The sequence below is a fragment of the Elaeis guineensis genome, chromosome 14, assembly GCF_000442705.2.
Source record: "Elaeis guineensis isolate ETL-2024a chromosome 14, EG11, whole genome shotgun sequence".
Taxonomy (NCBI): Eukaryota; Viridiplantae; Streptophyta; class Magnoliopsida; order Arecales; family Arecaceae; genus Elaeis; species Elaeis guineensis.
The window spans coordinates 69,395,055-69,467,143 of record NC_026006.2 but is presented as its reverse complement, the minus strand read 5'-3'; the positions used below and the strand labels follow the sequence as shown (position 1 = coordinate 69,467,143).

Genomic DNA, 72,089 nt, shown 5'->3' with positions numbered 1-72,089 from the left:
TGTTCGGAATCTCCTTGATTATTACTATCTTTGTCCTGCTCAACTAGCTCTGAATTTCATTCGGTTGATCATCAGTTTTGCTCTGTTATGTCACATGATCCTGACCAACCCTCAATCTTCTCTTTTTCGTGCTTTTTGTGTTCTTCGTCCCCACCCAAAAGCTAAGGGCTGGTGGTTCTTCAACTGGAGAAAAGATTTATCTTTTATTTTTAGTCTTCCTTTGTCCATCCATAGATAGAAGAATCATTTTTTTTTATTTTTTCTTCTTCATCCTAAAGCTTTCCTTCATCCCCGAGAGATCCGAGAACAAATCCTAATGAGCATAGTCGGATCGAAGTTATTGATCGGGAGGACTTTCTTCGACTGAAGGATATAGAAGTCCCTGCACAATGAGAGCTGATGATGGAGCAAGCTCTCTATGATGCCGGACTTAGTCTGGTGACTTCCTTAGGCATAGCTTAGTCGATCTTTCACTTTACTTTTCATTTATCTTTGAACCTTGTAGCAGAGTTGTTTTGCCTTTTGATTGCAGCTATGCAACCAGTGATGCGAGTCTCAGTGGTTGATATTCGATAATATGCCGTTAAAAAGAGAGCAGCGACTGGTACCGGACCATCCTGAGCGATGAAGAAGAGTTGGGTTGATGGGGAGTCGGCATCAATGAGGGAGACCGACATTCTGTCGATGGTAGTTTTCGAAGTCGAGCCTGTCATTGCGCTGTCTGCTCTGACAGTGCTTCCAATGGTCGATGCACTGCCTATCAGAGGAAAATCGACTAGAGATAGTGAGGTCACGACCATCATGTTGGTATCGGCCAAGACAACACCAACCATGGTTTCGTTGGTGGGGGGTCTGGCAAAGTCTACTGCTGCACCTGAATCTGAACCATCCACTGCCGTGCCGACGATACTTCGGGCACCTTCAACTGGTCCGATGCTGTCTTGGGCACCATCAACATCCGACTGGATGGCGGCTTCGAGTGAGCGACCACCAACTTGAGAGCCAGGAAAAGCACCGGCCATTTTTGTTGAAGATGGATCATCGATAGGCTTTAATACACTTTTCAACATCTGGATTCCTATAGATGAGTCGGCTTTGGCCAATTCAAAATTGGCCAAGCAACTCATCGAAGCTGCACTTCTCCCGATCGATAGGGAGAATAGGAAAGATTGGACTGTGTCTGAAATATTTTCATCCTTCTAACCAATGATGCTCAGAGTAAGTTAATGATGCTCTTCTTCTTCTTTATTTTCCTTCTTTTTTTTTATTTGATCTTGTTTTTTTTTTTTTCAGCTAGCACATGATATGCAGATATTGGAGAGTGGGTATCAAAAAATCATCGACTTTCACTGAATGTGGATGGAGAAAGTCGTGGCTGCGAAAGTCGAGAAAGCTATGGCCACCAAATCAAAATTGTGCTAAAGAGTTGGAGGAGGAAAGAAAAAAGTACCGGGCCACCAAATCAAAATTGGCACTGGCCGAGGCAGAGTCAGCTTCCACTAAGGAGGAAGCACAGTCGGCCAAAGTTGCTCTGAGTCAGGCATGGGAGCAAACCATCGAGGATTACAAAGAATCACAAGACCTCAAAAATGAAATCTTCGAGGGTAGCTACGCTTCTTATTGTGTCGACTATGAAGACGGCAGGGATGCGGTTGGCAAGTTGTATCCAGATTTGGATCTGAGCAGCATCATCGCCTCTGGTTTGGAAGAGAAAACTATCGAGAAAATAGTGCCGACTGAAAAATTTGCACCGACTGTATCAGAGTCTGTTTCCACTGCTGAAGAAGCCGTACCAAAATCGGCTGCTACCGAAGGCCATAAGACTGATGCTGCAATGATTGCCGACACAGTCGAGGAAGAGGCCAACTGGTGACCAGTATAAAAAAATTTTCTTTCTTCATAGTCGGATAATAATCCAACTCAATTTATAATCAGACTTTTGGTCTAATTTTATAATCTTTTTATTTATGAATGAAAAGACAAATTTTTCTAAGTATCAACTTCTTTTTTAATCTTGATGTACATTGTTGTCGATGTCGCTGAGTATTAGTTGGATAAGCAAATGCCAACTGATAATCAAAGTTGTAGAATTCATCTGTTAGTCATTTACTAGCCAAGTAAATTGTAGGTGAAAATTTTTTCAAATATTGTCGGGCATCAACCAACTAAATTTTTGAGATAAATTAGATTTTTTTAAAATATTTGATAGATGGGGTTAACCGAATATCCTTCGACTTACGAAGTCAAGTCGGTTTATTATTCCGTTCAATCATAATTGAATCGTTATATTGTTCTGCTTAGCCATAGCTAGGTCAGCATGAGTAGTCATTTGACGAGTCGATTTTCACAATCATCTAATCGAGATGTGGTCGGTATATGTTAAGCGATTATTTATCGGTCTGATGTCACTTTTGTAGATAATCGAACATTCGAAGAAGGTTCTGAATCTAATCATTTCATTTCAAATACGTCGCATATGTAAATAACTTTATTGATAATATATTTTCAAATTATCGATATTTTAAGTCTGAGGAACAGTCGTTCTATCAAGAGGTTCTAGTCGGTATGCATCTAGACGAAGTATTTCGGTAACCTTGTAGGGTCCTTTCCAGTTTGAAGATAATTTTTTTTGGTTTAAAGATCTTGAAATTTCTATCTTTCTCAAGACTAAATCTCCTAGATGGAAAACCTTGGGTTTGACCTTCACATTGTAATACCGGACTACTCTCTACCGATATGCTGCCATCCAAATTTGAGCTTGTTGTCAAATTTCTGAGAGCAAGTCCAGATCGATTCTTCGATATTTAAAATTACTTGGCTCAGCATACTGTTCGACCCTCACTGATGGCAATCCAATCTCCAGTAGGATCACTGCTTCCATCCCATAGGCCAAGTTGAATGATGATTCTCCTATTGGTATATGAGGAGTTGTCCAATATGCCCACAAGATTGGATATAATTCTTTCATTCAGAGACTTTTAGCTTCATTCAATCTAATTTTGAGATCATATAGAATCATTCAGTTTGTCACTTCTACTTCACCGTTAGATTGTGGATGGACGACTGAAGTGAGTTTGTACATAATATGAAGTTTTACATAAAATTTTTTAAAGTTCTAATTGTTAAATTACTGACCATTGTCGGTGATGATGGTATATGGCAAACTAAACCTACATATAATTGATTTCTGGATAAAATCTTCCATCTTACTTTCAGTGATCTGTGCCAAAGATTTGACTTTCATCCATTTGGTGAAGTAATCTATGACAACCACTATAAATTTTTTCTAATCAGACGCTGGAGGGAACAGACCGAGTATATCGATTTTTCATTGTATAAAGGATCATGGTGTAGTGATTGATGTCAACTAATTGGCTAGTTGATGTTGTATGTTGGTATATTTCTGACATGATTCGCATCTTCAAACAAGTTCAGCTGCATCTTTCTTCATGATGGACTAATAATATCCTTGTCGCAAGACTTTATAAACCAATGATTTACCCCCAAAGTGATTTTCGTAAATTACTTTGTGAACTTCTCGGAGTGTATAGTCAATATCTGTAGGTCTCAAGTACTTCAATAGTGGAAGGGAGAACACACTTCAACAGTGGAAGGGAGAACAACCTTTTGTAAAGTTGTCCATTCATCAAAATATATTATGAGATCATCCATCTTAGTCTTTTGGCCTCTAAAAGATTTTCAGGTAGAGTCCTGTTAGGCAAGTATTGGATAATCGGATCCATCCAATTTGGTTCATCATTTTTTTGTAGCACTTCATCGATTTTATCAATACTCGATTGTTCAAGATATTCAATAAATATTCGATCGAGTAAATTAGATGAAGTAGTTGCGAGTCAAAAAAATGAATCAACTGGAGCATTTTCTGCTCTTGAGATGTAAAAAATCTCGAAATATTTTAAGATTGATGTAAGAACTTTCACTTTCTATAAGTACTTTATCATAGTTGGATCTCGAATTTCAAACCCATCTTTGATCTGTCCGGTGATCAATTATGATCGGTGAAGACCTTCAAATTATCTATGTCGAGCTCTTTAGCAATTTTCAAGCCGACTAAAAGAGCTTCATACTCGATTTGGTTATTAGAGATTTTAAAATTAAACTGAAGGACATACTCAGTCACGATCCTTTCAAAATTGATGAAATGAGGTCAGCTCCACTACCTTGAGCGTTGGATACTCCAACAATATGTAACATTTATACTGATACTAAGTCGACCTCAAAAGTTTCAATTTATTTTGATGCACCATCGAGTTTATCCTCAGGATTATCATTGGATATGGTGCATTCGACAATAAAGTCAGCTAAAACTTATGCCTTCATTGATGGTCATGGGTGATATTGAATATCAAACTCACTAAGTTTAATTACCCACTTCGCCATCCGATCAGAAGTATCAGATCGATATAAAATTACTTTTAAGAGTTGATCTGTCAAGATGACTATCGAATATGCCTGGAAATACGATCGAAGTTGTTGTGCTGATATGATTAAAGCATAGATCATCTTTTCCACCCTTGAGTATCGTATTTCGACATTATGGAGTACTTTACAGGTATAATAAATTGATCGTTGAATCCAATTTTCATCCTTCCAGACAAGTACGAAACTGACCACCCCTATTGAGGTCGCTAGATAGAGATACAATATTTCTCCCATCTTCAATTTTATGGGTAATGATGGAGATGTCAAGTATTTTTTTTAAATCTTCAAAGAATTATTAGCATTCATCTGACCATGAAAAGTCTTTCATTTATCACAAGATCTTGAAGAAGGGTAGACATCTTTCTACCAATTTTGAGATGAATCGACTGAGTACGGCGATCCTTTCATTGAGTTACTGTATCTCTTTTTTAGAGCTTGAATGCTTCATGACGATAATGATCTTTATTTTCTTGAGATTAGCTTCTATCCCTCATTGTAATATAAAAAATCCAAAAAAAAATTCAACAGACATCCCGAATGCACACTTGATCGGATTCAATTTTATCTGATGTCATCGAAGTGTGTCGAAGGTTTCTTCTAAGTTTCGAATATGATTAGAAATTTCAGAACTTGTTACCAGCATATCATCGATATAGACCTCCATATTATGTCCGATTTGTATCTTGAACAGTTTGTTAACTAACTGCTGGTAAGTCACTCCGGTATTCTTTAAACCAAATGACATCACTTTGTAGCAGTAGATGCTTTTATTGGTTATGAAGGCAGTATGCTCCTCATCTTTGGGTACCATCCAAATTTGGTTGTAGCCCACGAAGATGTCTATAAAACTTAGAAATCGATGTTTCGAAGTTGCATCGACTAATTGATCGATCTTTGACGAAGAAAAGCTGTCCTTTGGACAAACTTCATTTAGATTGATGTAGTCGATGCAGATTCGCTATTTTTCATTGATCTTTTTCATCATTACTACGTTAGCGAGCCAATCTGGATAATTAACTTCTTTTATGAAGCCAGCTGCCAGGAGCTTATCAACTTCTTCATCGATAACTTTCTGTCTTTTAGGAACAAAAGGTTTTTTCTTCTACCTCACCAGTCTAACTTTGAGGTCAATATTTAACCGATGAGTTATTACTTTCAGAAGAATCCCTGACATATTAGTTGCCAACCAAATAAAAATATCGATATTTTACTTAGTAGGTTGACTAGTTGTTTTCACTCTAGATCAGGTAATTGTGACCCAATTTAGATTATTTTTACAAGGTCATCTTCTCTTAGCAGGATCAAAACTAATTGTTCAGCTGGTTCATCCCTTTCTTCATTTTCTCTTTGATCCAGTTTATTGACCAACAGAGGATTTTTAGGTTTACTGTTCTTTGCAGAAACCATAAAGCAGTGTTGGGCCAATTGTTGATCGTCACGTATTTCTCCAACTTTGCTTTTTATCAGAATCAGACTAATAAATGATATGTTGATATTGTTGGAATTCTAGATTTGATGCATGCATATGTGTTTCTAAATTTTAATTTTCTAAACACCACAGTGAAGAATAAGATTAAAATACTTTTAATCTGAATTTTGCATAAAAAAAAGGTATAAAACCACATGAATCTATTTTATATGCTGAAATTCAGATTGTGATCAAATCACATATCTGTTTCGCAATCTCTTTCCTCAAAATTAGATCTGAAAGAGACGAGGCTCTCTGTTAGCCACACAAGTGTCTAGTCTCTACGAGTATCCATTTGAAATCAACCTGGAACAGCCCTCTATAATCTGAATTTTGAAAATCCAAAATTCAACCTACTAAATCTGAATGAAGCCTGGATCGCGATCAATACTTGATCTTTCTCCGTGATCTTCTTCTTCTCCTCTTCTCTAGAGTTTCTCCTTACTATGTACTGCTACCAGATGCTAGAAACCAGCAAGAAAGAGTCACCCAAACTCCTTTGGGCATGGAACTTCTTGGGACGAGCATCCCAAGGAAGGGGTATATAAAACACCCAAGAGAAGAGAAAGGGAGTGGGGAGAGCCTTTGGGTGTAAGGGGCTACTAGTTTTGATGCTCTAGAGATCTTAGGAGAGGTCTCTTTAAATAGGCATAAGGATTGAATCCTATTTAATCTCATAATACAAGTCCTATTTGTATTAGAATTCCTATTAACTTAAGTTATCCAACTTACATTAGGAAGTCCATTAGGCGCCAACTATTTGAGCTCTTGCACTCATAATTAGACACCCACTTTTGCACCCAAAAGATACCTCATATGAAAATCAAAGGCCCTCTAATTAATGGACATGTCCAAATTGATCAAATTAAAATGACACCCCATAATAACTATCAAGGAGATTCATAAGGGACTTGCACCCTTAATTTATGTGATCCATAACCTTAGACACCCAACAATTGGAGTCTCATGAATCTTATTCATGTAAGTTATTAGCAGGTAATTAAGTTAGAATTATCTTATCAAATAAGTAATCCTAACAGAAAAAAAAAAAATTAGGTCCAACCATATGCTAGCAAGGTTACTGTTGGTGCAGAATTCCGCCGACGCCGGAGAAGCTGGAGTCGAGGAGATCGCGACCACCGTCGGAACCTGCAAGAAAAGTCTAAACCGGAGTTGGGAGTGCTCCGGCAAGATTCTCCGACGCTCAAGTCAGTACTCTACCTCAACAGAAATGGAGTACTCAAATGAGATTTTAGCAAAGTTTCGAGATAGAGTTTAGAGCTTAGAGAAAAACATATCTGGAGGTCTCTTTTATAGATGGAAGAGTATAACTGATTGACAGCAACGTCCGTAACTGCCTGGTAGTGGATCGTTCGGGGCTACACGGAGTTTGTTACGGAGAGTAGTGGCGTCAGTAGGCCGTTCAGGGCCACGTGGAGTTTGTTATAGAGAGTGGAGTGGTGTCCGTTGTCGCGACTTGCCAGAGAGTGGTGGGGCCACGTGGAATCTATTACAGAGAGTGGAGTGGTGTCCGTTGTCGCGACTTGCCAGAGAGTTCGGGCTGGATGGCTGAAGCTCGACTGGGATATCTGGTGGAGCAGAACGGCTCTCTGTCTCAGCAATCTAAGAGAAGCTCGGATGTTTTCGAGATTGCTGACGAGTCCACAGTTGTGGGGTGCCTTAGGCGCTGATGCTACAGGCGAAAGTAATCTGCTGTAGAAACTCGGACGAAAACTTTCTGTTGGAGAAGTCCGGTAGGAGTCTGATTGCTAGAGAAGTCCGTCAGAAATTTGCCTGATGTGGAAGCTCGTCTGAAGATTATCCACCGGAGAGGTTCGATTTCATGAGAAATCCGACAGAGGGTCGACCGACAGTGGAGTTCGGATGGTGTTGTGGAGGTTCGTCCGTTGGAGGAGTCTTGAGGACACTGTGGAAGGTCGAACGTTGGAGAAGTCCAGGATTCAATTCTGTTGTAGAAGTTCGGACGGAGTTCGACTCTTGTAGGAGTCTGAAAGGAGGTCGCTTATTGTAGAAGCTCGGACGAAGATTGATTGCCGTAGAAGTTCGGATGGAGACTACTTATTGTAGAAGCTCGGATGAAATTCGGAAGGCGGTCGACCACCGTAGAAACTTAGATGGAGTCTAGTTACTGCAGAAGTCTCATTGTTGGAGAAGCTCGATCATTGACGAAGTTTGGAAGAAGTTCGGGATAGAGATCCGACTGGTGGAGCCTGTCCGTTGCAGAAGTTCATCTGGAATCCATCCACTGTAGAAGTTCGGACGGAGTCCGGCTCTTGTAGGAGCTCGGATGAAGTCCGCTTACAATAGAAGTTCGGAGTAGAGTCGATCATGGCTGGAAGAAGTCTGGAAGAGATTCGGAGAATAGTCGATCACTATAGAAAATCGACTGATAGTGAAGCTCAGAGAGCATTTGGAGCAGTCCGATAGATGAATGCAGGAGCTCATTATTGGAGAAGTTCGGATGGCACAATAAGAGTTCATCCGTTGGAGGAATCTGGAGGACACTATGGAAGGTCGACCGCTGGGGGAGTCCGGATGGTATTATGAAAGCTCGGACAGTCGGGGGAGTTCAGAAAGACACCGCACAAGGTCGGAAGCTGGAAGAGCCCTTGGAGAGTCAGCCTTTTACGAACTTCGACTGGGGTTATTTTATATCCAACACCAGTCCCTCTACTTTCAGTTTGGGTTTCGAATGAAGTACAGAAAAATTTTCACAGCAGAAGTTGCCTCCCTCAATTTTCGTACTCGATTGTTTCCAGATATTTTGGCATTTGGCATGCTGGTGCTGGAGTCTTTTCAAATCGAGGCGATCCGAAAAGATTTTTTCGGAATTTCTGTTGGAGCGTTGCTCTAGGTACGGTGCAATAATGATTCTGTCAGTTGTCAGCCGCCTTCAGCCACCTGCCATGATGAGTGGGACACGCGGCGGTTGTAGATCAGCCAGAGGAGATCTGCAATCATTATTACGTCGGACCCTGTTGCCTATTTAAATCCGCCCCCCTCCTTCAGGGGTTTCACTTTGCCTGAGAGTTTCTTCGGTCCCTTCTTCTTCCCGAGAGTTTCGTCCTCCTCCAGCATCCCTCTCGATCTTAGGCATTCTTCGGGTCGACCCCCATCTCTGCATCTCTGCATCTCTCGGACCAGCTTAGGTTAGTTCCAAACCCCCTTTTCTTTTTTGCTGTTCTTTCATTTTTCCTCCTTTGCATTCCGCCTGTTCGATTTTCCACGAGCGTCCTGTCTCTTATTTTTTCTAATTTTTTTAGGATTTTTTAGGATTTTTGCTTGATCCATAATGTCCTCCAACACTTCCTTCTCTAGCAGTTCTAGGAGTTCGTCCATTCCAGTCCCACAAAATCCTAGTTCTATAGATGAACCTCGTTCGGTCTTTGTACCAGACACCATTCTCAGCTCTCTAACTCCGGACGAACTCTCACTGATTAAGATTCAGTACGGGGTTCCTCCGGAGTACGAGCTGGAGCTTTCCGAACCAACTGGCTGGGCTAGCACCCCGCCCCTCAGCTGCTTCTGCCTATGCCAAGAAGCTTTCCACGCCGGGCTTCGACTTCCACTTTCGCCTTTTGTTATTACTCTTTTTCGCTTCTTAGACATTTCTTTAGTTTCTGTAGCACCGAACTCCTTTAGATTTTTGATAGGATTTCTTTTCCTCTGTAGTTTAGCTGAAGTTCGGCCAACCCTTTCTTTGTTTAGAAATTTTTATACCTTCAAATGTCACCCCTCGACAAAGGACTGATGGTACTTCTCCCTCCAGTTTGGTAGAAAGGGGTTGCTGAAAGGTGCCCCCTCTTCTATCCACAACTGGAAGGAGAGGTACTTCTATGTCCGATGCCCGACCTTGGAGCTGGGGTTGCCCCCCTGGGGCTCCCTGAGGATTCCGTCCGTCGGGCTTCTAGCCTGGGACAGGACGACCTTAAAGCCTCCAATAAACACGAGGCTTATCCAGCTCCTCTCCTCTCCAACCTCCTGAAGGAGCAACTCTTGTTTAACGTTGGCCTAAGCCCTCTCAATCCTGCTGTTATTTTTTTTTTTTTTAGTCATTCACTGTTTCTCCTTTCTTCTTGTTTTTTTTCTAAGCTATGCCGATCTTCTTTCATTACAGATATGGATGCTGACGTAGCTCGAATGCTAGCCCAGGGTCTCAAGGCCCATAAAAGGAAAGGCGTCGCATCCTTGGGGGCGGCAAAGAGGGTCAGGATAGAAGAGACTAGCTCGACCGTGCCTGCCCAGACGGCCATTGCCGTCGACGCCCCCTCCGACGTCGAGCTCGCAGTCCCCCGGGCCTCTTCAAGAAGCCCCCCGACCAAGGTTCCCGCTCCAGAGGCTCGTCCCGAGGAGGCACCGAGGGCCGAAAGGAGGAGGAGGAAGAAGACATTAGCCCGCAAGAGCAGCAGCAGCAGGGCTACCATCGAGGGGGCCGACGGCTCTGAAGAGGACCTGGGGGAGAATCCCTTCAACAATAGGGATTTAATAAAGAGATTGGTCGATGGATGCGTCCTGCCCGAGGTCGTCCACAGGATCGTCCACGTCGATCCTGAGCAGCGGGTCTGGGACTCTCTAGGGTCCTTTCTCGAGGTAGGTCAATTTACTTCTTTCTTCTTCTCGCCTCTTTACTTAGCTTATTTTTCAGCTTTTATTTTGACTCCCTAGCCGCTCTTGCAGATTGGACACCAGCTCATCGCCAACATCGAGGTGATGAACAATGCTAAGAAGGAAGCGGTCTAGGCGGAGAAAGGTTGCCTGGCCGAGGCCGCCTGCCTCAAAGAGAAGATCGCCGAAGTCGTGAGTCTCCAAGAGGCGCTGCAGAAGGAGGGACAAACCTCAACAGATCTGAGGGTCATCTTGGAGGAGGAAAGAAAGAAGGCGGAGGCTGAGGTCTCCTAGCTGAAGGTGCAGATCCCGATCCTAGTCTCGGAGGCAATGGTCCGAGCAGTGGAGGAGTTTAAAACCTCCTTCGAGATGAGGGATTTGAAGGTCCAATTCGGTCAGGCTGCCTTCATCAAGGGCTTCGAGCTCTGCCAGAAGAAAGTAGTCGAAAAGTTTCCCGAGCTGGACCTCGGCTTCCTGGATGAGGCATCCGACGATGAAGCCGGACCTTCTGAAGCTGCTGCCGATCTTCCTCCAGTCGAGACTTCTTCGACTGCCGCGGCTGCTACGGCCGACCTTCCGGGGGCACCGAGCTCCCCCACTTCTGCCCCAGAGGTTCGAAACCTCTAATTTTATATTTTTTTTTTTGTTACGATTTTTTCTCGTTCTCTTGTACTTAAGAACTATTTAATCAATGAAATCAGATTCTTCTTTACAGAGAGCTCCTTTTTCTTACTCTACATCTTTTTGTTGGGAATAATGTCCCAAAGCCAATCGTCAGCCTGTTGATGGTTGTGCTCCTTTTTATATTAGTACATGAATTATAAATAAATAAAAGTTATTTTGATATTTTTTCATCACAAATGTTTCATCTTCTAATGAACTCCTGTGTTGTGGTGAAGTCCTTAGGACTATTTAGACTCGACAAAGGAGGATTTGTCACTTAGTCCTTAAACATGTTCGCGACCAAATGATACGTTGTTACCGGGGTCAAAATTTTGAATTTCAAATTTTGAATTTGAAATTTGAACTCTTTGATCAGGGTTTCATATCGATGGTCTCTGATGCCTGATTGCCCATCGGATTTGGACTCAATATTTATGAGAGGTTTAATTAATAATTTAATCATTAATTAACTCAATTTGATTGAGTAATTATTTTTGGATCAAGTCCAATTGAATTGGATTCAGTTTGGATTGACCCGATTAGGTTAAATGTTGACCTAATCGCTAAGGTGGTTTAGTCCCTGATTTGATCAGGGGTTAGGTTTAGTTAATTCCTGATTTGATTAGGATTTTATTAGTCTAATTAAGCTTAATTATGTTGGGTTTAATCTGGTCTAATTGTGCTTAACCTATTTTAAACTAGGTTGGCTCAATTTGAATCAAACCACCTTGTTTTAAATTCCCTGCGACACCCAACTTCCTTGCACCCATTTGAATTCACGAGAAGAAACTTCTCGTGAAATTTTTCTCATGCAAAACCCTTCCCCACGCCCTCATTTGTGCGCCATATGGATGGATAAAATAATTAGTTAGCCATTCAAATTCAAAGCATGTTTGAATTTGAATGGATAACTTATCACTTGCCCTTTCATCCTTATCCATTTTGTGCGCCACATTACTTACACGAGAAAAGTTTTTCTCATGAAACATTTTCCACACACAAAGACCCATGCCCCTTCTCTTCTCATGCCCAAAAAGATAGGGATAAGTTGGTTTTCGTTTGAATTCAAATTTGATTTGAATTCAAATGTGTAACCTCTTGTCTTTATCCTCTCACGCGGATAAGACACGTTCGACGTTATTTTAAAAAGAGGAGAAAGGTGGGACGTGCGTAGAAATTTTAGGAGAGAAACTTTGAGGCATGAGGAAGGCTTCTGTACAAGGTGAAGGTCCAAAACCTTCCGAGAGAAAAAGAAAGAAAAGAGAGAAAATTGGGCGCAGAGTTTTTGGTGTGTACCCTAGGGTTTCTACCTAGGATTCGGGAAGTGAGATTGGTGTGCCACGAGTGTCGTGAGTCCATCAAATTTTAGGGAGAGATCCATCAGCCTCTCAAACAACTGTGCAAACGATCTGGAGCATCCAAGAAGTCGGCACACATCGATCGAAGGAGTTCGATCAACATCTGCCATCAAAAGGGTGAAATCATGATTAGCATTCGTGAGGAGCTGATCAAACGGGAGCTTCGTGTGGACGATCCGCAGAGGTCAGATATTTATGTGGCTACGATGTGACGATCAGAGCCCTCTGACGATGATCAGATTATGGTGATCGACTACCCGCAAAAGGTGATGTGTTCTGAACACAGTACTGTAAAACGTTTACTGATTCAAATTTGAATTTCAAATTTAAATGCATGCTGTTGTATCATATTTAGATCCTAGTGTAGAGTTAATTAGTATTAATTAATAAGATTAATTAATAATTTCACTGTAAAATAGTAATTTTGAAAAAAATTTAAAATTACCATTTTACCCCTACACTAAATTTTTGCTACAAATGGTATCAGAGCATGGTTCTAGAATATGATATACATATGCATGCGTAGATTAAGGTGTAATCTATAAGTTTAAATTTAAAATTTAAAATTCAAAATTTGAAATTCAAAAAGATTTGAAATTTAAAATTTGAAATTTGAAATTTGTTAGAAGTTTCAAATTTGAAATTCAAAATTTGAAATTTGAAATTTGGTTGAAATCTCAAATTTGAAATTTGAAATTCAAAATTCGAAATTGGAAATTCAAAATTCAAAAATTTGAAATTTGCAATTTGGTTGAAATCTCAAATTTAAAATTTAAAATTTGAAATTCAAAATTTGAAATTTAAAATTCAAAAATTCAAAATTTAAAATTCAAAATTGGAAATTCGAAATTTAAAATTTGATTGAAATCTCAAATTTGAAATTTAAAATTTGAAATTTAAAATTTGAAATTTGAAATTTGAAATTCAAAATTTAAATTTTAAAATTGGTACATTTAGATATACTTGATCCAAGTAGCAAGTAATCTAATTGGGTTGGTTGCCATGGCCGTCCGGTCATAGGAGAAAAGTAGGGTTTAAAGGCCCTCTCTTCCCATTCGATGGGGTCTCCTATGGCGGTAGGGGTGCCGATGCAATTATATCCCATACCGATGAAGCAGCGAAAGGACTTAATTAAGAAATTTATCATGAATGTGTTAGATTAGATCTAAAAGAAAATTTATGATTTATTTTGAGTTATTTTCTGTTATGAAATGAGCAATAGAATTGCTGTTTATGAAATGTGCTGACCCGTTTGTGAAATGAGTTAACACATTTGGTGAACAGAAAATAAAATCTTTCAAATTTGAAAATTATTTTCAAAAAGTCAAACCCTGACCCATCAGCCCAAGTACTTAATTAAAAGAATTAAGTGTTGTCTAGTAGGTCTAGAATTGTGAATTAAGACCTAAGACAATTGCATAAACTTGTGGGTCAATGGGTTAGATGAATTAGGTCCATAATTGGGTTAGACCTAAGGTTAGTTTAAAAAATAGACTAAATGGAGTAATTAGTCAAATCTAATCAAAAGTTGAATTAGATTAGGTCAAAGATACTCTAGACTCAACTTCAATAGTTGTAGTTGAATGGGTCCATATCTTTAACTAGACCAAGATGGACTTAATTCATGGCTACGCGGTGGAGCCCTATTTACTAAGTTGATCAAAATTAAAACTAATGAACCGGTTGGTGTCTAAGATAAGTTCGGCAGTTTTGACCAGTGGTTCTTAAGCGGGAGCTACTCGCATTGATTCGATCATTGATGAGTTAATGGCAAATCCCCACCACTGATCTCACTTACCTGGCCAATCTGGTAAGTTAGATTTTGATTAGATCACTTGGTGATTAGAGCTCACCCATGTCATTAGGTAAATCAGTGTGACTGATTTAGGTGCTCCTAATGCCAGCTTTAATTAAATCTTTTTTTTTTAATCTGACTTGGTGAAGTCAGTGGGAGGATTGAAATTGGCTGGATGATTTTTTCTCTACTATTCTTTAATAAAATTCTCAAAATTATTAGGTCCCTAAAATGATTAAGTTATAATGATAACTAAGTCATAGCCTCCCATTAAGTGAGTGATAATGAGTCCAATAGTTCAATGATCATTGGAGGCCCAAAGGCCTGGTGCTCATTGGCTAATGAAATTATTATTCATAATATGATAATTTGATTGAGTCTTTCTGATGGTGGTTAGGTTGGCCGGCCAAAGTCGGGCCTGATCATTTATTGGTCCGATTCACTAAATTAAGTCATGTTAATGGTTGGACCTAACCAGATCTTTTCAGTGGAGGCCAAAGCCTACTGATTAGGTTCTGGGGCAAAATCAATTACTAGAAGTTGTTTAGAGAAACAACTGGTTAAGAACCTACCCATAGATGCACATGGGTTGACCAACCAAAGTTGGGCTCGTGTGTAGTCTGTGTGGATTCTAGTACCCATTAAGGAATTAAAATAATTCCTCGAATTGGAGGATGAGGCTACCAGTTCGTAAAAATATTGAGAAAAACTTTAGACTAAAGTTCAAGTCTTTAGTATTAATTTATGTACTAATAGAGGTCTCGTTTTTCTTTAAGCAGCTATGGCCACTACCCTGTCGCTCCGGTCATTATTAGATAATGACAAACTCATGGGACTCAATTTTGATAGCTGGTATCGAAAATTGAAAATCGTCCTTGAGCATGAGCGGATCCTTTATGTAGTAACGGATCCAGCACCTGAGGAGCCAGCTCCGAACGCTAGTAAGGCGATCCAAGATACTTACTTGAAGTGGCTCAATGACCGCACCACCGTTCGATGTATTATGCTGGCAGTAATGAATGACGAGTTCAGCCGAAGGTTTGAGAATGCCCAGCCACAGGAGATGCTTCAAATGTTGAACGACTCCTTTGGCATGCCTGACGACGTTGAAGGGCACAAAACTAGTTGTGCCATTTTCAATGCTCGGATGAGGGATGGGGCCTCAGTCACTGATCATGTACTGTACATGATCGAGATGATTGAGCGCCTAAGCAAATTGGGCTTTCCTCTGCACGAGCAGCTCGGTAAGGATGCGATCCTTAATTCCTTGCCCAAGTTCTTCCTCCCATTTTTTACTCATTTTCGAATGACAAAGCCTGCAGTAAATTACCATGGATTGTTGGGGTTGCTGCAGAACTTTGAGAAGGATCACCAACTCCATAAGGAGTCGGTGAATGTAGTGGGAGGGTCTTCTTCTCGTCGTCAACCCTTTGGGAAGGGGAAGAAGAACAAGAAGAAGAAAAATAAGAAGGTGCAATCTCATGCTGGAACAGTAGCACGGGGTCAGACCAAGAAGCGCAAGCACGACCAGAGCCAGACGGAGTACTTCTTTTGCAAGAAGCAGGGGCATTGAAAGAGGAACTATCCTCAATACATTGCCTCCCTGGACCTAAACAGGCCAAAGAAGAAGCAAGATAATTATATGATAACTCCTTGCAACTTTTCGATTTGTGATACTACTGCCTGGGTATTGGATACCGGAAGCTCTTATCATATTTGTAATTCGATGCAGGGTCTGCAGGTCAGTAGGAGATTTGATGAAGACGAGAGGTTCCTGAACGTTGGAGATGGAAGCAAAGTTTCAGTTCTAGCTTTAGGAATCATGAGTCTTGTAATCAATTCTCGTAATGTAATTCTGAGTGAATGTCACTATTGTCCAAGTTTTTTATTAAATATTATTTTGTAGGCCTTTTGGCCATGTACGGTTATGATTTTTTAATAAAAGAAAATATTTGTAATATTATTTTGAATGGCGTTACAATATTTATTGGATAATTAAATAATAGAATTTACTTACTATCACAGCCTGTTAATGTGGTTCAAAACTTCGATAAATGCTCTATAATAAATAATGTGTCAGAAGTCTACCTTTGGCACTGTAGGCTAGGTCATATCAATAAGAACAGGATAAATAGGTTGGCTCAAGAAGAAATTCTTGAAGTTAGTGATTGTGAATCACTTCCAATCTGTGAGTCCTGTCTTCTTGGGAAGATGACCAAGTCACCTTTTGTTGCTCCTTAGATTGATTTTGATGATTACAAAATAGTTGAAGGGGTACTAATAATTTTCATTTGAAAAAGACCTATTGCTCTTCAGGGGCAAAATTATAATTTTATCAAAATCCTGATTTGAAAGTATCAAATGATAGAACAAAAGATTTGTGATCCATTGGCAAAAATTTCATTATTTTTGGACTTGTATTTTGAAAGTTATGCATGTTTGAAATCCATGAGTCGACCCATGAGTCAACCCCTGTGACGGAATTTCTCTGCAACGGCTAGTTTTTAACCCGTGTTAAGTACTTTTAATGCTCATTTAATGTGGATGGCTCTTTTTCAGCCTAGAATGTTTTTCTCTATTTTTTAAAGCTATAAAAGGATCCAAAAGATGGAAAACAAGAAAGAGATTGAAAGAGATTGAAAGAGATTTGAAGAGCATTCAAGAGAGCATTCAAGAGCATTCAAAAGAGAGAATTTGAAAAAGAGTTTTTCAAGCCAACTTTTCAACCCTTATCAAGAGTTCATTCAAAGCATTGAAGAAGCTTTTAAACCAAGCTCACCAACTCCTCAAGTACACATTCAAGTCTCCAACCACTTTGAGAAATTCTAAAAAGGATCTTCTTCTCCTGAGTAAAGTGTATTTAAAGTTATATTTGCTCATTAAAGGAGCTTTCTTTGTACTTATTTGTGCTATAAATTATTTTACTCAGTTTGAGTGATTGTTTTTGTTTTGGAGGGGTTCCAAAATAAGGGAAGGTTGATCCGAACCTAGAATCGGAGTGTATTGGGTTGGCTTGTACCCGGAAAATAAGTGATCTAGCTTGGGATAGCTAGAGTCGGAGTTTTCGACGTTTGTATTTGGGTTGAATACAAGATTAGTGGATTGGAATTCCCAAGTAGGAGCTTGGGGAGTGGATGTAGGTGCAAGGTTGGCACCGAACCACTATAAATCTTTTGTTTGTGGTGTGCATAATTGCTTCTCTTTAACTCTTCATTATTTTCTTGCATTCTTGCTTTTGACAATTAGTCTTGAATTAAGTTTATTCTCCTCATTCATTTAGCTATTGACGAACATTTTTCATAAGTCATTAGTTAAGCTTAAAATTTTTAGAAACCCAATTCACCCCCCCTCTTGGGTTGCATAGCTGGGCAACAAGTGGTATCAGAGCCCGATGCTCTAGCCCTTCTTTGATCTAAACAATCAAAGAGCCAAAGATCTATGGCAACCCACGTCGGTACTTCTCTAGCCGAGGGGCAATCCACCAACCGACCTCCACTTTTCAATGGGTCTAATTACACCTATTGGAAAGCTCGGATGAAAATATTCTTACAAGCACTCAACTATAATATGTGAGTATCATAGTGAACGGTCCTCACACATCCACTAAAATTATAGATGGTGAGGAATCAACCAAATCTGAGAAAGAATGGGATGAGGTTGATAAGAAGATGGCCCAATTAAATGCTAAAGCAATGAATGTTCTTTATTGTGCTCTTGATGCAAACGAATTTAATCGCATTTCTACTTGCTCATCTACTAAAGAAATATGGGATAGGTTAGAAGTAACCCATGAGGGAACCAATCAAGTAAAAGAGTCTAAAATAAATATGCTTGTGCATAAATATGAATTGTTTAAAATGGAGCATGATGAGTCCATTACTGAAATGTTTACTCGCTTTACTGATATTATTAATGGTTTAAAGAGTCTTGGTAAGTCCTATACTAATAGTGAGCTTGTAAGAAAGATTCTCAGGTCCTTACCAAGAACTTGGGAAGCCAAAGTGACTACCATCCAAGAAGCCAAGGACTTGAACACTCTACCTCTAGAAGAGCTTCTTGGATCTTTGATGACTCATGAGCTAAGCATGAAGCAACATCAAGAGGAAGAAGTCAAAAAGAAAAGAACCATTGTCCTTAAATCTACAGCTCCACCAGATGAAGAAACTGATGACACTGAAGATGAAGAACAGGATGAAGAGATGGCACTCATCACCCGAAGATTCAAGAAATTTTTGAGAAAAAAGAAACAGGAGATGAGGAAGAGGCCATTCACAAAAGGGGAACAAAGCAAAGAAAAAGAGAAAGACCAACCCCTTATCTGCTACGAATGCAAGAAGCCGGGATACTTCAAATCTGAATGCCCACAACTGAAGAAAGGTCTCAAGAAGTTCAAGAAGAAGGCCATAATGGCCACATGGAGTGCGAGGGATGACTCAAGCTCCGATGAGGAAACCTCCATCGAACAAGCCAACCTGTGCCTTATGGCACACGAAAATCAGGTAACTCCCGAAACCCCTAGTGACTTTACATTTGAAGAATTACATGAAGCATTCTATGATTTAGTTGATGAATTAAAGAAACTAGGGATGAAGAACAAAGAGCTAAAATTGAAAAATCAATCTTTATTGAAACAAGCTGAAAACTTTTCAATTGAAAAATCCACCTTGCTACAAGAAAATCAAAGCTTAAAGAATGAAATTGCCAAGCTGAAACCAATAGTAGAAAAGTTCACCTTGAGTTCAAATAAACTCAATATAATTCTTGATAATCAAAAAGCCGTATATGATAAGACTGGACTTGGCTATAACCCCTTGAAGAAACAAAAATATCTGAAAAATATTTATGTAAACTCTTTAAGTAACAAGTCTACCAATATTACTTATTTCAAATGTAGTAGAGTAGGACATAAGTCATACACTTGCTTCTTTAACAAATCTGCAAACTCAACTATAAAGAAAATTTGAGTTCCAAAAGGAACTATTATGACTAACCAAAAAGGACCCAAGAAAGCTTGGGTACCTAAAACAAAAACTTAACTTTTGCTTGCAGGTGTGTCTAGCATCCCAAGGAGAAAACAGAAAATGGTATCTTGACAGTGGATGCTCGAGACATATGACTGGTGATGAATCACAATTCATCACGCTTGATGCTAAGGATGGAGGGATGGTCACCTTTGGAGATAATGGCAAAGGAAAGATCATCGGTATAGGTAACATTGGTATCACTCCCTCCAAATATATTGAAAATATTTTGTTAGTTAATGGTTTAAAGCATAATTTACTAAGCATTAGTCAATTTTGTGATAAAGGATATAAAGTTATTTTTGAATCATCTGTTTGCATTGTAACTAGTCCTATTAACAATGGCATTAAATTTATTGGACATAGACATGGCAATGTTTATATGGTAGATTTAAATGATTTAACCAAAATAAACATGCAATGCCTAGTATCCTTGAATGCTAAAGTTAATGAGACTAGTTGGCTTTGGCATCGTAGACTTGCACACATTAGCATGCATTCTCTTTCAAAATTAATTAAGAAAGAATTAGTTCTTGGCTTGCCTAAACTGAATTTTGAAAAAGATAGAATTTGTGATGCATGCCAACTAGGTAAACAAACAAGAGTTTCATTTAAATCCAAAAATATTGTTTCAACTTCTAGACCTTTAGAGCTTTTGCATATGGACTTATTTGGACCAACTAGAACCACTAGTCTAGGAGAAAAATGATATGGTTTTGTAATTATAGATGATTACTCTCGTTTTACTTGGGTTTTCTTTTTAGCACACAAAGATGAAACTTTTCATATTTTCACTAAATTTTATCGAAAAGTCACCAATGAAAAAGGATTTTCAATTCAAAATATTCGAAGCGATCATGGAACAGAATTTGAAAATCAAGACTTTGAAAACTTTTGTGATGAAAATGAAATTGGCCATAACTTCTCTGCTCCTAGGACACCCCAACAAAATGGGGTAGTAGAAAGGAAAAACAGAACCTTAGAAGAAATGGCCCGTACCATGCTTTGTGAAAGTAACCTTTCAAGATATTTTTGGACGGAAGCAATTAACACAGCATGTTACATTTTAAATCGTGCTTTGATTAGACAAATTTTAAAGAAAACCCCCTATAAACTTTGGAAAGAAAGAAAACCAAATATTGCATATTTTCATGTTTTTGGTTGCCGATGTTTTGTGTTAAATAATGGTAAAGAAAGACTTGGTAAATTTGATGCAAAATCAGATGAAGCAATCTTTCTTGGTTACTCCTCTACTAGTAAAGCTTTTAGAGTTTTTAACAAAAGAACTTTAGTAGTAGAGGAGTCCATACATGTTGTTTTTGATGAATCTAACGATCTTCCTTCAAGGAAGAATGAGGGTGTTGATGATGCAGATCCTCTAATAGAAGGAATGAAGGAGATCACTCTGAAAGATTCAACAACTCAAGAGGACGAGGAACAAGAAGACAAACAGGATGAGAGAGGTGAAGAAATTCAAGAACAACCTCAAGGTACAAATGACTTACCCAAAGAATGGAGGTATGTTCACAATCACCCTAAGGAGTTAATTATTGGTGATCCTATGCAAGGGGTAAAAACTCGTTCTTCACTTAGAGATGTATTTAATCATTGTGCTTTTGTATCTCATCTTGAACTAAAAACTATTGAAGAAGCTGAAAATGATCATAATTGGATTAATGCAATGCAAGAGGAACTTAATCAATTTGAAAGAAATAATGTATGGACTTTAGTATCAAGACCTAAAAATTATTCAATAATTGGCACAAAATGGGTCTTTAGGAACAAATTAGATGAACATGGTAATGTAATAAGAAATAAAGCAAGATTGGTTGCTAAAGGTTATAACCAAGAAGAAAGAATTGATTTTGATGAGATCTTTGCACCTGTTGTTAGATTAGAAGCCATTAGACTTCTACTTGCATATGCTTGCTTTATGAAATTCAAATTATTTCAAATGGATGTCAAAAGTACTTTTTTAAATGGATATATTGCTGAAGAAGTCTATGTAGAACAACCCCCGAATTTAAAAATCACGCTTTTCCTAATCATGTTTTTAAACTAAATAAAGCTTTATATGGATTAAAACAAGCACCTAGGGCTTGGTATGATAGGCTAAGCAAATTTTTACTAAATAATGATTTTTCAAGAGGTAATGTAGATACAACCCTCTTTATTAAAAGAAATCAAAATGATATGTTAATAATACAAATTTATGTTGATGACATAATTTTTGGGTCTACTAATGAATCTCTTTGTCAAGACTTTGCTAAGCTCATGCAGGGGGAGTTCGAGATGAGCATGATGGGAGAACTTACCTTCTTCCTCGGACTCCAAATCAAACAAACAAAAGAGGGAATCTCCATCACCCAAAGCAAGTACACCAAGGAACTACTCAAAAGATTTGGAATGGAGAACTCCAAAGCAATTGGCACACCAATGAGCCCCTCATGTAAGCTTGACAAGGATGAAGAAGGTAAATGTGTAGACTTAAAATACTATAGAGGTATGATTGGCTCTTTATTATATTTAACTACAAGTAGGCCTGATATCATGTTTAGTGTTTGTTTGTGTGCTAGATATCAATCTAATCCTAAAGAATCTCATTTGAATACTGTTAAAAGAATCCTTAGATACTTGAATGGTACTCAAACTCTAGGGTTATGATACTCTAAGGACTCACTAATTGATTTATTAGGATATTCAGATGCTGATTTTGCTGGATGTAGATTAGATAGAAAAAGCACAAGTGAAACTTGCCAATTTCTTAGAGTTAACCTAATCTCCTGGTTTAGCAAGAAATAAAATTCGGTAGCACTATCTACGGCTGAGGCCGAATACATTGCAGCCGGAAGTTGTTGTGCTCAAATCTTGTGGATTAAGCAATAACTCAAAAACTTTGGAATCAAACTTAATGAAACACCCATAAGATGTGACAACACAAGTGCCATAAATCTAACTAAAAATCCAATTCAACATTCAAGGTCTAAGCATATTGAAATAAGACATCATTTTATAAGAGAACATGTTCAAAACAAAGATATAACTCTTGAATATGTTTGCACTGAAAATCAATTAGCTGATATCTTTACAAAGGCCCTTAGCGAGGATAGATTCTGTGAAAATAGGAGAAATCTAGGAATTCTTGATCCTGATGCCTAAGTGTTTCTCCATTTCCAAGGAATCGATTTGAGATCAATTTTCATCATCTCTCTTGGTCCTAAAAGCTCAAGATTATCATTCTCACAACCTATCTTTGAGCAAAATTTCTTCTCCCAAAATTTTAAATTTTTTCAAAATTTATTCATATTTTTTCTGAATTTTTGTGATTCATGAGTCGACCTCCTAGGGTCGACCCATTGGCAAACTTGTAATTTTCGGCCAATATCCCACGGGTTCATTCCTTTTTATCTTAAACCTGTTCATGAGCCGACCCCTCATTCTCTTCGTCTTCCTCCCTCCAAGACCCGTCATCCTCATCTTCTTTCTCTCCAAAACTAAAGATTTAGCTCAAGAACATTCTCCCTTCTCCTCTCCACCTCAAATCACCACCTGGGAAAGGAGATTTTCGCATCTTTCCCCTTTGATTGAAGCGGTTGGAGCGTGCCCTAGCCTCCACCATTCTTCTCAAAACCATCTCTTCTCTCCGCCAAAATCCCTTTCCATCCTCTTGTAACCCTCCTACTACTCATCCATTTGATCCTCCTAGTCTTCCTGCCTGCTCTTGTGGTAAGAATGGCCCCAAAGATGAAGCTCCCTCAAAGAAGAAAATCGGTCCGTGAGCTGGAAGAAAGCATCCGCAGGAAAAGACAAGCTGCTCAGTCCTCCACTGCTCCCATTCCGACTTCAGTGTCAGCTCAAGGTCCCTCTCAGTCTCCCCTTAGCCCTAGCAAAATCCCTCTATCTGATAGGAAGGTTGAAACTAGAAAGAATGTGGATTTTAGATTCTTTGAAAAAGAAGGTTTCTCCTTTGGGACAAAGATAAAAAACCAGGGTTGGGGTTTTTACTGCTCTCTCAAGGAAGTTACTTTTGTAGACCTGGTTAGAGAATTTTATCAAAATCTGTATTATGGCAATGGAACAGTGACTTCTACAGTTAAGGGAGTTGATATCTGTCTGGATCCTATTATTTTGGGAGAGATACTACATTTGTCCTGTGAGGGATATTCTTACATGAAACTCCCAGTGAAGGAAGAGGGGATCAGTGTAATTCTAGGAGGAACCTACTCGAAAGTTTGAATAAATTGGAAGTCAAAATTTTGTCTATTGAAATGAGGATCTTACTTCAATTAGTGACAAAGCTTTTCTTCCCAAGGAGTGGTAGGCATGACCTCCTTTCTGACAGAGATATTTGTATAATGTTTCATGTGATCACTCAAACCCCATTAAACCTCCCTGCTTTAATGATTGAGGCCATGAGAGAGACTCTGAACAGATCCAAGGCACATCTGCCTTTTGGTATGGCCCTTACACTAATTTTCAGGAGGTTTGGAGTCAGTTTTGAGGGGGAGGCATCTGCTAAGCTTTCTCACGCAGACACCATCAACCAACACACTCTGCACCGCATGGGATTCACTAAATCTGATGGTGGTTGGATCAAGGGTTCTGAGGAGAGAGCTGAGGACAGAGTAGAGGACAGAGCTGAAGAAGAAGGTCCCTCATCTCCTCTCCATGATTTCAGGGCAGCATCTCCAGATATCCAGTTTGTTTCAGATCCAGAGGCTGGCCCTTCAGAGTTCACCAGGAGGTACACACTAGTACATCAGCCAGAGAGCAGAGCACCACCTTCAGAGTTCAGATTGGCTGATGATCAGATTGAGCAGATTTCTCAGCGTGTGGCTTCCTTGCTTTCTCGACAGTGGAGCACTTCTACATTTACACCAGGGTCCACTTCATTAGATTCATCTAATCAGACCTTGATTCTCCATATCTTCACTGTATTTCAATTGATCTCAGATCAGTCTATTCGGATTCAGCAGCTCGAGGACAGCATTTGGAGACTGACTGGGAGAGTTCTTGACTTGCAGGGGCAAGTCTTAGCTTTGGCCCATCCTCAGCTACAGGAGAGCTCTATTGAGGTCACAGACCTTACTGCAGAGGCTGGCAGGCTTAGAGGTGCATTGGAGAGTGGTTATGAGTTATTGAGGAGAGAAATCAGAGGCTCGAGTGAGCATGCATCTACTCAGTTCACTGCTCTGCTTCAGTCTGTTTCGAGAGCACTGAACGTTCTTGATTCCATTAGACTCACTCTTTCAGTCCAGTCTTTGGCCTCTCAACGTTCTCAGCCTCCTAGTTCATCTTGCTCACCTGCTCGTGCCAGCACCTCCACTCGTGCAGAGGCAGACGGAGTAGAGGACGTGCTCTTGGTCGAGATCCATCATCTCCTCACCCTATCTCTGATGACTCCGATCCATCTAGTCATGAGCTTTACTAGATCCTAGGTGTTAGTCTCTTGTTCTTTCTAGGATCTGTATTTTGGGCCATGTAATGACATTAGCTAGCTGACTTTTATGATATAAAATATGTATTGAAACAACTATGTTTTTAATCATCTTTTAATTATATATCTACTCTTTGTAATGATGTCAATCATCTCTTGATTATATATCTTCTCTTTGTTGATAATTCATATCTATGGTAATCTATGGCATATTTTGGTTAATGATTGCTGTATTCAGGGGGAGCAAACATTAATGATTAGCACTAGAAGTTTGAAGAAACACTAAAGAGAAAACATATTCAAAAAAAGAGGGGGAGCTAACAATGTTTGATGATGTCAAAAAGGAGGAGAAATTAAAGAAAAGAAACATATCAAAAGCAAAATTATAAATTATTAAAAGACTTGAAAATAAAATGAATGAATTGGGGAGAAATTAAAGAACAATATCAAAAGTAAAATTATTAAATACTTAAAAATACAATGAGTAAATTGCTAAGTACAATGCAAATGAGCAACTTTTAAAATTACTTCTTTAAACATGCTCTGATATGCTTTAAAATTTAACTTGCTCTGATACATCTTAAAGTTGACATGCTCTGATATACTTTACAAATTAATTCTTAGACATGCATTGGTACACTTAATTATTTTTGCTCTGATACTAAAACTAAATAATCAAATGAGAATGAGCAAAGTTTCAAGATACAACTTGCTCTGATAACAAAAATAAATTTTCTACTCTAATACCAAAATCACATAATCAAATGAGCAAATTTTTAAATCATTAAGCAATGGGCAAACTATTTATGCAAATGAGCACTTGTATCACATACCAAAAGAATCAATCTTCTTCACAAGCAAATGTACTTATAAGTTGGTAATAAATCTACTTTTTATCTTCAAACTACTTATAATGCATTCTTTTGAAATTCATGATTCACATAGATACTTTTGTTCAAGTGTTTTGTCATCATCAAAAAGGGAGAGATTGTTGCTCCTTAGATTGATTTTGATGATTACAAAACAGTTGAAGGGGTACTAATAATTTTCATTTGAAAAAGACCTATTGCTCTTCAGGGGCAAAATCATAATTTTACTAAAACCTGATTTGAAAGTATCAAATGATAGAACAAAAGATTTGTGATCAATTGACAAAAATTTTATTATTTTTGGACTTGTATTTTGAAAGTTATGCATGTTTGAAATCCATGAGTCGACCCCTGTGACGGAATTTCTCCGCAACGGCTAGTTTTTAACCTATTTTAAGTGCTTTTAATGCTCATTTAATGTGGTCTAACGGCTCTTTTTCAGCCTAGAATATTTTTCTCTATTTCTTAAAGCTATAAAAGGATCCAAAAGGTGGGAAACAAGAAAGAGATTGAAAGAGATTGAAAGAGATTTGAAGAGCATTCAAGAGAGCATTCAAGAGCATTCAAAAGAGAGAATTTGAAAAAAGATTTTTCAAGCCAACTTTTCAGCCCTTATCAAGAGTTCATTCAAAGCTTTGAAGAAGCCTTTAAACCAAGCTCACCAACTCCTCAAGTGCACATTCAAGTCTCCAACCACTTTGAGGAAATCCAAAAAGGATCTTCTTCTCCTGAGTAAAGTATATTTAAAGTTATATTCGCTCATTAAAGGAGCTTTCTTTGTACTTATTTATGCTATAAATTGTTTTACTCAGTTTGAGTGATTGTTTTTGTTTTGAAGGGGTTCCAAAACAAGGGAAGGTTGATCCGAACCTAGAATCAGAGTGTATTGGATTGGCTTGTACCCGGAAAACAAGTGGTCTAGCTTGGGATAGCTAGAGTCAGAGTTTTCGACGTTTGTATTCGGGTTGAATACAAGATTAGTGGATTAGAATTCCCAAGTAGGAGCTTGGGGAGTGGATGTAGGTGCAAGGTTGGCACCGAACCACTATAAATCTTTTTGTTTGTGGTGTGCATAATTGCTTCTCTTTAACTCTTCATTATTTCCTTGCATTCTTGTTTTGGCAATTAGTCTTGAATTAAGTTTATTCTCCTCATTCATTTAGCTATTGACGAATATTTTTCATAAGTCATTAGTTAAGCTTAAAATTTTTAGAAACCCAATTCACCCCCCCTCTTGGGTTGCATAGCTGGGCAACACCTTTTACTGAAAAAGGTGAGCGAGCCAGTGAACTCTTAGGTCTGGTACATTCTGATGTATGTGGACCCATGAGCTCAAGTGCAAGAGGTGGATTTTTTTACTTCATAACCTTACAGATGACCTATCTAGGTATGGGTATGTCTATTTAATGAAGCATAAGTCGGAATCATTTGAAATGTTCAAACTATTCCGAAATGAGGTAGAAAAAAAACTAGAAAGTGTATTAAAACTCTTCGATCTGATCGAGGAGGTGAATACCTTTCCAATGAGTTTCTGACGTATCTAGGGGAGAATGGGATTCTCTCTCAGTGGACTCCTCCTGGAACACCACAGCATAATGGTGTATCTGAAAGGAGGAATCGGACCCTGTTAGACATGGTTCGATCCATGATGGGGTTTGCTGGTCTGCCGATCTTCCTCTGGAGATATGCGCTCGAATCGGCTTGTTACCTTCTAAATAGAGTTCCGAGTAAGTCTGTAGCTAAAACGCCATATGAGATATGGATAGGACGTAAGCCAGTACTCTCGCACCTTAGGATTTGGGGTTGTCCGGCTTATGTTAAACGTTTAATTACAGACAAGCTTGGACCAAGGTCTGACAAGTGTAATTTTATAGGGTACCCAAAAGAGACCAAAGGGTATTATTTCTACCTTGCTGATGAGCAAAAGGTGTTTGTCAGCCTTAAGGCAATCTTTTTAGAAAAGGAGTTCTTTAGTGAAGAAACTGTTGCCTCTAAAGTCGAACTTGACGAAGTTCGACAGGTGGAAAAACCGACACATGTTACTGAACCTGAACCGGATTTGATTAGATCAGATCCGGAGCCCATTGATTATGCACCCTTAAGGCGGACTGATAGAGTACCACATCAACCGGACAGATACTATGGTTTCTTGGTCCGGGATGGTGATCCTGTCGAACTTGATGAAAATGATGAGGATCCGATCACCTACATGGATGCAATGTAGAGATCTGACTCTGAGAAATGGCTAGAGGCCATGAAATTCGAAATGGAGTCCATGAAGGTCAACGATGTGTGGACATTAGTTGACCCACCCGAAGGAGTAAAACCCATAGGGTGTAAGTGGATCTTCAAAAGGAAGAGGAGCGCAGACGGAAAGGTGGAGACCTATAAAGCCCGTCTGGTTGCCAAAGGATATCGTCAATGTTATGGTATAGACTATGACGAGACATTTTCTCCTGTGGCAATGCTCAAATCCATTCGGATTATGCTTGCGATAGCTGCCCATCTGGACTATGAAATCTGGTAGATGGATGTGAAGACAGCTTTCCTAAATGGAGAGCTGGATGAAGAGGTGTATATGATACAACCTGAAGGGTTCACATCCATAGATGAGTCTAAGGTGTGCAAGCTACAGAGGTCCATTTATGGACTTAACAGGCATCTCGGAGTTGGAACATACGTTTTGATAGGACGATCAAAACGTATGGCTTCGTTAAGAACGGAGAAGAGCCCTGCATTTATAAGTGGGCTAATGGTCCAGTAGTAGTATTTCTTGTATTGTATGTGGATGACATTCTCTTAATCGGGAATGATATCCCTGCATTACAGGGAATAAAGATTTGGCTATCGTCACAGTTCTCCATGAAGGATCTGGGAGAAGCTTCTTACATCCTAGGGATGAGGATCTATAGGGATAGATCCAAAAAGTTGCTTGGCTTATCCCAGTCCACGTACATTGATACTATGCTGAAAAAGTTCAGCATGAAAAATTCTAAGAAAGGCTATCCACCGATAGGCCATGGAATTTCTCTCTCGAAGAGGGATTATCCGACAACACCTCAAGAGAGAGAGCGTATGGGTAGGATTCCATATGCTTCGGCAGTGGGATCTATCATGTACGCCATGACATGTACACGACCAGATGTGGCATACTCACTAGGGGTAGTGAGTAGATACCAATCTGATCCAGGAGAGAATCACGGGAAGGTTGTTAAAACCATCCTGAAGTATTTAAGAAATACTAAGTATCAATGGCTTATATATGGTGAATCGGACTTGAGACTTATAGGGTTTACAGACTCTAGTTTTCAGTCTGATCGCGATGATAGCAAGAGTGTGTCAGGATTTATTTTTACCCTTTATGGTGGGGCTGTCTGCTGGAAGAGTTCCAAGCAGCACACTGTGGCTGATTCAGTATGCGAGGCAGAGTATATTGCTGCATCAGATGCTGCCAAAGAAGCGGTGTAGCTGAGGAAATTCATCACCGAGCTCGGAGTAGCACCCTCCCTTGTTGGTCCAGTTCTGCTCTACTGCAACAGCTCTGGAGCCATTGCTCAGGCGAAGGAACCAAAGGCACACCAGCGGACGAAGCATATTCTGCGCTGCTACCATCTCATCCGGGAGATCGTGGATCGAGGTGACGTCGACCTTCAGAAGATCGATGGGAAGGAGAACCTGGCCGACCCATTCACTAAAGCCATTGCGGTGAAGGAGTTCAACGACTACAAGTCGAAGATGGGTATTAGATACTGCACCGATAGGCTTTAGGCCAAGTGGGAGATTGTTGGGAATAGTGTCCCAAAGCCAATCGTCAGCCTGTTGACGGTTGTGCTTCTTTTTGTATTAGTACATGAATTATAAATAAATAAAAGTTATTTTGATATTTTTTCATCACAAATGTTTCATCTTTTAATGAACTCCTATGTTGTGGTGAAGTCCTTAGGACTATTTAGACTCGACAAAGGAGGATTTGTCGCTTAGTCCTTAAACATGTTCGCGATCAAATGATACGTTGTTACCAAGGACGACAACATTTATCGAGCATAGGTCGTTGTGTGCCATATGGGTTGGTTGTCCTCATAACCAAAGAGTGTGGAGACACTGGTATGGCATACAGGTGAGATGTAATGGTACATCTGCACTGAACGTGACCAACTCCGAAGCTATTTCTGCTGTCAAGATTTGCTCCGATGGGATATGGGTATAAATGTCCCTCCGACCTGAGACCGCTACGGTGACTTGCAAGCAACTCACTGCACTTAGGCACTGGACTACCTGAATTTCTAATTCAGTGACGGAAGGCTGCTGGGTGTAGTCAAGTACTTGACTTGTCGGTGCATGTGTCAAGATGGGATTGACCACTCCAGTTTAGGAGCTGTGTACAGTCGTGTTTCAATTTAGCAAAACTTTGGCCAGGGTAGTCCTAGTGAGGAGTCACAGGACTAATTGAGTTGAGCACGATTCGGATGATATCATCAGGGTTGACAGTTTAACCCTGAGTCGTCCTAAACACAGGGGTCAAAAGGGATGAATTATACGGTAACCATATTCACGTAGGTTCTGAATGTTATGATTATGATTATTCGACCTATCCGGTCGTCGGGTACCATTGCTAGATGGTCACTTCGATTAGTACAGGAATTGGTTCCTGTGCTACCGGCTTAGGTTCGAACCTGCGGGGTCACACACATTAGAAGTTTCTTTCTGATTTGATGGCTGATTATGAGTCTTATCTATCTGGGACTCTATGATTGAGAATTAGGATTCTCTAATCATGAGTTCCACACATTTTGGATACCGGGGTCAAAATTTTGAATTTTAAATTTTGAATTTGAAATTTGAACTCTTTGATCAGGGTTTCATATCGATGGTCTCTGATGCCTGATTGTCCATCGAATTTGGACTCAATATTTATGAGAGGTTTAATTTATGATTTAATTGCTAATTAACTCAATTTGATTGAGTAATTATTTTTGGATCAAGTCCAATTGAATTGGATTCAGTTTGGATTGATCCGATTAGGTTAAATGTTGACCTAATCGCTAAGGTGGTTTAGTCCCTGATTTGATCAGGGGTTAGGTTTAGTTAATTTCTCATTTGATTAGGATTTTATTAAGTCTAATTAAGCCTAATTATGTTGGGTTTAATCTGGTCTAATTGTGCTTAACCTATTTTAAACTAGGTTGGCTCAATTTGAATCAAACCACCTTGTTTTAAATTCCCTGCGACATCCAACTTCCTTGCACCCATTTGAATTCACGAGAAGAAACTTCTCATGAAATTTTTCTCACGCAAAACCCTTCCCCACGCCCTCATTTGTGCACCATATGGATGGATAAAATAATTAGTTAGCCATTCAAATTCAAAGCATGTTTGAATTTGAATGGATAACTTATCACTTGCCCTTTCATCCTTATCCATTTTGTACACCACATTACTTACGTGAGAAAAGTTTTTCTCGTGAAATATTTTCCACACACAAAGAACCACGCCCCTTCTCTTCTCATGCCCAAAAAGATAGGGATAAATTGGTTTTCGTTTGAATTCAAATTTGATTTGAATTCAAATGTGTAACCTCTTGTCTTTATCCTCTCACGCGGATAAGACACGTTCGACGTTGTTTTAAAAAGAGGAGAAAGGTGGGACGTGCGTAAAAATTTTAGGAGAGAAACTTTGAGGCATGAGGAAGGCTTCTGCACAAGGTGAAGGTCCAAAACCTTCCGAGAGAAAAAGAAAGAAAAGAGAGAAAATTAGGCGTAGGGTTTTTGGTGTGTACCCTAGGATTTCTACCTAGGGCTCGGGAAGTGAGATTGGTGTGCCATGAGTGTCGTGAGTCCACCAAATTTTAGGGAGAGATCCATCAGCCTCTCAAGCAACTGTGTAGATAATCCAGAGCATCCGAGAAGTCGGCACACATCGATCAAAGGAGTTCGATCAACATCTGCCATCAAAAGGGTGAAATCACGAACTAGCATTCGTGAGGAGCTGATCAGACGGGAGCTTCGTGTGGACGATCCACAGAGGCCAGATATTTGTGTGGCTATGACGTGACGATCAGAGCCCCCCGACGGTGATCAGATTGCGGTGATCGACTACCCGCAAAAGGTGATGTGTTCTGAACACAGTACTGTAAAACGTTTACTGATTCCAATTTGAATTTCAAATTTAAATGCATGCTGTTGTATCATATTTAGATCCTAGTGTAGGGTTAATTAGTATTAATTAATGAGATTAATTAATAATTTCACTGTAAAATAATAATTTTGAAAAAATTTTAAAATTACCATTTTGCCCCTGCACTAAATTTTCGCTTCACTTTTTTCTTCTCTTTTGTTTTTTTGCACTGATTTGTGTTGTGATGCTCCTGTCTCCCAACAATAGTACCCTGTCAAAGCTCTTCCCCTACCACAGGGGATTCCTCTAAAGTCGATGATCTGGGACCTCAGAAGAAAAGTTCGTCACCTAACGAAGAAATCAAAGAAGTTGGATGACGAACTTCACTGGCTGAGGAAGAGCCATTCGGAAGCCACCGCGGAGGTTACGCACCTTCAGAACCTCCACAAAAAGAGCTTCATGGACTACATCCGAAAGAAGGCTGACTTCATGAAGGAACTTGCGGAACTCCAAAAATGCACCAGCGATCGATCTTGGACTCAGGCTTCCAAGATCAGCTCCCTTGAGGTTGAACTGGCAGTTGCATGGGAGAAGATCGGCCAGTTGGAAGGGAGCTCATCCTGGCTCACGACTCAGGCCGACCATGATCGGGACTGGTCGAAAAAATTCTCCGACCTCCAAAAGCAATTGCAGAATGTCGAGGCGAACTACAATACCTACCGAGTCGGCTGGTGCGGGCAAGTGGACGACTACCGAAGGAGGCTCAAGATGGTGACCGACGAGGTTGCCTGCCTTCAGAGGCAATTGTCCGAGAGAGTCTAGGCCATTTCGGGACAAGGCTCCGACGAGCTCCACTTCTTGAGGGGGACCATGGAAGAACTGTCCATGGCCCTTGGACAGGAGAAGGCCGAACTGCAGCGGCTAAAGATTCAGCTGGCCTACGAGCAGCAGGCGGTCAAGCATGCCGAGACAGAGTCCGAGGTTCTAAGAAAGAGGCTTCAGGAGTCGGAAGGCAAAAGCCGGTGATTCTACCAAATATATCGGGAGATGCTTTTAAGGAAGAAAGAACTAGAAGAAGAAGTTGAAAACTTAAAGCAATCCCTGACAATGGCTGAAATCGAGAGTCCAAAGTCTGAAGAAGCCGAGCTTCCTTAGAGCTTTTTTACCTTTTATTCTATATATTCTTTTATTTTTTGATTGTTTTTTTTTTTTTGTTGGCCTTCAAAGGCTTTTGTAATGCATTCTTTACTAATGAACTAAAATTGAATTTTCTCATCACCTTGTATACTATTGCTTTGAGTTGTCGCTTATCAAACTTCTCTTGTCCTTTATCTTGTTTGATGTCGACGTTGTTTGAAGGTTCCTGGTCATCGCTGTGTTGACTCGCCCTTTTTGTTCATAATCGAGGATCTTTTCGAGGTCATTCGAGTTTAATGCTTTCTTCCGATGTTTGAGGTTGGGGTCCGAACTTCTCGTTACTTTGAGGAAGTCTATTTTTTTTCTCGTTGAGATGAGGTCCCTTGAGTCTTAGGCGTATTTCATTTTTTTCTTATCTCTGGTGTAGCTCGTCGCTTTTCTTTTTCTCTCTCTTTTTCTTTATGTTTGGGTGAGGGTTTTCCCTCTACTCCTAACGGGATTGTAGGGGTGTAGAGGAGCTGCTGAGAGGCTTTTCTCCTCATCTGGTCTCAAATGATCAGATCTTCATTTGTGTCAGGATGAGGTTCTCCTCCTGTTCCTGACACAATCAACTTCAGCTCATATTAGGATGAGGTTTTTCTCCTGTTCCTAACAAGACTGCGGGGGCACATAAGGGCCGTTGCAAGGGCCTCTCCCCCCATCCGATCTCTAAATAATTGGACCTTCGACCTTGCTCATGTTAGGACGAGGTTCTCCTCCTATTCCTAACATGGCTGTGGGGGTGTATAAAAGTCGTTGCAAGGGCCTCTCCCCCCATCCGATCTCTAAATAACCGAGCCTTCGACCTTGCTCATATTAGGATGAGGTTCTCCTCCTGTTCCTAACATGGCTGTGGGGGTGCATAAGGGCCGTTGCAAAGGCCTCTCCCCCCATTCGATCTCTAAATAATCGAGCCTTCGATCTTCCTCATGTTAGGATGAGGTCCTCCTCCTGTTCCTAACATGGCTGTGAGGGCGCATAAGGACCGTTGCAAGGGCCTTTCTCCCCATCCGATCTCTAAATAACCAGACCTTCGACCTTGCTCATGTTAGGACAAGGTTCTCCTCCTGTTCCTAACATGGCTGTGAGGATGCATAAGGGCCGTTGCAAGGGCCTCTCCCCCCATCCGGTCTCTAAATAACCAAGCCTTCGACCTTGCTCATGTTAGGACGAGGTTCTCCTCCTGTTCCTAACATGGCTGTGGGGGCGCATAAGGGCCATTGCAAGAGCCTCTCTCCCCATCCGATCTCTAAATAATCGGACTTTCATTTGTGTCAGGATGAGATTCTCCTCTTGTTCCTGGCACGCTTAATTTTGATTATCTGAAGGAGCTACTCCCGATCGTTATAAGCTCATGCCAAAAGAAAAGATATATGAATATAAAACTTTTATTTAAGGCAAAGTTATCGATAATATATTCGTAAATTTTTCGAATTCCATGGGCGTGGAAGGTCTGCTCCTCCAAGTTCTTTTAGATAGTATATTCTAGGCCGAACCACCTCCCTGACTTCATACGGGCCTTCCCAGTTAGGGGCAAATTTTTTTTGATTCTGAGATTGTGAAACAGCGGCTCGTCAAAGTACTAAGTCCCCCACTCTGAAGGCCTTGCTCTTGTCCCGGGAGTTGTAGTAGCGGGCCACTTTCTGCTTGTAGGCGGCCATCCAAACTTGAGTTGTCTCTCGCCTTTCTTCTAACAAGTCGAGGTTGGCCTTGAGATCCTGTGAGTTGCGCTGCTCGTCGAATGCCACAACTCACGCCGACGGAAGCTTAAGTTCGATCAGGATCATGACTTTTATTCTGAAGGCTAAGACAAAGGGGGTCTCCCTTGTGGGCAGTCTTTGGGTAGTTCGATATGCCCACAACACATGATAAAGCTCATCTGTCCAAGTTTTCTTTGTTTTTTCAAGTCTTGCCTTGATTCCTTGCAACAGAGTCCTGTTAGTAACCTCAACTTTGCCGTTTGCTTGCGGATGGGCTACTGACGTGAAGTTATGGGAGATGTTTAAGTCCTCACAAAATTCAGCAAATCTTGCTCCAGCAAATTGTCACCCATTATCAGTAATGAGAGTTCTGGGTAAGCCGAACCTACAGATAATTGACTTCCAAACGAAGTCCTATACTTTAGCTTCTGTGATTTTCGTCAAAGGTTCAGCTTCGATCCACTTGGTGAAGTAGTCAATAGCCACTAGGAGGAACTTTCGCTGTCCAGATGCCATGAAAAAAGATCCGAGGATATCCATCCCTATTGTGCAAACGGCCATGGGGCACTCAAGGGTGTAAGTTCGGAGGCGGGTTGCCTTTGGATATTTGCATATCTTTGACACCGATCACACCTTCTAACATATTCGATGGAGTCGTGGTACATTGTAGGCCAGTAATAATCTTGTTGGAGCAGTTTGTGGGATAAAGATCTGGCCCCCAGATGATTTTCGCAGACTCCCTCATGTACCTCCCACAAGGCAACATCGGCTTCAGAAGGCCAGAGATATTTTAGGAGTTACAAAGAGTACGATCTCTTGTACAGCTTGCCTTCATAAAGGATATATCGAGAGGCCTGGTTCCTAAGCTTCCGAGCTTCTTTTACATCATGAGGAAGAACTCCATCCTTGACGTATGCAACCAGTGGGTCAATCCAGCTGGGTTCATGGCTGATCTCCATCACAAGCTGCGGTTCTTCCATACTTGGGCACTTCAGAACTTCGAAGAAGACTTCCTTGGATAGTTCAATCGGAGCCAGTGTAGCCAACTTGGAGAGAAGGTCGGTCCTGGGATTTTCTGCTCTTGAAATCTACTTGATGTCAAAACTGCCGAAGGCAGGGATGATCTCTTTTATCTTTTCGAGATACTTGGCCATACTGTCCTCTCGAGCTTCATAGTTTCTGCTAACTTATCCCACCACCAATTGGGAGTCACTGTAGACTTGGAGCCGATCTACTTCTAACTCTTTGACGATCCTCAGTCCTGCAATCAGAGCTTCATATTCTGCTCCTTATTTGTCGTAGAAAATTCGAAGCGCAGCGTGTACTCCGTGATAATTCCTTCTGGATTGACCAAGATCAGGCCCGCGCCTGCACCTAATATGTTGGAGGAACCGTCCACGTAGAGGGTCCAAAAATCATCAGGGAGATCTGTTCTTTCTTCAGAGGAGTTCGACTGAAGCCCTGGGTTGTCAGCTTCACCTCGTTCAAGTTCGGCCTCTTTCGGAATAGTGCACTCCACAATGAAGTCAGCTTCAACTCTTCTGGACTTTTATCATCGGTCGAGGTCGATAGTTGATGTTAAATTTTGTGAGCTCAACTGCCCATTTTGCTATCCTTCTGAAAGCATCCGCTCGATGCAGAACCACCTTAATCGGCTGGTCGGTGAGCAGTGTTATGGTGTGCCCTTGAAAGTAAGATCGGAGCCTTCGAGCTGCAATCAACAAGGCGTAAGTTAGTTTTTCTAACTTAGTATACCTGGTTTCGGTGTCTCTCAATACTCAACTTATTTAGTAGATCGGCCGTTGAATTTTTGCTTCTTCCTTAACCAGAACTGCTGCGAGAGTCACAGGGGAGACCGCCAGGTACAGGAACAACTCCTCTCCAAGTTCGAGCTTTGCCAATAGCGGAGGTGAGCCGAGGTAGTTCTTCAATTTTCGAATGTTTGCTGACATTCATTGATCCAACAGAAGTTCTTTGGCTGCTTGAGGGTCTGAAAGAAAGGCAGGCACCGTTCGGCCGACCTTAAGACGAAGCGATTCAGAGCTGCTACTCTCCCAGTAAGGCGCTGAACTTTCTTTATTGACTTTAGGGCGGTCATTTTTGGATGGCATGAATCTTCTCCGGATTTGCTTCGATCCCGCGTCCTGATACTATAAAGCCTAGGAATTTTTCTGAGGTTACTCCAAAAACGCACTTGGCCGGGTTCAGCTTCATCTTATATTTTCGGAGGGCGATGAAGGTCTTCTTAAGATCGGCGACGTGGTTCATTATGGATTTACTTTTTATAAGCATGTCATCCACATAGACCTCTATGTTGCAGCCGATCTGCTTATTGAAGATCTTGTTCACTAGCCGTTGATAGGTCGCCCCTGCATTTTTTAGGTCAAAAGGCATGACCCTGTAACAATAAAGATCACAGTTAGTAATAAAAGTAGTTTTTTCTTCATCTTCTGGTGCCATCCTGATTTGATTGTAGCCAGAAAATGCATCCATGAAAGTGAGAAGCTCATGGTCCGAGGTCGCATCCACTAATTGATCAATTCTGGGCAGAGGATAACTGTCCTTCAGGCAGGCTTTGTTCAGTTTTTTGAAATCTCTATACATCCTCCACTTGCCGTTCGCCTTCTTAACGAGAACCACATTGGAGACCCAGTTCGGATAGTTGACTTCTCTGATGAACCCGACTTTCAGGAGTTTATCAACTTCCTCAGCTATTGCTTTCTGCCTTTCCGGTGCATGACCTCGAATTTTTTCCTTCATTGGCCGATGTTTGGGATCAACAGCTAGATGGTGTTCCATGACTTCCGCATCAATCTCCGACATGTCCATCGAAACCCAAGCAAAAATATCAGCATTCTTTTGTAGAAAATTGATGAGCTGTGTCCGTACCTCTTCTCCCAGGTTAGAGCCGATCTTCACCACATGCTCCTCATTCCCATCGTTCAAAGGAATTGAGACAAGATCTTCAATTGGCTCACCCCGTTCTTCAGCAAGGTCGTCGCGGGTGTCTAATCCATTAATCGAACAGGGGTCAGTCTGACCATTTCTTTGTAGGGCTATGTTATAGCAGTGTCTTGCCAGGACTTGATCTCCTCTGACCTCTTCGACCCCTTGGCTAGTAGAAAATTTCAACTTCAAATGATAGGTCGATACCACAGCTCGGAGGGCGTTGAGGTCGGGTCGGCCGAGTATTGCATTGCAGGCAGACGACGCCCTTACTATCAGAAAATCTACTTGCACTCTTGATTGCTTTGGGTACCGACCTGCAACTACGGTTGAAGTTATTACCCCTTCCACTGGCACAGCATCGCTAGTGAACCCTACCAACGGAGAGCTTATCGGCCCTAATCGACCATCCAAAATGGATATTTTCGAGAATACATCGTAAAATAAAATATCGACCGAGCTTTCACTATCAACAAGAATGTGGCGTACATCATAGTCAACAATATTTACATAAACTACAACCACGTCATTATAGAGGAATTGAATCTCCCGAGCATCTTCTTTAGTAAAGGTTATAGATTCTTCAGTCCTCTGTCGCTTGGACGGTCCGATCGATCCACTGGCTGCTCCCTGCTGGGGTCCTCCAGAGATGGTGTTGATGATCCCGATTGGAGGCCGATCTTCAGACTGTTTCTCCCTCCTTGATGGCTCTGGCTGTAGTAGGACCCTCAACCGATTTTTTCTACCTTCAGGCCGGCGCCGAATGAATCTGTTGAGCCGACCTCATCTGGTGAGCTCCTCGATCTCGTCTCGAAGCTGAATACACTCTTCCGTATCGTGGCCATGGTCACGATGATAGAGGCAGAACTTGTTAGGATTACACTTTCCGAGGTGTGTGCGCATCCTTTCCGACCTTGGCAGCTGCTCCTTGACCTCCATCAGCACTTGAGCTTTTGGAGCATTGAGAGGGGCGTAGCTATGGAATCTTTCAGGGGGGGAGCCCCACCGAACTCTACGATCCGGGCTCCTCTGCCTACGAGCTCGGGGGGGAGTTCGGACACGCTTGTGTCCGGAGAGAGTTCGAGAACATGGTCGAGCTTCACTCGGTCCTCGTCCTTCAGCTTGAAGGCTTCCTCTGCTCGAGCATACCCTTCGACCCGAGCCAGCAAATCAGTAAAATTTCTAGGATACTTCTTTTCCAGAAAAAATAAAAGATCGTTCTTTTGAAGACCGCTCTTCAGGGCGGCCATTGCAACTGATTGGTCCAAGTTTCGGACCTCCAATGCGGCGGTGTTAAAATGGTTGGCGTAAGTTCGGATGGATTCTCCCTTCTTTTGCTTGATGTTGATGAGGGACTCTGAACCTCTCCGGAGATGCTGGCTGCCGACGAAATGAGCCACAAACTAATGGCTCATTTGATCAAAGGAGAAGATAGTACCCGACTTCAGTGTCGAGTATCAATTTCTCGCTGCTCCCTTCAAGGTAGACGGGAAAGCTCGACACAGGATGGCATCTAGCATGCCATGGAGCAGCATCATTATCCGAAAGGCCTCCAAGTGATCAACTGAATCTGAGGTCCCGTCGTAGCTCTCAAATTGGAGGAGCTTGAAGTTTGGCGAGATTGGTTCCTGCATAATCATTTGAGAGAAAGGAGGGTCAGTACAAATATCTTCACCGTAAGCAGAGGGAGCATGGCGGAGCTCCTCGATCCGCCAGTTCATCTCTTGAAACCGTTGATCCAGGAGATCCTCTCGACTATGAGTCTCGAGAGTCTTCTAGTAGAATGGAGGTAGGGACCCTCCGGGGGTGGAATCGTGATCAGACAGAGGGCTCTCCACCTTCTGCTTCCCCTTTTCAGGGAAGACAGGGCGACTGGCCCAAGTGGGCCGCCCGATCATCGAATTTTGAAACTCCGATGATGCTCTTTCCAGCCGCACGGATGTCTGCGGCTGCTACTACTGCTGCTGCATGGCCTGCACTGCTTCGGTGAGGCCCCTGATCTGCTGAACCAGCAGGTCGAACTGCTCCATGCCAACTACCGTTGTCGGAGGAGGAGGAGCCTGAGAAATTGGAGATGAGGTCGGAGCTTGCGGATCTCGCTGAGACCTGGCCACAGAGGCCGTAGATCGCCTGGTGGATGCCTTTCAGGGAGGCATCAGGTGGAGATCTGACAGGAGAAGAGGAAGAAGATGTCGAAGAAGATGATCGGAGATAGTCCCGTTGAGTAATCTTTCAAGAACAAGGGTCCTGCGAAGGTATGGCCCTTCCTTTAGTACCAATTCTGTTGGTGCAGAATTTCGCCGACGTCAGAGAAGCTGGAGTCGAGGGGATAGCGATCGCCATCGGAACCTGTAAGGAAAGTCTAAATCAGAGTTGGGGGTGCTCCGGCAAGACCCTCCGACGCTCAAATCAGTACTCTGCCTCAACAAAAATGGAGCACTCGAATGGAATTTTAGTAGAGTTTCGAGATAGAGTTTAGAGTTTAGAGAAGAACGTATCTGGGAGTCTCTTTTATAGACGGGAGAGCGTAACTGATTGACAGTGACATCCGTAACTGCCTGATAGTGGGCCGTTCGGAGCCATGCGGAGTTTGTTACGGAGAGTAGTGGTGTCAGTGGGCCGTTCAGGATCACGTAGAGTTTGTTATGGAGAGTGGAGTGGTGTCCGTTGTCGTGACTTGCCAGAGAGTGGTGGAGCCACGTGGAATCTGTTACAGAGAGTGGAGTGGTGTCCGTTATCGCGACTTGCCTAGTGAGCTCTTACAATTCATTACAGAGAGTGGATCAGAATAATTTTACTCTAACTCAATAAAGATTATCGATCCGAAACATTCCTAGTGAGCTCTTATAATTCATCAATGATACTTAGTAGTATATAGTGGCAACCCATTAAAACTGAAATGAACCTCTAGATATAGTTAACGTGTGATTTAGTCCCTCTATCGTGAGTCCCGACTAGATGACAGGTCATGGATAAATCATCAAATCTCAACATCAGTCATATGATGATTGATTAGCTCAAGTCCAGTTGTGACTTCTATGAAAATTTTTTTCATCAATCATACTGCTGTATCCACAAACTCTTAGACTTAGCCTCTCAAACTCATAGGACTACTCCTCTCTATCAAAGTCGATAGATCCTATCTTGATGCGTACCCCACTCCTATAGTGGACCAACTGTCACCAACATCTACTATAAGGGCTCATTGAGATCCATATTTATGTGTCAATCAAACTCCAGCAGCCTCACTGCGAGTAGCAATACCATCTCAAATCAAAAGACCAATCACACAACTACAGTATTGAGACAAACACTGACGATTGAATAGAAATCTAAGAGATCTCTCATATGGTCATGCTCAGTGCCAGTTATTCTCTAACAACTATCCACACTTGTCACCTTGTGTCTCTACACAGTAGATTAGAGATCCATCTATCTCAAAGGAAGCGATTTGTGCATCAGTCTATCCAGATCTATCATCATCCTCATGATGATCTTATGATCGGAAGTCTTTAGGAATTAAATACATGTCTCTAATTCTTAATACTTTGAGAAAATATATCGAAACTAATTTCATGGACGATTCAAGGACACATTATACTTGAATGAAAAAGAACTTGCTCCTTTTATTGATCATATCAATATATTAAGTACAAAATTATGCCCTAAATATATTACAATGTGTCAGCCATATTGACTTCTAGGACATACATCTAACAATCTCCCACTTTGACTAAAGCCAATTGGCCACAAATCTAAGTCTCATCTTTTCAAGATGGACTTCCATTTTTAGGTTGGCTCAACTGCTTAGTCAGCAGGTCTGCCATATTTTTCGCGGAGTCTACTCTTCGTACCTCGATATGAGGTAGTCGCGTATATCGGTACTCTATGTGTTTGGACTTCTGGTGAGACTTTGACTCTTTAGCAAGGGCTATGGTGTAATTGTCTTTGCAGTACTGTATCATGGCATGATATCCAGTTCTACAACTAACATTAAAATTAAAATTTGTCTGACATATTTATAGCACACTCAGCCTCCATTGATTGATTACTCCGAACTTTTTTAGTAAATCGAACCAGAATACACCCTCGAATCGCAACTCAAAATTACCTCCATAAATCAAGAACAGATCTTTAGTCCTTCTTAAATACTTAAGGATATTCTTCATAGCTATCCAGTGTTCTTCATCTGGATTAGACTGATACCTACTAGTGTACTCACAATAAGAGCAATATCAGGTCGAGTACATAGCATGGCATACATGAGGCTTTCTATTACTGAAGCATAAGGAATCCTACTTATGCACTGAATCTCCTCAGATGTGGTCGAACACATCATCTTGTAGAGACAATACCATGCCTAAGAGGTAAAAGATCTCTCTTAAAATTTTTCATGCTGAACCTCTTCAGCATCTTCTCTATGTATAGCTTTTGTGACAGGCCAAGCATCCATTAGGTCTATCCCTATAGACTTTTATTCTGAGAATATAGGATGCTTCCCCTAGGTCTTTCATGGAAAATTTTTTGGACAACCATCTTTTGACTGTGGTTAGCATGGGAAAATCATTCCCAATAAGGAGAATGTCATCCACGTACAATACGAAGAAGGTGATCACCCTCCCACTGACCCTCTTGTATACATAAGGTTCCTCTTTATTTTTGATGAAATCAAATGATTTGATTGCCTCATGAAAATGATGATTCCAACTTCGAGAAGCCTGCTTTAATCCATATATGGACCTTTGCAACTTGCAGACTCTGTGATCACCATCACCGGATGTGAAACCCATAGGCTGCTCCATATAGATATCTTCCTCAAGATATCCATTCAGGAAGATAATTTTTACGTCCATCTGTCAGATTTCATAATCATAGTAAGCTACAACAGCAAGCAAAGTACGGATGGATTTCAGCATCGCTACGAGCGAGAAAATTTTTTGATAGTTAATGCCCTCATGCTGACTATAACCTTTAGCCACAAGCCTAGCTTTATAGGTCTCTACCTTACCATCGGTACCTATCTTTCTTTTATAGATTTATTTACATCCAATAGGTACAATACCTTCAGGTGGATCCATTAAAATCCAAACTTGGATCGAGTGCATCAAATCAATTTCTAACTTCATAGCATCTAACCATTTTTCAGAATCGATGTCAGACATCGCCTCGTCAAAGGTATTGGGATCATCGCCTCGTCAAAAGAACATTTCCTTTACTTCCTCCGTAAGCATATCCATGTATCTTTCAAGAGGTCGAGAGATCCTGCTAGATCTATGAGGTGGTAGAGGAACATCAACTACTGGCTCATGGACTACAGATTCCTGAGGATCTATATCTCTAGACTCTTTCGAGATCTTCTCTTTGAGTTCCACTAACCTCCTACTGTTGTCATACTAGATAAACTATTTTTTCAAAAATACGGTATTTTGACTTACAATCACATTGTCATCTTGTAAAAAATAGAAGTAGTATCCTATGGATTCTTTTGGGCATCTTATAAAGTGAGCTCTAATAGATCTATCCTCCAACTTTTCTGCCATCTGTCTCTTGACATAGGCCGGACATCTCCAAGTCTTAACATAACCCAGACTCGACTTCTTACTGAACCATATCTCATATGGTGTGGTAGGAACGAACTTTTAAGGAACCCTATTCAACAAGTGAATGGCAGTTAACAAGCATGTCCCCAAAGAAATAAGGATAGATCAGTGAAGCTCATCACGGACCTGACCATATCCAATAGGGTCCTATTCCTCCTTTCAGATATCCCGTTGAGCTGAGGTGTTTCAAGAGAGATCCACTGAGAGACTATACCATTGTCTTTAAAATATCTCAAAAATTTTCGACTAAAGTATTCACCTCCTCAATCAGATTGAAAAATCTTAACGGATTTGTCTGTCTGCTTTTCTACTTCATGCCTGAATTCTTTGAACTTTTTAAAGATCTCAGACTTGTGTTTCATGAGATACACATATTCATACCTAGATAGGTCATCGATAAAGGTAATGAAGTAGCTGTAACCACCCCTGACCTGCACATCAAAGGGTCTATACACATCGTGTGTACCAGGGCAAGTAACTATGTGGCTCTTTTTTCATATCCTACAAAGAATTACTTGATCATTTTTTTTCGAAGACAGGATTCACAAGCTGGATATGACTCTGGATTAAGAGAGCTAAGGATCCCATCCTTTTCCAGTCTTTTTATCCTGTCCTCTCCAATATGGCCTAGTCTATGGTACCACAAGTACTTCTGATGAATCTCATCTTTGGATCTCTTTTGACCTATGGCACTCACTATTTACTCATTTAGGTTCACATTTGCATCAACATGCAAGTGCTAAAGACTGTCAATTAAATGACCTCATGCAACCAATTTATTTCATAAATAAATGGAACAAAAATCTTTATTGAAATAAATTTTAAAATCTTCCGGTGCTAGCACAGACATGGAAATTAAATTCTGACTAGCTATAAAAATATAATAACAGTCTTTCGAATCTAATCTAATACCAGACGATAATCGAAGAGGATAAGTGCCAACGGTCTCTACAGCAATATTTGCTCCATTACTGACCTGAAGGATCATGTCATCTTCTCTCAACCTTCTACTTTCTATCAGACCCTGCATAGAGGTGCATATATGAGCACTTGAGCCAGAGTTTAATACCCAATTAGAAGTAGAAGAAATCGTTAGTTAGATTCAATTACGAGCACACCTTTAGAAGGTTTGTCATCCTTTTTGGTCTTTAGGCTCTCCAGGTATTTAGAACAGTTCCTCCTCCAGTGACCTTCAGCATGACAATGAAAATACTTTTTCTTTGCTTCAGCCACCTTAGGACCATCCTTCTTTCGCTTGCTCTCTTTTTTCTGTTTCTTTATGGATTTAACCTGCTTTCTTCCAATAGACTTTCTCTTGAAAGAAGAAGTCCGCTCCATAGTGAGAATAGTGTCCCTTGAACTCTTCAAGGTACCTTCCATTGTGACTAACATGTTGACAAGTTCGAAAATAGTACAGTCAAGTTTGTTTATATAAAAATTCACAATGAATTGACTATATGAACTAGTAAGAGATTGAAGGACCAGATCCATCTATAATTTTTTTGGTATATTCAGTCCGAGCTTCTCAAGCTCCTCAATGTCCTTGATCACTGTCATACAGTGCTCATAGACAGACTGCCCCTCGCGCATCTTCAAGTTAAAGAGTCTCTTCGACACTTCAAAGCATGCAGTATGGTTCTATTCACCATACAACTCTTGTAGGTGAGTGATCATGGCCCAAGTAGTGGCATATACTCGTGCTGGCTTTGTAACTCGTTTGACATAGATGCCGGCACATAGCACTTGACCCGACTATCTTCATCCGTCCACTTCTCAAAAGCAGCTTTCTGCTCAGTAGTAGAACAGTTTGGTAACAACAGGATCCTAGTCGAGAACATGACTTAATTTTTCTGAGGTCAGAACAATCTTGAAGTTTCTGAGCCAGTCTTTGTAATTATTATCGATCAAATGATTGGTTTCAAGGATGCGAGTTAGAAGATTTGAGACTGACATGATGGTTTAACTGCTAGAATAGAGATTCAAGTTAGATTTTTTTATTTAATATTTTAATTTACTTTTAGAAACTTTAAGATGCAAATAATAACTCTCACTAATTTTTCAGATCCCTCCACTCCCCTGGAAGGAAACGAAAATTTAACACGATAAAAGATTCCTAGTGGGTGCTGCGATTTCATCGATGACATGCACCTCACCTAACAATTATTGGTAGCATACACACCGATGCGTAGGTGGCTCTTTGCTCAAATGCTTCACTAAGCATCTTGCAGTCACTTGATCTCTAAGTCATGTGGGCTCACCTAACAATTATTGTCTACACTTCTTAGTTAAGCCCAACCCACCGTTCACAAATAGATGCAAGGCCATCATTGGGTCCCTCATCTAACAGTTATTGGACCCAACTCCATCCTTATCCTAGAGCAACTCTTTGCTAATAGAGTGGTTGCGTGCTCTCGATGCAACTGAACCACTGTGACCAGCTGAGAACAATCAACACTGGTAACACGCCTGCACATCTACAATGGTAGAAAACTTATGGACTTAATATTTACGGAGAGGTTTGAGTTTAGATCTCATCTAATCAGTCATCATATGACTGATCTAACTGGCATGGGCTAAACCAAACCGCTAAGTAACCTAATTCAAAATCCAATCTTCCAAATTGGACAAGTAAGTGGAGAACGGTGGGGGTTCCCCTGTTGCCTTCCTTAAACACCAATGAATTGATCAGATCGGCTAACGAAATCAATTAAATAACCATATTTCATTAACTTATCTTAGACACCAATAGGTCGATTGATCAAAATTGGTTAGCTCAAGCGAATCGGGCTCAAACCAATAAGCCAAATTAGATCCTTAGATTAATCGATTCTACATATAGAACTCGATCGATTTGATCAACAACAATTATGCGATCATTAACTTAATTGATCTAACTTATTTCAACACTTGACTCAGTTTGATCAATTACTTAATCGAATTAGACCCATATGACTCAAATCAAAAATCTTAGATGTAATCCTATTATATGATCTAATTTTTAATTTTTTCATAACTAAAACTCTCATGTACAAACATAAATTTTAGATTCTAAAATTATATTTCAGATCTAAATTTTTTATATAAAAATAATTTTTAAAATATAAAAATAATTTTTAGATTTTAACATACAAACATACATCATATATATACATGTATAATTAGATCTAAACAAAATTTCAGATCTAAGCATGATATCATATATCTCATATACTAATCATGAATGAGATTAAAAATAAATTTATGATCTAAATATACAATCATATATTACATATATGAATCAAAATTCAGATTATAAAAAAATTTTAGATTTCATGCATCTATATTTCACATGAATATTAACTAGAACTCTTTCTAGATCAAAATTTAGATCTATGCATGCAACAGCATATCAACTATATGTTCTAAAACTAAATCTAAAATTAAATTTTAGATTTGAAGATCCATCCATATATCTTATGTATCAAAGAAAAAATTAATTTTGAAATTTTTTCAAAAATATGTATATCAAAATTTAGCATATAAAAATCCGTGGCTCTGATACCACTGTTGAAATTTTGGATTTGATGCATGCATATATATTTCAAAATTTTTATTTTTTAAATATCATAGTGGAGAATAAGATTAAAATACTTTTAATCTAAATTTTACATGCATAAAAATATAAAATCACATGAATCTATTTAATATGCTGAAATTTAGATTGTGATCAAATTATATACCTGTTTCGCAATCTCTTCTTCAAAATTGGATCTGAAAGAGATGAGGCTCTCTGTTAGCCACATAAGTATCCGATCTCTATGAGTATCCACTCGAGATCAGTCTGGAACAGTCTTCTATAATCTGAATTTTGATTCTTCAAAATTTAGCCTGCTGAATCTGAACGAAGCCTGGATCACAATCAACACTTGATCTTTCTCCTTGATCTTCTTCTTCTCCTCTTCTTTAGAATTTTTTCTTGCTATGTGCTGCTACCATATGCTAGAAACCAGCAAAGAAGAGGCACCCAAACTCCTTTGGGCATAGAACTCTTTGGGATGCATGTCCCAAGTAAGGGGTGTATAAAACACCCAAGAGAAGAGAAAGGGAGAGGAAGAGAGGGTGTGGGGAGAGCCTTTGGATGTGAGGGGCTGCTGGTTTTGATGCTCTAGGGATCTTAGGAGAGGTTCCTTTAAATAGGCATAAGGATTGAATCCTATTCAATCTCATAATACAAGTTCTACTTGTATTAGGATTCCTATTAACTTAAGTTATCCAACTTACAATAGGAAGTCCATTAGGCACCAACTATTTGAGCCCTTGCACCTATAATTAGACACCCTCTTTTGTACTCAAGAGACACCCTATATGAAAACCAAAGGCCCTCTAATTAATGGATATGCCCAAATTGATCAAATCAAAATGGTGCCTTATAATAACTATCAAAGAGATTCATAAGGGACATGCACCCTTAATTTATGTAATCCATAATCTTAGACACCCAACAATTGGAGTTTCAAGAATCTTATTCATGTAGGTTATTAGTAGGTAATTAAGTTAGAATTATCTTATCAAATAAGTAATCCCAACGATAAGAGAAATTAGGTCCAATCATGTGCTAGCAAGGTTATCATGGACCCAATAGATTTCTCTAAATCCAGTTGACACTTCATAAGCTTAATTTCTTATTCCAGGCCTAATCTTTTTATTGTGTGATCTCATAGGTTCAATTCTATTTGATAGTGAGATATACAATGATCTCTATCATCGTATTATTGAAACTCTTTTCAATGGATTGAAACAATTTTACTCTAACTCAACAAGGATTATCGATCCGGAATAATCCTAGTGAGCTCTCATAATCCACCAATGATATCTAGCAGTATGTAGTGGCAACCCAGTAGAACTGAAATAAACCTCTAGGTATAGTTAACGTGTGATTTAGTCCCTCTATCGTGAGTTCCGACTAGATGACAGGTCATGGATAAATCTTCAAACCTCAACATTAGTCATATGATAGATTGATTAGCTCAAGTCCAGTTGTGACTTCTATGAAAATTTTTTTCTATTAATCACACTGTTGTAGCTACAAACTCTTGAACTTAGCCTCTCAAAGCTCATAGGACTACTCCTCTCTATCAAGATCGATGATCCTATCTTGATGCGCACCCGACTCCTATAGTGGACCAACTATCATCGACATCTACTACAAGGGCTTATTGAGATCCATATTTATGTGTCAATCAAACTCCAGCAGCCTCACTACGAGTAGCAGTACCAGCTCAAGTCAAAGGATCAATCACACAACTACAGCATCGAGATAATTACTGACGATTGAATAAAAATTTAAGTAATCTCTCGTATGGTTACGTTCAGTGCCAGTTGTTCTTTAACAACCACTCGTACTTATCGTCCCGTATCTTTATACAGTAGATTAGAGATCCATCTATCCCGAAAAAAGTGATTTATGTACCAGTCTATCTGGATCTATCATCATCCTCATGATGATCCTATGATCAGGAGCCTTTAGGAATTAAATACATGTCTCTAATACTCAATACTTTAAAAATATATATCGAAACTAATTTCATAGATGATTCAAAGACACATTACACTTGAATAAAAAAGAACTTGTCCCTTTTATTGATCATATCAATATATTAAGTATAAAATTATGCCCTAGATATATTATAATGTGTCAGTCATATTGGCTTCTAGGACATACATCTAACAGATACTACCGCTCTCAAAATATTGAGTCTTGATCGTCCAAGTATGGCATTGTAATCTGAAGAAATTCGGACGATCGTAAACATCAAGAGAATGGTACTCTATTGTGGATCATTTTCACAATTAGTGGGAGAGTAATTTCTCCTTCCACGGTGACTGCATCTTCAATAAAACCGACTAATGATGTCGAGACTCTTCTGAGTCGATCAGTCGGTAGTCACATTCGAGAGAAAGTCGAGTAAAACAAAATATCATTTGAACTTTCATTATCTCTCAAGATTCTTTTTACATTATAATTTGCTATTATCGTCGAGACGACGACAGCATCATCATGAGGAGTCTGTATTCTCCGAACATTGTCTTTCAAAAAAAAGATTATATTATTATCAAATCATCATTTTTTTGTAAACTCTTCTTGGAAAGTTGTCCCCTAGTCTTTCGATCGTCTAGAAATTATGTTGATAATTTCTGTCATTGATCGATTATTGATTACTTCCTCAGGTTGTGATTGAGGTTGTCTATCGGTAGGAGGTTAAGTCGGGCGGTTTCGTCAGAATTTTTCAAGGTAGCTTCGCCGAATCAGAACTTCCATTTCATTCCTGAGTTGGATACATTATTCGATATCATGACCATGATCATGATGAAACCTACAATACTTCTTCTTGTCGCGGCTCTTTGGTGGTGCTTTTATTAGTGGGAGGTGACGAAGGTACTTCTCTCCCTCAATCTCTATTAGGATCTATGTACCGGAAGCAGAAAGAAGAGTATAGGAGTCATACTTACCACCATAATTATTCGGCTTTGGGCTCCGTCGGCAGGGTGAAGCTCCCTTATTAATCATTGGTCGATTTGGTTCGACCGAAGCTCCACTTTTTTTCTGTTTTTTTTTTTTTTGACATTTTTCTTCTATTTGATGCTAGTCAGAGGTGCCTTCGTCTTCACGAATATACTTATATGCGCGCTCCAAAAGTTTAGTATAAATCTGAGGGGGAGTTTTATCCAAGGAGTAAGTAAATCTAGATCCCTTCAGATCTCTTTTCATGGTCGAGATGATCATATCTTCATTGAGATCCCTGATCTCAAGTGTGGCGGTGTCAAAGTGGGCCACGAAGTCTCTCAGCATCTCTACTTCATCTTGTTTGATAGAGAAGAGATTGTTTGATGTTCGTGGTATTTTTCGGCTAGTGCTAAAATAGGCCACGAACGAATGTTCAAGCTACTCAAAAAAATTTATGCTTCCCGATTGGAGCTCAGAATACCAGGCTCGAGCAGCTTTTCGAATAGTAGTCAGAAAGTCATTGCATAGGAGGGCGTCGGTTGCTCCTTAGATCATCATAAGAGCCTTGTAGCTTTCTAGATGGTAAATCAGATCGGCAGAGCCGTCATATGGCTCCATTTGTAGCATCTTGAATCGAGACGGGATCGGCTCATTCAAGATACGCTGAGAGAGAGGTTGAGAAATTTGGAAGTCAAGATCGTTGAAGGACCTTCGGCCATTCTCTTGGAGTCGGATGAGTTGGCAGTCGATCTCTTTAAATTTGCGCTCGTAGTCATCGAGCCACCATTGCTGAAAAAATGCAGAGGTAGAGTCCCCTGAAGAACTTGAGAATCGAGAGGTGGAAGGTGAACATGGCCTCTTCTCTTTCTTGATGCTATGTTCATGGGAAGGAGAAGGAGATCACCATGAATGGTGGGCGACATAGTGAGAATGTCGAAAAGATAGTGGCTCGACACAGTGAGAATGTCGAGACGGTTGTCGTTTCGAGGATGGAGAGAGAGATCGATGTGGAGGCTGAATGCACCGTCGGCTCCTCCACTAGCAGTTGCTACTACTGCTATATTTGTTATTGTTGAAGGCTATGCACTGTCTCCATCAATACTTTTATTTACTGTATTAAAACAGCGATTTGGACGTTCGTAGTAACTACAGGATGTGAAGAACTAGATTCTGCCATTTGAGGTGGAGGAGGGGGGTCTTCCCAACGAGCAGATTGCCTTGCGAAGCATATGGAGTTATTTTGAGCTCTTGTTTTTGCCATAATTTTATTTTGTTAATCTCACTTTCCTCCTATCTGATGCGCCAATCTGTTGCGGCCAATCCTCCGTTGCACCTAACTCCCGCGAAGAGCAACCTGCAAAAAAAGTTCACAGACTGAAATTGTACCCTACAAGTTCACAGACTTCGGCACTTTTAGGGTTGGGGACCTGCCTGCCACCAGTGTCCGAATGTCTAAAACGAACGACTTTATGGACCCGAACGAAACGTATGAAAGCAGCGAGTTGAAGGACGCTTTAAATAAACCACACCCACGTCAGTCTCATCCGGTCCGAAAGAAAGGAAGAAAAGAAAGAGAGCGTGCGGCCACGATCGGAACGCGAGTCAGCAAGGGCCCAGTCGTCCAAACCATTGGCAAGCCCTATACAGCGGAGAAGAAGAAGAAGAAGCCAAAGAAGGCTTATTTGCAGCGTCTCCATCGCCATCTCTTCTGGTCCTTCTTCCATGAGGAAGCTTTGCGCAAACCTGGTCCGAGAAGATGGTCTGGATACCGTCCTCGAAGTCCCAATCCCTGAAGAGATGTTCTCGTCCGGATGCAACTCTAGAAGCCACAAGTCTCTGTACACCAACGTGAAGGCGTGGATGCGATCCCATGTAGACCGTCCTGCACCCTCTCCTCTCGGCCCAGGAGCCGAGCTCCAGCTCATGCTCGGCGTTATCGGTGCGCCCCTTGTCCCGCTCCCCGTCCAAGCCCAGAAATCCATCAACAGCCACCACATCAAAGAGGACCCTATTGTAAGACTTGTTTCCAAGTGATAACGTTTATTAAACAGTGAAGGCGACTATTCTTGATCTTGTTCTTCTCCTTAACCCCCTTTTTTTTAAAAAAAAAATTTTGCTCTCCTTCTGTTCCGTGTAAATGGCAGGAGGCATCTATGGCGAAATACATAATACAGCAATACATCGCAGCGTCAGGTGGCGAGCAAGCGTTAAAGTCGGTGAATAGTATGTACGCCATGGGGAAAGTTAGGATGACAGCCTCAGAAGTTGTAACTGGAAACGGCAGCAACACCGGTCATACCAGTAAGAAGGTGACTAAAGGTGGCCGTGGAGCGGAGATGGGAGGGTTCGTGCTCTGGCAGAAACAGCCGGACCTCTGGTGCCTTGAGCTGGTGGTGGCCGGGTGCAAGATCAGCGCCGGCAGTGACGGCAAGGTGGCGTGGAGGCAAACACCATGGCACCAGTCCCATGCCTCTAGGGGACCACCACGACCCCTTCGCCGGGCCCTTCAGGTATTCGACATAACAAAACATGCTGCTGCTGCTGCTGCTGCTGTTCTGGTGGTGTTAGTTTAATCATAATTAAGCAGCGGGTTGAGCGATCATTCACCCAAATTAGAACCCTGCCGATCGAAACTAAACAAATTTAGCAAAGCAAGTAGTAGGACTAAATTATTTGATTATTGTTCATGGAGGAGGCGAGCAGGTTCCCTTCTTGGACCCTGAAACTAGACTAAGTCGATCAAAATGCTGGTCGATCACATTTGGATTCAGTTGTTACGCATATATACCAAGCAATTTGACTGTCAGAAGGCAGCTAGCGGTAAGTCCGCCGGCCGTCTTCCCATCTGTTGGTACTTGGCATTGAAAGCTAAACGGAGGACAACCGCCCAACGTGAAGCCATGTGCCAAGTGCAGACGACCACATGGTGGGTGGATGTCAGCTATTTCGCCTGCTGAAACGGCAGGTTTCGTGGGTAGATACCAAAAAAAAGTCCACCGCACAGAGCACATGCAACGAACCTTACATGCCACATTTTTTTTTTTTTTTTTGGTTTGGTAACGACATGCCACACATTTTTCGGGAGCACCTTTGGGTCAGACAAGATTTAATAAAAAAAAAAAAAGGCATAACAAGATTGGAACAAGTCTTATGGTCAATCATTAAGTTTCCATCCTCCTAATCAGGAGGCAGGCATGTTTGTGCATCCTTTTCCCCTGACTTCTTGCACATTCTTATATACGTTCTTTTAACAAATTTGGGGAAGTGCTTCAACAATGATAGAAAAAGGGAGGGGGGGACCAAGCACCTGCAAGTGCAGTCTGGTCGTCACAACAATCCGAATTAAGGACATGACTGACCGATCAATCCGATGGATTTTTCATCACGTACCGCAGGGTTTTGATCCAAGGACCACGGCCAGCTTATTCTCCAATGCCGTCTGCCTCGGGGAGAAGGCAGTTAACGGCGAGGATTGCTTCGTTTTAAGGCTGGACGCGCAAGCGGCGGCCCTGCGAGCCCAAAGCAGCGGCGGCGTGGAGATCATCCGGCACACGGTGTGGGGCTACTTCAGCCAGCGGACCGGCCTGCTCGTCCAATTAGAAGACTCCCATCTCCTCCGAATCAAATCCGCGAGCGAGGGGAGCGTCGTCTACTGGGAGACCACCATGGAGTCATCCGTCGAAGACTACCGGCCCATCGATGGCATCTATATCGCGCATGCCGGGCGCACCACCGCATCTCTGTTCCGATTCGGCGACTCCAACGATGGGCACACGAGGACGCGCGTGGTCGTGGAAGAGGTGTGGGCCGTCGAAGAGGTGGACTTTAATATATGGGGCCTGTCCATGGACTGCTTCTTGCCTCCGGGGGACCTGGAAGATGATAAGAAGCAAGGCTCCAGCGATGCGAATGCGATGGTGAAGGGCGCACGTCCACCTATCGGATTCGGATCTCAGGCCCTCCCTGGGATTGGCCATTCCAAGGTTGCCGCACTTGACATCGAGGATTCGGACGAGTAAAATGGCAAGTCCTGATATCATCTGTGGGGTTGTGTAAATAATAATATTGCAAAAGTGCAATACTTTGAAGTGTTGGGTCTGATTGTAATTGTCCAGGACCAGGAATTAATTCCATCGAAAGCTCACTAGTATAAGCTGTCCTTTGGATTTTACATCATACCGGATCCCGATATCTCAATTTATCTTGCAGTCTAATTGTGTACGTAAATCGGCATTTCCTTGGGTCCCTATAATTTTTTTATGCCCGCACCCAGGAGGATCTGACCGTTGATGCTCGACGGAGTAGCATAAACCAGGGCATCACCAGCGACCCCTGAACTGAATTCAGTAAGTGCATATTGATCGGACAAATGAAAACAGATGCAGCATCCGGGAGGATGACGTGCACTTGTTACACCTACATAGAAACGTAATTTGGCTCGACTTTTTCCGTTCTGTCCAGGGTACCTGCAGTAGCTTTAATTGTTTGTTGAGAGCAATCAAACTAGGTACAAGAACGAAATCTTTTTTTTTTTTTTTTTTCTTTTTTTTTTTTTTGATGAAGGGGGAGGCTGAGAACAGCCAAGGTACGAGAACGAAGTCAGAAACCACCTGAAATTATAAGAGAGCATACGATAATGATCGGAGCTTCCCAAGAAGAAAGAGATTCTCGCATCTGAATGTGAATGCTTTGCATATTTTTCGTAATTCAGCACGAAATGGATCGTACTAGACATAGCCCATTAGAAGGAGCCGGACTGAGATGAGAGTTTACAGCCCACAACTCAGGCCAAGCACGGTCTGACATGGGCTCGATACGGCTCGCGTACTGGTTCGATTTTTTTTGAATTTAAAAAATATAAATTTTTTTTATAAATTATTAAAAAATTGAGTAAAATTAAGAATAGATGTGAGATTTTTTTTGTAAAAGCAAAAAATCACCTTATAATGATAGGGGTTTTAGCATGGATTCCTCCAGATTTATTAATAACAATCAAAATGGTACAAAGGAGTAAGGGGGTTAGGACTGACATCCAAATATAATAAGAAAAAAAAAATATTGAGGTGACTCACATTAATAATTAAAAGATAAATCTAAAAACTTACAAAGATAAATCTAATTACGAGGATGCCCCTCCTTGTCCATCCCTATAAGGGATTTGTTTGCGCGCAGCCTCAATCAACCAATAGCTATTTTAACAACTTTAATTAGTACTAATCTCGATGATTTTTTATCGGCCCATAAACCTTTTAAATTCATCTATTTGATTATAAAAAATTTTGATGGTCTCGAGAGAATTAGCCACGATAAATTAATCACACATTGAACTTAACTCAATTCATCTGTAACTATATTCGGCCTCTTTCAAGATGTTAGATAGATCTAATAATATATAATTTTTTTTAACATATAATTTAAGCAATGAAAAAATTTATCAAATTCATAGGAAAGTTTATAAATAACACATTGGCAGATCTACTTGTTATTAGCTGTTAGAGCCATCGCCAAATGTTTTAAGAATGCCTAACGGCTAGTTAGAGCATAGTAGTTGGTACGAAGTCCGTACAATGATTTATATGTACGCGCTAGCATATTTAAAAGTAGAGGTTGATGCTAGTTTAGAGAGGCTTTTCTATTTTTTTTAATATAAAAATAATATTTGCTCTAAATTCATACAGCTCATTTATCAATCATACCTTACTATCTATCTATCTATATATATATATATATAAAAAGAGAGAGAGAGAAAGAGAAGAAATTAAGAACTCCTGAATCAAAAAAAAAAAAAATAATGTAGAATTATGAAATCCTAATATTTTTATTTTTTCAAATTATCCTTAAAACTAGCCATTTTATGCTGTTAGGGGGATTAAAATGGTAAAAAACCAAAAACTAGCGGTTATCCAACCCAAAAAATTTAAAAAAAAATTGAATTAACTGTTATGGGCCGTGCCTGGCTCGTAATGACCTTGAACGGGCCGTACTTGGCAGGGCCTGTGACAGCCTTAAATGGGTTGTGCCAATAATGATTGCTTTTTTAAAAAAAAAAGAAAGAAAAAAAAATGGGCCTTCCATCAGGCCCGCGGGCCTGACGGGCCATGGGCCATGCTTAACACGGCCCGTCAGACCCCGAGCCTAGGGCCATGCTAGACACGGTCTAGTGCCCATGTATAATTTAAAATTTTAAATAATAAAAATACGTCAGCTCTTTGAAAAAATTATGACATCTTTGAAAAAAATTATGACATCCTACATGCGAAAAGTCATAATTTTTTTTCATAGGATATAATAATATAACGGAGGATGTCATAATATGCATGAAATATCATAATTTTTTTAAAATACTGAGATATTTTCGTCATTCAAAATTTTCAAACAAAAAAATAAGCTACATGCATTAAATGCGCATTAAAAAATGGTTATGACAAAAATGCCTTTTTCATATTATGATATCTTGAACCAAATTATGACTTCTTATGCGTGGGAAGTCATAATATATCACAGAATGTCATAATTTTTTTCACAAGATATCATAAATATGACGTAGGATGCCATAATATGCCACAGGATGTCGTAATTTTTTTAAACACTAAAGCTATTTTCGTTATTCAAAAATTTTAAACAAAAAAAAATTGTAAGCATTAAATGTGCATTAAAAAGCGGTAGCTACGTGAATCAATCGGATAAGATGGTACACTCCATATTGGATTTTCTACACCGCCCATGGTGTACGAAGAATTTCTTTTCTTTTATCATTCTATTGCAGAAATAACGTATGGTATGCAGATTATTTTCTAGGGGGAAATAAAAAAAACTTTTGACCTCAAATTTTAGCATTGCTTATATAAAAATCTTCAGTGATAATCCTCAAGCTAATTTGTCAGATGCAATGCGATATATCTATCCATCTCTACCAGCATAAGGGTCATCTGACCGTCGCTCGACTAATCTTAAGTCGTGATATCCCTAAAATGCCCCTAGATCCTTGTAGCTTTATCCAACTCGTTTAGGTGTTAAAAAGATGGCGCCAAATGGACTCCATTAATATATGGTTATCACGTGATTCTCTTCACCGGTAACACTTTTTCAATTCCTCGGATTAGAAACCAGAGACAATACCCTCCTCTGAAAGCCAAGGACATGGCAAGAATCTTTCATGGATACTTCAAAGGCCTCTCTGGAAATGAGTTCCTCCCTTCTTTCTCCATCAATTAGAACTTGCTTTTTGATAACGAAGCAGCAGACTTCAACTCCTTGGTTGGGGATCTCATTATGGATGAAATCAAAAGTACTCTTTTCCTTTTCGCCGGCTCGAAAGCACGGGATCCGATGGGGTCTCTTTTGCTTTTTTTCAAAGATCCCAGAAATTAATCAAAAAATGACTTGCTGATCCTTCTTTATGAGTTCCACAAAACGAGGCGCGAGCTGGATAGAATTAACTTTGCATTCATCTCCTTATCCCGGAGAAAGAGAGGTCTCACTGAAGGAGAACTTGACTACAAATCTCATGGACTGCTGCAAATCCTGGCCAACCTTTTAGATGTGTCCTATTTTGAGGCACATTGGCTGCTGCAAACCCTAGACAACACCCTTTCAAATAGGCTGTTCTTCTTCAAATAGCAGTTGCAGGCTACCAGGGCTATGGCTATTCTCATGGCACGATCCTCCCACAAGCTTGCACAAGAAAGAAAAACTGAATCTACTGATCCAACAAAAAGAAAGCTAGAGGGCGAGACCTGGACCTGCAGAGACCCACCAATGCCTCACCTGGTGTTTCATAGTATCATGGCTATTCAGAGGGGAAGTGCTTGCATTGAGCCAGAAGTGGGATGCAAAAATGAGCTTGCCTTAAGGAGCTTGTCGAACCAGGAATTAATGTTAGTGGGACTGAGGGTTTCGAGGGCACAAGTGCAATGAGTGTGGACATTTTGTATGCGGTATCACGTGTAACGTGTAGCGATGGTGATGGTGCAACAATGGTGTGGGTGCACGTAGAATTCAGGTGCAGGGCTTTTCAGTGCAATGAAAAATAGATTCTCTTACCCCCCCACCCACAAAAAAACAAAAGCTTGTCGACCTGAACACAAACCTGGATTCTGGACAACAAATGCAAGATGAACAAGGAGCTATGGGCAAATTGAAATATCATATGATTGACTAAATCTACTCCAAACCCGAGGTAGTATAAATAAACTATTTATTAAAAGTACTGAGATAATCAGAGTACTAAGACTACTCGCGGTAACTGAAGCTCATATTAAATAAACTAAAGATTTTAGTTACCGCTTGAGTAACTATTAAGTTACTTGATTGAAGTGAAAATAGATTAAAGGATTAAGTAACTATTTAAGAGACCAACTGATGCCGACTTTAAGAGATGCCAACAGCATAAGTAAACTACATTATAGATAACTACATTGCAATTGCTCAAACATTCACGGTCAATCCAACCCATTTCATAACCTTTCAGAGATAATCCAATCCATTTCATAGAGTATCCAACCACCAACAGCAAATTGATGCTGAAATAAATCAGACCAGTTGGAGCTTAAATACATACACAATAAATCCACACTATAACTTCAGGCAAAAAGAACTATTTAATCCACATTGTGCATTCAAACTTGAAATCCAATGCATTTGAAATCAAAAAATCAAATTGGTTTAAACACCGTACACGAACAAGATACAAGATCAGTGAATTTGTTGTGATTTCAAGTATCAGAAAAATTTAGTAGTCCAGTATTTCCCACCATACATCCTGTTATTCTTATCTAACCATACATGAATATTTTCACGTCCTAGTCAAAAAAATTAGCAACCATTCATCAAAAATTACATTTACTATCATAGAATGTACACTACCACCAGAAACATAACTATTTTCCTGCTAAATTTCAGAACTAGCACAAAAGCAAATCATCAACATACTTCAACCAAATTACAGTCATAAGCCCCATAAATATCACTCCAAAATGTTTATCTCTGCTTTAGTCCACGACCTAAAGAACTATAGATTTATGCACTTGATCCTGGTCTAGTTATTGGTCGCTGGAGAAGTATCCCTCGGGGGAGGCACAAGCAGTATGCTTCCAAGGCCAAAGTAGTTTCTTTGGAAAAACACAAATTTCCAAAATCCAATACAAAAGCTATATTGGTAACAACAATATTATTAACAAGTGAGGGGCCACACCAATAATGGGAGTCAGTTTACCATAAAAATCAATGGCTAACATTGGAGAGACTACAATAATTTAGGATAAAATTACACAATTAACATGCTGGGGACCATACTAGCTGTTGATTTTCCATGAATTAGAGAGCTAAAGTACTTCCACTACACAATCCACGATTAACATGCTTGGGGCCACATCAGCATTTGATTGCAATAGAATAAAAGTTAAATTACCACCATTGCTACATAACATCCCATAGTTTGGGATAATCAATAATTTATTGAAGCATCAGATATCTATTACATCTTGTTTCAAAGCATGCAAACAACTAGCATAGATAGGCTATCAGAGGTCCAAAGAGAATATATTCCCTATACATTGTCATAAAAATGAAGACCAAATCCCCAAAACAGAGCAAAATCCACATTAAAAAAAGAAAAAAGAAAAAACAAACAAACACCACCATAAATAATTAAAATAGCCACATTTTACCTATAGCCACTAAGCAAATTTAGGAGCAATGTCATAGGCCGAGCCTTATTTATCAACAATAAAGGATAAAACAAATATTTTTTCTTTGAATTTCAACAGAACCTATGAGCTCGTCTTTCAATAGCAGGATCAAAGGATAAGGACGTGATAAAGGAATGACCCAAAGATGCTCTCTAGGTTCAATTTCTGGCTTGATTGTGGGAGATCTTGTTTCATCTTTGCCGATTTTGCTTGGATCAGAACAGCAAAGGAAGAGGAGGTTTAGTTCTAGACTTTTAACCCTAATACAATTCTCAAGTACCACCCTAGATCCTCTTGGAACTAAAAGCACCTTCACTTTTAATGCTTATAATTAATAGCATTAAGAGACTAAGCCACAGCTGTATGACACTGCATCAGAAAATTACCTCGAAAGATGCAATTGAAAATATTTTTAACAAGGGTTCGAGTTGTATCTTTCGTGCGAAAGAATGATTAATCTTCTTTTGCAACCTCAACCACTGGATCATGCATTGCACACCTTTCAAAGCATGACAAACCTCTTGCATCCACCCACAGGACAAATCACAAAGCTCACATCATGCTTTGAAAGGTGCAAAGCACAATCCAATGGTTGAGGTCATGAAAGAAAATCAATCATTCTTTCACACAAAAGATACCACCCGATTCCTTTTAACAAGAGGGGGTCTACTCGAGGGGGTAAAAAAAATATCTTTCCAATTTTCTAATGAGGTAATATGACACCAAGATTCCTTAACTCCTATTCCGATGAAGTTTTTTCTACTGCTGTTAAAATTGATACAACAACATAAGGAAACCAAGTTTAAGTAGAAACAGGAACAATAGGATGCCAACCTTTGCCGATTTTGCTTGGATTAGAACAGCAAGGGAAGAGGAGGTTTAGTTCTAGACTTTTAACCCTAATACAATTCTCAAGTACCACCCTAGATCCTCTTGGAACTAAAAGCACCTTCACTTTTAATGCTTATAATTAATAGCACTAAGAGACTAAGCCATAGCTGTATGACACTGCATCAGAAAATTACCTCGAAAGATTCGATTGAAAATATTTTTAACAAGGGTTCGAGTTGTATCTTTTGTGCGAAAGAATGATTAATCTTCTTTTGCAACCTCAACCGCTGGATCATGCATTGCACACCTTTCAAAGCATGACAAACCTCTTGCATCCACCCACAGGACAAATCACAAAGCTCACATCATGCTTTGAAAGGTGCAAAGCACAATCCAGTGGTTGAGGTCATGAAAGAAAATCAATCATTCTTTCACACAAAAGATACCACCCGATTCCTTTTAACAGGAGGGGGTCTACTCGAGGGGGTAAAAAAAATATCTTTCCAATTTTCTAATGAGGCAATATGACACCAAGATTCCTTAACTCCTATTCCGACAAAGTTTTTTCTACTGCTGTTAAAATTGATACAGCAACATAAGGAAACCAAGTTTAAGTAGAAACAGGAACAATAGGATGCCAACCTTTGTAATGCACATTTTGGCCACACAGGGGTCATCTTCTCTAGCTCTGGTACCATATGTTAGCAAATAGAAGATAGCTGTAACATTTACCAAAATAGGCTAGCTGTAACTAGGGGGATGATCCATCCACCATCACTATCAACTCGTAAGTAGCTGGAAGGAGCACAACTGAAATACCATGCCCCTCACTCCAATGATCAGCGAGGCAATTAAGCCCTTCCGACAGAGAAAAGAGTTGGATGGTTTGGTGCATTACTTGCAGGATCTCCTCCTGCAATATCTCAGAACTCCTTGCAAGTTCAGCAAAGATGTGTTCCTGCAAGGCAGGTGCTTCCACTGAGTGATCGAGGCTTCCTGCTGTGGAGGGTTGCTATACAAATCGCAAAAGCCTGCAATAAAGCAATGGGTGCCCTGAAATCAACAGTATACAGGCCCTCTTTGAAGGAAATCATGCTGAAGGCATGTCTGTTTTCAAGAGATTTTCCCTGAGAAAGATCAAATTATGAAAGTCAGCAGTAAGTTCAACTGACATTAATCAGCTGGCAGTAGATACATCAAAGGAAGCAAATGATGGATCTTGATCTGCATACCTGAATGAACAATTCAAATCGGTGAGTGCCATCTGTGTTGCAACAAGCTTTGGCTGGAGAAGGGCTCCTATTCCCTTGAAACTTGTCAGTTAAAATCATTAGCAAACAACCCTCGTCCCAACCTCCACAATCACATGTTCCACCAGATTTCCATCTTTGGATCAAAGGGGATGGCTCTCCTCTGTCTGACAAGCCATGAACCCCACTTGGAAGTATGGCTGTGAGAGTAGGTAAATTTGAATCATCATTCCTCTGCTCAATCTGCAGACCATTTTGTCCACAGCAGGAACATAAATTTTCTGCCGAATTCATTGGTGATGAGTACCTGCATTTGCTGCAGCATAGTACATTAATGTTATGACTTTCTGGCCTCTCCTGAGGAACTTCAGCAATGACAGCTAAGAGCTCTGTGATGAATGGGGAACCAACAGGTTTGTGGGATGTTGCTAATGGTTCAGCACCAAGCAAAACAAACTCTCTCATGACATTATGACTCTTGGAATCATGGTTGGCCAACTTGGAACATGAAACCTTTATCTGGCCAACAACATCAGAGAGCAAGCCATGCTTTCTACTCTTGCTTCCAGGGTTAATCCACACCCCACTTTTCTTCTTAACTTCATGAACAGAGAAAATTGTATAAATGCATTCACAACTGTCTTTATCTGAGACGCATTTCTTCCTTATTGTAGCTGAGAGAATATCACTGTCACCGGATGAAAACATAAACAAAGGCAGACCATTCTTCCAAGCAAGTTGCAGAAGTGCATGTCTCATTGATGCCACCTGCCCCTTACCTTGAAGTGACCCACCGCTGTTGGCGCGCACCGGCCTTGAGGAGTTCGGGTTTCCCTTTACCTGCCAATTGGAATTAATGCCTGTATCCAATGATTTGACTGGCACACGTGATAATGCTAACTCTTCCGATATATGAGGCCTATAAGCATCATTTAATTCATAAGAGTGGTGAATAGGCAGGGCTACAACTGGAGCAGAAGTTTTCATGTGATGCTTTGGCTTTAGCAATGGATCTAGCAACCTCCTCAATGGACTGTGCCTACCTCTGTTATTAGCGCTGGTTTTATCTCTATCAGTTTTATCTGGGCAGGCAATAGACTTTGATTGTTTTACCTGTAAACCAGAACTTCTGCTCCCTGCACTGGATAGATGGTTAGGCAATTTTCTTCCTGTAACACTGGCTGCTTTTGCTTCACCTTGACCTAATCTATCTGCCTTAAATGCAGATTGATCACAAGAATATCCAGTAAAATGTGATTTAGTGGTTGCTACTTCATTTTCTTGCAGAAGAATACCAGCTGAAAAAGGTTCGTCAGCCAAAATGGAACAAGGGAGTGGACATGAGTGGGGAACATGAGGAGATAGTAAGGTAGATTGGACAATCTCAGGCAGCTATTTGAAGGACTGTTCTGGGTTTTCTCTGCCGACCTTCCATCATCAGACACAGAGAACTCAAAGCTTTTGTCTTTTGCACGAAGACTCTGCTGTAGATGTTCCCACAAGCCTTCTTTCTTTGGTGATTCATCTAAGCATTGTTTTCCTAGCCAATCTTTGGCCAAGAGTAGGCTGTTATGGTAGCCCTGATACCTTGCTTCTTTACTTGATCCACAATCTCGTGCCTGTGCAGCCTTATGTGTAAAATCTGGGGTATTATAATTTTTGTATGTTGAACATGAATTGCCAACATCTGGAGGTTGGGATACATTCTGGAATATGGCTTTGCCATCAGAACATTCTCTGTCTTTTTCACTCTTGAGCTGCAAACAATCAGTACTGGTACCATAATCTGAATCAAGATGCTGGTCATGCCCAGAAGGGAACTTTAAGGGTGAAGTTTCTGGATCAGAAAAACACAAAACATGCCCAGATATTTCCTCCTCCATCAACTTATTTTGGCAACTTATAATAGATGAATTTCCATGACCATCCATAAGAACAGAGAGCTTTGTTTGAGAAAGAGGGCTGGCTGTGCTTCTACAAGATTGGGAAGATGATACAAATGTCGAAAATGAAGAGGACTCATTACTACTAGATGAAGAATTTCCACTTCTCCCATTAATGATGTGTTTCTGCTGGTAAGTCCATTTCTCAAGAAGTCCCCAATCAAGGACTCCAAAATTCAGCGCCTTCTCCTGAACATCATATCCTCTCTCCATGTGTTGGAGAAAACTTGGAACATTTGACATGTGTTTTACTGGGTCTTCAATCCCAGTAGATTTCCTACCAGGCCATGGCTTTTGATAGCTCCGCAAGGGCATAGGTGAGACCAAGCCCCCCTTCACAGCATTGTGATCTGAACTTGTTAGTCCATTGAACTTTGTAGCTTTCAAGGCCTTATCCTTCTCTAGCAACTTCATACTCCTGCTTTGCCTGGGGGTTAACTCCCTCTCTTTCGATAATTTTGGGGACTGATGCTGAAGCGAACTTCTCTTGTCCAGTGAATTAAACCCCATCACCTTGGGTTCTGCATCCTTTGTGATTTTTGTTTCTATAATGGAAGGCATGATTACAAATATCTAATGTGGCAATTCAATCTGCTTCACTTCCGTGCAATCATCTTTCACGATGATCTATAGAATTCCATCACTGTTCCCTTGGCTGAAGCTAAGAGAGATGGATGGATTCTCAGCTGTGAATCACTTTAACATGACAGGCTGCAATGCTGAAGATTAAAAAAAAAAAGGACCAGGCTTGAGTCTTAAAAGTTGTACGAGGGTTGTAATGCATATCATTAATTGAGTTGTTATCACAGCAGAGAGACTGAATTTGAGAATAGATCATGGTAAAATCAATTTTAGGAGTTGACCAGTACCACTTGAAGAAGAGCAAAAAGACCCAAATGTTTTCTTCGGTTTTTGATGGGATAAAAACATTAGAGATTTTACTTCTTTTTGTGTTAAAAAAAAAAAAAAAAATTAGAGATATTAGACATTCTAGAGATTGTTGGGGTTTTAGAATTTGAGGGTTTAGAAAGGTCTCAAAGACCAAAAGGGTATCACCATGCCCTCATTCTACTCCCTAATCAGAGATTTAGCTTGTGTACGTGACATTGTGATCTTCGAGGATGGAAACACAAAATTAAGCTAAACAGACTCAACAAGTAAAAACTCAAGATAGCCCAGCCCTCTGGATTCACTATTCCCATCGGGACAATCTACTTGAGAAAGCAAAAGAGCCCAAATAAATCGAAGCCAAATACCATCCTGACAAACAAATAGTCCGAACGAGGATCATCCGTCGTTTTGCTTCGCACTTCAGTAACCGAGTCCACTCTTAGAAGAAGCCCTTCCTCGTACTCAAAACATATATATCAACATCGAAGAAGAAGAAGAAGAACCAGAAAACTTGCTCAAGACTTGCTAGAAAACATGCATCGTCTCAAGAAAAATGAAGGAAACAGCAATTAATCATAAAAGAGACTGAGATCAGGGAAATGAAGGCGTACCACAGATCTGCCTCTGCCTCTGCCTCCCTTTTCTGGTCCTTCAGAAGAGAGCTGGTCTCCTCGGAGTTTCGGCTGCCATCGTCTTGGCAAGAATAGATTGGGAAGAGAGAAGGCCTGCTGTTCGACCGCAAGAACCAATCAACACCAAGAAAGCGAGCAATAGAATCACAGAAAAGAAGAAATGGGAGATGGTTATGTCCAGCTGGTGGGGTTGGGGATTCAGCGCTTGGTCCTGCTTGGTGCTTTGTGCGAATTGGGAACGGAAAGGACGGTTGTTCGCCCGCAGGGACCAGGTGGGCCCGCGACGCCCGGCTCCCGTTGAAACCCGACGCTGTGCCATGGCCCGCCCATTACGTGTTTGTCTCTCTTGACTGGGCCCACCTGAAGTCGACGTTAGCCGGCCGCATAGGATTTGGATTCCTCCCGCGATCCCGCTCGCCATGGCCAATCCAATTAATTTCTCCTAAGAAATACTATGGTTGCTTTATAAAATATAATACCTACCTGTGTACTGTATTTTATGCTATTCTATCTTGATGCACCTCGGATCCAGATCTAATCAGCCGATAAATGGGAGCCCACAATATGGCCTCCGCTAAATGCACCATAAAATTGGTTAAAGCTTCTCCAACAAATGATTGTCCAATTAAATTCTGTGATATATGTTAACGTACAGATGGTTACTACTCAACAAACAATTAATGCGATTCTTAGAATTTGTGATATGAAGGAAACAAGAATTTGGTGCGAATGCTCGAATCGTTGCATAAACTGCTGGTTGCTGGAATTATGTTGGGTTCCATCTCAGCGGCCGAGCATGTTTGGACCACGCGATACCAGGCTTTATCTTGCTTTGATGAGAATGCTTTATCTCAAGCATGACATGTGGGGAGGTTAGGTGTACGAGCAAAATCTTGAGGAAGCCTGAAGCCAGTCAGTCCTGCGCAAAGTCTAATGTGTAAAGTTGCACCCAACTCCACCCCGGCTGGCTTAAAATGAAACGTTTGTCATGATGCCGCCAATCTTCTTTAAGGGAATCCTAAGAGGATGGGCACCATAAAAGAATGCGAGGGAGTTCCGTGAGGTGCTGGCTACTCATGAAGTTTTTGTTGTACGAAATCAAGGCATGTGGGTCAGAGCAAAGCTCGCATGCTTTAATTAGCAGTCCTTACATTCCCATGGCTGTTGGTGGATGCAGACCCAGAAAATACTCTGTCTGGTGCGATGCGAATGGCCAAGTGTTTTACGCATCGCATTCCACTTTTTTTTTTACTGAGAATTTCCGATGGATCGCGCATCACAAGACCAAGAAGCTGGTGTAGGTCCTGTAGGCTATGAGGCGTTTCTATATGTCCTGCGATGGAAAATAAGTCTCATCCAAGACGCAACTAAGGTGCAGGGCTGCAAACAATGGTTCCACAAGCATAGCTGAAGATGTGATGTGGGAACAAATGTAGACATTGAGATGGATCGACACCATAATATATGGATAACACACGACTACCATTTCTCAACTTAATTCTCCTCTCATGTGTAGAGCCCAAGAAATGAAATCTGGAACGAGGGGCGACATATCGACTAGTATAGTTGGAGTATGTAGGTTTTGGTAGATTAAGCATTAATCCATGCATCCGAGTCTACCAATCCTTCTTGCCTACCGAAATCTCCACGCTCATACTTACTATTCCATGTATTGCCTCTCATTTCAGTTTCGTCTCTCGAGTGCTACACATGAGAGGGGATGTTGAGTAATAGTTCTGCATTGGAGGGGTTAAGAATTTTTATGGTGTTTACATGCTCTTGGGCTATCCAGATAAGTATTTGGATTTTTAGATAGCATTTAATTGACATAGATCTTCCATCTTTATCAGCTTCGGAGGTCTCGTAGTAGTGGGTGCTGCAGGATCTATCAACAATTCGTAGCTGATTAGAAGACCAAATAGTAGCTTCATGAGCAAGATGTGAAAGGTAAGCTCTCGGACATGAAGGAAATGTGAGGGAGAAGGGAAGCTAGATGGAGAAGGAATTGAAGTAATAATGGAAGGGTAAAGAGTGGTGATTCATGTTCTATGGGAGGAGGCTAATCAGGCTGCAGATTTTTTGGTGGGCCAAATATTGGATAGCAATTTCACTCTTATAGATCAATGCCTTCCTTCTGCTCTAGCTCAGATGCTTTGGGCTGATGCGTATGGTGTTCGGACACATAAGGCTTGCTTAGTGTTTTCTGAATATTGTCTCGGATATTTTTTTTTTTTTTCCTTTGCAGTTATGCTTTTATTATTATATATACAAGTAGAAAAAGCGGAGGATTTGATTAGGTCTGCGGGCCGAGATTGTCCAAATGGCAGGAAAAAGCATGGTAGGTGGGATTTCATGCATGGATTTTCAGAGGCGGACAAAACATGTCGCATCTTTCACAAAAATGATATGCAAAGTTTCAATCTCTGTAGATAAGGAATTGTTTGTCCTTGGCGTACGTACGACTCAGCTATACGTATCTACGTGCTAGTTATCTCTTGGTTAAGGATAGCTATCAATTTAAGCAGCCAAATAAATATCCAAAATGAAGGTTAAATCCTTGGGTCCACGCCCTTCAAAGTCGGTTAACTTGATTAACTTTAAAGGATGGTGAAATAAAGTTAAACACGAAACCTGTCCCAATGCAAAGGTCCGTGAATACGTGAAAAAACAACAAGATTCGTTCAGAAAACCCAAAGAGCTATTCGGCAAAACAGTCACCTCATCCCCGTCAATGTGTCAGTCACTTGGGGGAAAGGCACACCTCAAACAACACATCTTTCATGACACACCGATGGATGTGTAGATTTATCCGACTTTTATGATAAATTTCCGCATGCAGGATGGAGACGGAATTTGAATTCTTTCCTCTGGTTCTATAAATTATATCCTTCCAATCTGGAACGAGGGCAAAGCGGAAGGCACTGGAAGCATGGTAGGCTGACTTCGACGAGGCCCGCACGAGTCGCAGAACAATTGCATGCCTCATAAGGTGGTAAACCGCGGAACCAATTGTTGCTGGATGATAAAGCCAGCCAATGGTAGCTCGCCATGTGACTTTCATTGAAAGTACCATATCCTTTATTATTTCTCCAAGAGACTTTGCCTATAGCTCACCTGACGAACGTACATCTTGTGTGGTTAAATCTAACGGTGCGTATAACATATGGATGATTTCTGACCAGTTAAGATGTAAGGTACGATAATAAATATTAATTTTTAAAAAAAATATTTATATATTTTTAAATTGATCTAAAATTATTTTTAAGTTCCTGTATTACTCGTATGAAATAAAATATATTTGAACTGCTAAAAAATTATTTTTAAATTTCTAACGTCCACTTTTGCCATCTGTTGTCGTTTAAGTCCATGTAAATGACAGAATTATTCTTGAATAATTTTGAAGGAAAAAATTATCATGTAGAAACTTATTCGAAAATGAATTTTTAATTTATTTACAAATATCGTCCCTTTAGCTCTCTCAATCAAAATTTTTCTTAACGTTGCATCTCCAATCTCTCTTCTCCTTCTCATGCCCCGTCATTGACCACGATCTTGACGGCACCGCCATCTGACCACCTGAGCGCACGCTACTATCGTCCTCCTTTCTTTTTCCTTTCATCTCTGTCAATAACCAGCATCAATAATCTCTCAGTATGTTCTCCTTTTATCTCTTTCTCTTTTTTTTTTTTTCCTCTGATCTCTCCCCCGTCCGTGAGCCTCTTGATTCCAAGCCAGCGATAACTACTCTTTTTTTTCTCCCGTATTCCTCAGACTGACACTAGTCCTAAGCTTGACGTGGCACGGTGCATGGAGAGACGTATCGGGAGATGAAGAGTTTTAAAATCTCTCTCTCAGCAGATGATGGTGCTCTTTCATGATCTGTTTTTGACTGATGAGTCTATTAGAGAACTCAATGGCTTTGGAACTTGACACAACTCTTCATCGGTTCTGATGTGTCTGGGCAAATCAGCAACCTCCTACATAGTTCAACTTGAGACTGGCAGCTTCTTTTACCATGAAAATTCATCAGATGTAGGCCAGCAAAAGTAAGAAAATGTGGATCATGTTTTGCGAATAAGTATGACAATAGAATCAGTGTAGAATGTACCAATTTTCCTTCTGGAAAAGAGGTGGACTTTTCATCTTACTGATGGCAACCACATTTTATGATAAAAAAGACAATGGTGAATGATATTAAATGTGGCAACTACATAGAGAAGATGAAATTATAAAAATTAATTTTTTATAAAACTAATTGATTGTCTTTTATTTATTTCAATTTTTTTTTTTGAATATAGCTCAACAGTTATCGAAACAATCAAGGCTCCAAAGTATCAAGAGACCATATTTTTGCTATTATTTTTATTCTTGAAGTCTGTATGTAAATATTGTGTTGAGACTCATATGTTTAGAAAAAAAAATATAGTGTATTTACGCTTGTTTTATTGAGACTATAAATTTTTAAGCTTTCATTTAAATGTAACCAAGTTGCATATAGTTTATTAATATTTTTATGCTTTATTCATTTTTATCGGTGGATTGTAGTAGTTTATTAAATCTGTAGATAGACTATATATGTAAAGAGCTTGAATAATAGTCAGATGTTATGTAACCAGAGATGAGAACCTTGTAACCAAAAAATAAAGCAGCATAAATAGACAGTATAACTATGTAACCATAAATCAAGCGCACCTAATAGGACAATACTTTTATGTACCAATTATGTAACCTGAAAATAAATCTGTAGGTGAACTAGATTTGTCTAACCAAACCAAGTATTTATATAATCAAAAATTATTTTGTGCAACCAGAAATAAAAAATGGGTAACTGGACCACTTGCGAACACTAGAGTCGACTCACTTGTGAATCGAGCTGACTCTGACACAAATAGTGATTGATACATTGGCTTGGCATGAAGCCGAGCTGACTCAGATTGAATTCGAGCCGGCTCTCTTAGAAAGCAAGGTATATATCTATGTAACCTAAATATTAACTTGCGTAACTAGTTATTGAAACCAAGTAACCTATGTAACCTGAACATAAATCTGTATAACTTGAATCTAAATCTATGTTATCTGAATATAAACTTGTGTAACCAATTATTAAAATTACGTAACTAGAAAACTGGCTCCTGCTCAAATATATCATAATCACATAGCTTTCAATAAATTCCTTTTTAACCAATCTATAATAAAAAATAAATAATATAATATTAGGTACATAATTGTATCTCAATTGTTCATCTATAAGTAAAAGTTACATTAAATTTGAACCCCCATGATACTAGCCTCATCCCCATTAGCAACAGTCTTCTCATCCTCTATGTACTAGTTAGTAGCTTCACTCTCTTTCTTCACTTCATTTACAGCAGACTTCTCAAACTGCTCTTCATCATTGACAGGCTTTTCCTCTATTATAGTTGTATTATCTTCCTTTTGTGTTGCAATATATGCATAAACACAATCATATAACCAAACAATAAAAATATATAACTAGACCAGATAACTGTATAACTAAATACCCGAATCTGATAACCATACACACTGTCACTTAAAAATTGTACATCAATATCTTCAACTCAGGTAGTTAGATCATCCTCTTCTCCGGAGTGACCAATCTGAAGCTTTGAGCATATTATGATGCTTATCCAAATATTGACAAATCTAATTTTTCTGTTATAATTAATCAGTTATTTATCAGTAATTTATATCATAACAATATGTAGAGGGTTAAGGAAGCATACCAAATTAAGTCCATTGGGATAATAGGTGGATGAAAAGAGGAAGAAGTAATGCTTGAAGCATTTCTTCTCCATATCCATCATTAGCAGGTGCCAGTGGCTGCTAGTACATAACGGCATAAAGGCCAATTTTGCCTTATTAATTTTGAATTGAAAATCTCTAAGAATACTATCCGAAAATTTCCAAAATCTCTGTTGTGCGTGTTGCTATAGGAAACACCAAAAATACATGATCAATAATAGCATACAGTATCATTTCAAAGTAAAAAAACTCTAATCAAAAACTCACTAGCAACCATGGCCTGATGAATACATAAGGAAAATGCTTATCTGGTTCAAATTCTTGATGCTCCCGAAAGAGTGCCATGAATACATCGCAAACCTGTATAATAGTTCAAAGCATTCAAAAATGTTCGTCGATCATTTTTATCCTAAATAATTTTTAGGGATCAATTTACAACGTCTTCCAACTTCTGGTTAAATAGTAGATCACGAACTTATTTTCGTGAAACAAAGCTATTACTGTTGAATCAAACTACTATCCTGTAACTATATAGAAAATTCATATAATCACATATGATCACTTGATAATCAAAACTGAAGACTGTGTAATCAAAGGTGAAAACATATAACCAAAGAAATTTTCAGTATAGCTAAAAATATATTGGTGTAACTATACGTACGTTTAAAATATGAAATCAAATTTGCTATAGAAAATTATCTATTGTTGGCAGCTTATATTTCTTAGAGATCAGCTTGCCAAAGGAGATGAGCTTGTAGCTCTAGATGGTTCATGACTTCCAATCATAATCAAACATGTTATGCAAATTCCAAAATCCAGACAGTTCTTTCTGTGCTGCTGCCATATTTAATATCATGTACCACTATCTTTTTTATCACAAAATATGGTTGCCATTAGTAAGATGAAAAGTCCACCTCTTCTCCAGAAGGAAAATTTGTACATTCTACACCGATTCTATTGTCATACTTATTCGCAAAACATGGTCTACATTTTCTTACTTTTGCTGGCCTACATCTGATGAATTGCCATGGTAAAAGAAGCCGCCAGTCTCAAGTTGAACTGTGCAGGAGGTTGCTGATTTACCCAGACACATCAGAACCGATGAAGAGTTGTGTCAAGTTCCAAAGCCATTGAGTTCTCTAATGGACTCATCAGTCAAAAACAGATCATGAAAGAGCACCATCTGCTGAGAGAGAGATTTTAAAGCTCTTCATCTCTCAATACGTCTCTCCATGCATCGTGCCACGCCAATGTTAGGATCGGTGTCAGTTCGAAAAATAGGGGAGAAAAAGGAGCCATTAATGTCGGCTCGGACTTAAGAGGTTTAAGAAGGAGAGAGAGATCGGAGGAAAAAGAAGAAAAATGAAAAGAAAAAAAAAAGAAAGAACAT

The 72,089-nt window shown here is 40.1% G+C and overlaps 2 protein-coding genes across 2 annotated transcripts; one reads left to right on the top strand and one right to left on the bottom strand.

Moving 5' to 3' along the window:
* Nucleotides 1-51,286: 51,286 nt before the first annotated feature.
* LOC105033016 (uncharacterized) lies at nucleotides 51,287-53,902 on the top strand. Its single transcript, XM_029261124.2, has 3 exons — nucleotides 51,287-51,713; nucleotides 51,845-52,210; nucleotides 53,096-53,902. The coding sequence occupies exons 1-3, from the start codon at nucleotides 51,423-51,425 to the stop codon at nucleotides 53,717-53,719; spliced, it is 1,281 nt and encodes a 426-aa protein (XP_029116957.1). The 5' UTR covers nucleotides 51,287-51,422; the 3' UTR covers nucleotides 53,720-53,902.
* A 6,868-nt stretch (nucleotides 53,903-60,770) lies between these two features.
* LOC105033009 (uncharacterized) lies at nucleotides 60,771-64,123 on the bottom strand. The gene is given in 4 exon segments (XM_010907634.4): nucleotides 60,771-61,206; nucleotides 61,208-61,347; nucleotides 61,453-62,861; nucleotides 62,864-64,123. Coding segments are annotated over 4 exon segments (2,895 nt in total). The 5' UTR covers nucleotides 63,975-64,123; the 3' UTR covers nucleotides 60,771-60,971.
* Nucleotides 64,124-72,089: the final 7,966 nt, after the last annotated feature.

Excerpts from the sequence above, each read along its gene's own strand:
- LOC105033016 (XM_029261124.2), top strand. The coding sequence starts at position 51,423 with ATGAGGAAGCTTTGCGCAAACCTGGTCCGAGAAGATGGTCTGGATACC. Across the intron at positions 51,714-51,844 it reads ACATCAAAGAGGACCCTATT|GAGGCATCTATGGCGAAATA; the intron begins GTAAGACTTGTT and ends TGTAAATGGCAG. Across the intron at positions 52,211-53,095 it reads CCCTTCGCCGGGCCCTTCAG|GGTTTTGATCCAAGGACCAC; the intron begins GTATTCGACATA and ends CACGTACCGCAG.